Source organism: Nematostella vectensis, chromosome 3, assembly GCF_932526225.1.
Source record: "Nematostella vectensis chromosome 3, jaNemVect1.1, whole genome shotgun sequence".
NCBI lineage: Eukaryota > Metazoa > Cnidaria > Anthozoa > Actiniaria > Edwardsiidae > Nematostella > Nematostella vectensis.
The window spans coordinates 4,559,285-4,629,588 of record NC_064036.1 but is presented as its reverse complement, the minus strand read 5'-3'; the positions used below and the strand labels follow the sequence as shown (position 1 = coordinate 4,629,588).

At 42.3% G+C, this 70,304-nt stretch overlaps 6 protein-coding genes and 1 long non-coding RNA gene across 12 annotated transcripts in view; 2 read left to right on the top strand and 5 right to left on the bottom strand.

Moving 5' to 3' along the window:
* LOC5512593 (ras-related protein Rab-10) overlaps positions 1–4,362 on the bottom strand; it is a 5,106-nt gene extending 744 nt beyond the window's left edge. The window contains exons 1-5 of one of the 3 annotated variants that reach the window (XM_048725216.1): positions 4,156–4,362; positions 2,295–2,343; positions 2,071–2,211; positions 343–425; positions 1–240 (exon numbers count right to left, since the gene is read on the bottom strand). The exon at positions 1–240 is cut by the window's left edge and continues 744 nt beyond it. In XM_048725216.1, coding sequence (XP_048581173.1) covers positions 152–240; positions 343–425; positions 2,071–2,211; positions 2,295–2,343; positions 4,156–4,315 — 522 coding nt within the window. In that variant the 5' untranslated portion in view covers positions 4,316–4,362 and the 3' untranslated portion in view covers positions 1–151. Of the gene's footprint in view, positions 426–2,070; positions 2,212–2,294; positions 2,344–4,006; positions 4,101–4,155 lie in introns of those variants that run through there. The other 2 variants (XM_001632858.3, XM_048725217.1) reach the window with 2 other exon arrangements.
* An 11,567-nt stretch (positions 4,363–15,929) lies between these two features.
* On the bottom strand, positions 15,930–26,432 carry LOC5512622 (guanine nucleotide-binding protein subunit beta-1). The gene is made up of 10 exons (XM_001632857.3): positions 26,084–26,432; positions 21,174–21,319; positions 20,748–20,811; positions 20,325–20,400; positions 19,868–19,954; positions 19,290–19,356; positions 18,311–18,440; positions 17,884–17,955; positions 17,681–17,758; positions 15,930–16,968 (listed from the first exon to the last, which is right to left on the bottom strand). Exons 1-10 carry the CDS (start codon positions 26,138–26,140, stop codon positions 16,723–16,725), a joined length of 1,023 nt encoding a protein of 340 aa, XP_001632907.2. The 5' UTR covers positions 26,141–26,432; the 3' UTR covers positions 15,930–16,722.
* Positions 26,433–27,659: 1,227 nt separating this feature from the next.
* Positions 27,660–41,435, bottom strand: LOC5512621 (alpha-enolase). 2 transcript variants are annotated; one of them, XM_032382061.2, is made up of 18 exons: positions 41,305–41,408; positions 40,284–40,421; positions 40,099–40,185; positions 39,265–39,360; positions 38,336–38,464; positions 38,001–38,068; positions 35,425–35,566; positions 33,204–33,293; positions 33,075–33,131; positions 31,497–31,577; positions 31,346–31,410; positions 30,975–31,029; positions 30,048–30,132; positions 29,881–29,910; positions 29,720–29,806; positions 29,537–29,645; positions 28,940–28,998; positions 27,660–27,894 (listed from the first exon to the last, which is right to left on the bottom strand). In XM_032382061.2, the coding sequence occupies exons 2-18, from the start codon at positions 40,399–40,401 to the stop codon at positions 27,828–27,830; spliced, it is 1,425 nt and encodes a 474-aa protein (XP_032237952.2). In that variant the 5' UTR covers positions 40,402–40,421; positions 41,305–41,408; the 3' UTR covers positions 27,660–27,827. The 2 variants fall into 2 exon arrangements, with proteins under 2 accessions (XP_032237952.2, XP_001632906.1); XM_001632856.3 differs by lacking the exon at positions 40,284–40,421 and having other exon boundaries at positions 41,305–41,435.
* On the bottom strand, positions 36,111–37,994 carry LOC125561143. The gene is made up of 2 exons (XR_007307152.1): positions 37,661–37,994; positions 36,111–37,345 (listed from the first exon to the last, which is right to left on the bottom strand). It is a non-coding gene; the product is annotated as an uncharacterized LOC125561143 (long non-coding RNA).
* A 297-nt stretch (positions 41,436–41,732) lies between the features above and the next one.
* LOC5512592 (msx2-interacting protein) lies at positions 41,733–52,413 on the top strand. Its single transcript, XM_032382060.2, has 12 exons — positions 41,733–41,981; positions 42,584–42,826; positions 44,689–44,870; positions 45,259–45,459; positions 46,142–46,253; positions 46,324–46,406; positions 47,020–47,198; positions 47,661–47,786; positions 48,160–48,387; positions 48,952–50,790; positions 51,102–51,260; positions 51,687–52,413. The coding sequence occupies exons 1-12, from the start codon at positions 41,899–41,901 to the stop codon at positions 51,813–51,815; spliced, it is 3,564 nt and encodes a 1,187-aa protein (XP_032237951.2). The 5' UTR covers positions 41,733–41,898; the 3' UTR covers positions 51,816–52,413.
* A 1,469-nt stretch (positions 52,414–53,882) lies between these two features.
* Positions 53,883–55,744, bottom strand: LOC5512590 (gamma-aminobutyric acid receptor subunit rho-1-like). Its single transcript, XM_048725464.1, has 3 exons — positions 55,591–55,744; positions 54,852–55,132; positions 53,883–54,131 (listed from the first exon to the last, which is right to left on the bottom strand). Exons 1-3 carry the CDS (start codon positions 55,742–55,744, stop codon positions 53,883–53,885), a joined length of 684 nt encoding a protein of 227 aa, XP_048581421.1.
* An 11,647-nt stretch (positions 55,745–67,391) lies between these two features.
* The window catches only part of LOC5512620 (glycine receptor subunit alpha-1), a 12,305-nt gene continuing 9,392 nt past the window's right edge, over positions 67,392–70,304 (top strand). The window contains exon 1 of one of the 3 annotated variants that reach the window (XM_048724495.1): positions 67,392–67,602. The gene's annotated coding sequence lies outside the window, so the exon portion shown is untranslated. Of the gene's footprint in view, positions 67,603–68,323; positions 68,572–69,070; positions 69,251–70,304 lie in introns of those variants that run through there. The other 2 variants (XM_048724493.1, XM_048724494.1) reach the window with 2 other exon arrangements.

The window sequence follows — 70,304 nt, the reverse complement described above, 5'->3', positions numbered from 1 at the left end:
CCCACGCCTTCCATTGAATGTCAATAAAGGTTCAAGGCACTCGTACATGGCCTAAAATGTTTACCTAAGTAACTATCCCTCGTGGATGGTAAGTGAAGCCAGAAGAAAAATATTTGAGCAAAACACATTCACTATGTCAGAAGGCCATCATCTAAAGGCAGCATTTCTTTTGATATCCTCCTTCTTCATTCTTTAATCTCATCTTCTTTTTCTTGCCTTTTCCTTTTTCTGTCTCCTCCACTGTCGGCGGACAAACAGCGTTGAGTATATCCTCAGTTAGAACAACAAAAGACTTTTCAACGTTTATGTTAGAAAGCGCACTGGTTTCGATAAAACTTATACCGTAACTCGATGCGAGTTGTTCTCCTTTGGTTTTTGATATCACCCGCTTGTCATCCATGTCACATTTATTACCAACAAGCATTCTGAAATAAAACCAAGTATTATGTTATACCAACTATAAGTATAAGAAAGTTAGGAATAACAATTGAAAAAGCTGTCTTATTTCTTTACTATAAGTGGAACATTATAAAACTTCGCTATCAAATTATACTTATCTTTAGAGAAAAAAAATATAAGGTCACTTGTAGTGAAAAGGTAAGGTCACTTATAGGGAAAAGGTAAGGTCACTTGTAGGGAAAAGGTAAGGTCACTTATAGGTAAAAGGAAAGGTTACTTCTAGGGAAAAGGTAAAGTCTCTTCTAGGGAAAAGGTAAGGCCACTTATAGGGAAAGGTATAAGGTCAATTATATGGAAAAGGTAAGGTCACTTGTAGGGAAAAGGTAAGGTCACTTATAGGTAAAAGGAAAGGTTACTTCTAGGGAAAAGGTAAAGTCTCTTCTAGGGAAAAGGTAAGGCCACTTATAGGGAAAGGTATAAGGTCAATTATATGGAAAAGGTAAGGTCACTTGTAGGGAAAAGGTAAGGTCACTTTCAGGGAAAAGGTAAGGTAACTTATAGGGAAAGGTATAAGGTCACTTATATGGAAAAGGTAAGGTCAATTGTAGGGAAAAGGTAAGGTCACTTTCAGGGAAAAGGTAAGGTCACTTATATGGAAAAGGTAAGGTCACTTTTAGGGAAAAGGTAAGGTCACTTGTAGGGAAAGGTATAAGGTCACTTATATGGAAAAGGTAAGTTCACTTGTAGGGAAAAGGTAAGGTCACTTATGGGGAAAAGGTATAAGGTCACTTATATGGAAAAGGTAAGGTCACTTTTAGGGAAAAGGTAAGGATACTTAAAGGGAAAGGGTAAGGTCACTTATATGGAAAAGGTAAGGTAACTTGTAGGGAAAGGGTAAGGTCACTTATAGGGAAAAGGTATAAGGTCGTTTTTATGGAAAAGATATAAGGTCACTTTCATGGAAAAGGTAAGATCAATTGTAGTAGGGAAAAGGTGAGGTCACTTATAGGGAAAAGGTAAGGTCACTTATAGATAGAAGGATAGGTCACTTCTAGGGAAAAGGTGAGGTCACTTGAAGGGAAAATGTAAGCTCACTTATAGGAAAAAGGTACAAGGTCACTTTTAAGAAAAAGGTAAGGTCACTTGTAGGGAAAAGGTAAGGTCACTTTGGGGAAAAGGTATAAGGTCACTTATAGGAAAAAGGTGAGGTCACTTTTAGGGAAAAGGTAAGGATACTTAAAGGGAAAGGGTAAGGTCACTTATATGGAAAAGGTAAGGTAACTTATAGGGAAAAGGTATAAGGTCGTTTTTATGGAAAAGATATAAGGTCACTTTCATGGAAAAGGTAAGATCAATTGTAGTAGGGAAAAGGTGAGGTCACTTATAGGGAAAAGGTAAGGTCACTTATAGATAGAAGGATAGGTCACTTTTAGGGAAAAGTTGAGGTCACTTGAAGGGAAAAGGTAAGCTCACTTATAGGAAAAAGGTACAAGGTCACTTTTAGGAAAAAGGTAAGGTCACATATAGGGAAAAGTTAAGGTCACTTATAGGGACAATATTAGAAGTGAGGTCACATGTAAAGCCACTTTAAGGAGAACGACAGTTCAAGGAGAAATTTGTAGGTCACTAAACATTAAAAGGGATTCCTGATTAGACTGCTTTTTATGTTACCTTTTCACATCTTCATTCGCATGATCGTCAATCTTTTTCAACCACTTGGATATATTTGAGAAAGACTTCTCATTTGTAACATCATACACCAACATTATACCCATTGCTCCACGATAATAGGCAGTTGTGATTGTGTGAAACCTGTAAATGGCAAAAAGTTGAGTTTGAAACATGATAATCATACTCATATATATTCATACTCTTTATGGTTACACAACACACACCTTTCTTGTCCTGCAGTATCCCATATCTGTAGCTTAATCTTCTTGCCACCTTAAGAGACAAAATAACTGTGTGAATCAGAATTGAACGTGGCAGCATATAGTTGTAAACATATAAGTGTTATGTCAGATTATAACACCATTTTACATATACACAACAGGGATCTATTTTTGTAGATGTTTTACAGCTCTTAGTCGTAAACAGGTGAAGTGCCCACTCCTCCAATGCAAGCGGCTCCTTCTTAGATGCATAAAACTTATTTAGACCGTGCTCCTGGAAAGATACCTCCCTCAAATATACCGTGGCAGGGGGAGGGACACTGGAGGTATGTACCTCCCCCTATTTTGAAAAATGACCAGTACAGGCCCGTACCAAGTATTTTTCTTGTGGGGTGCAAAATTACGAAATAGTGTACCTAATTTTTCCGGGGGGGGGGGGGGGAATGAGTTCTCTAATAAAAATCTGACCACCCCAGAAAAAAACAACATGGTTTTTTTATGCCTTTGCAGTATCTTCACGGGACGTTTATTGTCGAATTTGGCTCTGTACCAGAGTGATCTAGCTTATGCTTTATAGTTTTGTCTGTAAATAGCACGTCCATTTGGAACCAAAAGTTGACCTTCGGCCGTTGTGGGGGGGGGGGGGGGGGGGGGGGGCACGGGCCTGCAGTAGATGTGTGGCTTTGTCCCTATCGTGTCTACTTAAAATATTTCAAGGCCTGCTACAGAATATACGCTGCACATGGAACTTAACAAAATACAATACCTTCAAACTACGCCACAACAACGATATTTTGTTGCTATTTCAAATCTGGCTTAAATAAGAAATATGAACAGTATAATAATACTGTTTTTGAAACAACGCTCCTGGGATAAACTTCAGAAGTGGATGACGAAAAATTAAACAAACGCAGGTTAACGCTCAAGCAAATATTCAGGATCAGAACCATTTGCTAATGAGAGCGATATGCAACATTAAACTTCATCAGGTGATGTCTATCTGATGCGGAACGACCTGCCGACATTGGCTATTCATATAGTGTTGTTAAACGCGCGTCTATTCCGCTGTATCTACCGCGAAACTGCCACCTATCTGTTCCCATTTTGTGTCACTGATTTCTCAATTATATATTTTAAGCAAACATCTTACAGTAAATTTTTTAAAAACGTATAAAGATAAATAGCATACCTGCACCATCATAGACACCGAGCAATAAATAATTATATACCCCCGGAACTGGATTAATTTCGCTTTTAGTTCTCACGACTGTCTAACATCACATTTTACTTCCGGTCAGTAATGGCGGGGGTCCATGCTGTTTTAGACGGAAAATCAAGTATCCTAGCTCTAATAAACCACCAAGAAATAATTTGGCAATATGCCGAGCAATGAAATATTAATTAAGATGTCCTCAGATATGTGTAGGTTTGAAGCTAACTGAAAATGATTGACAATGGCTAATAAAGACTAGTGCATTTAGGAAGGGTACTCACCCTTGTTGTATTCTATTAGACTCTAGGGCAGAGGTTAGGTTGACAGAATCTAAACTGATTTTGGATTCCTCCGTTCGAAAGTAATAAATTGTAAACATAAAATAAGAAAAGCCGCGCTGCTGGTGACTTGTGAAGGAATATTATTACCATAAATAAATCAACCGGCAAATACAATCTTACATTCTATCATAACACATTCGAGCAGTACATAAGCTGTATACCGTAGCTTTGGAGTTGACAAACTAAAAGCATACGACATCAAACTGCTACAGAAGCTGTTAAATATCTTCTAAATGCTATTGTCTCTCCAGCTGAAACGCATAAACAGTTGTATGAATATAGGAAGAAACCTTGCCTAGAATATACTCACCAAGCTCTAAAGTTTTTATCTTGAAATCAATTCCAATAGTAGAAATAAACGAAGGATTGAAGGTATTATCAGCAAACCTGAATATAATACATGTCTTGCCGACTCCACTGTCGCCGATCAACAGCAACTTGAAGAACAAATCGGACTTCTTGTTCGCCATAACATCGATAATACCGACAGCAGAATAATTCTCTTTCTATACATGTCGTGACGTAACGCGGGCATAACGAACCGGAAATACCGGAAGAGCGGAAGTGAGGAAGATGGAGACGGAGAGAGGAGAAAAGTAGAGAGGATTTTAGAGGAACTAATTTATCCAGAATAAGGGCTGAATCACTGAATTTCATTTAGGCCGCCCATGTACTACTTCTTCGTATACTTTGCAAAAGCTTTAACGTGAAACTTATTTGGGCATGATGTCTGTCGAGGGCTCTCTTAGCCGTGGCGCCGGCCGCCCCGTTTAAAATTAGCCATCCCTTTAATAGTAGAGTCTGGAAGGGGGCTCTTCGGTAGTCTGTTATTGAAAATTATTGAAATAGCAAAACAACAGAAGCAACACAATACACTGATACAACTTACAAAAAATCATCGACAATATCGGGGATTAGGATCTTCTCTGTGACTCGAAGTCCGTTAACCACAGTTTTAAACAGGAACACGATTAGTGGTCATACCCTCGCGACAATGCTAGCCTCTTGAAAGAGGTTAGAAAAAGCTATAACTTAAAAACGCAGCATAATCTTGCAACAAATCTGAATTCTAGCCTTAAAGAGTGGGTAGATCCTCTGTTGTTTCCGGGTGAGATGCAGAAAGCATTATCAGGTCAGGGACGGTGGAGTAGTCCCAAAAGTTTGTATGTGTGGGGGGGAGGGGGGATATGGTGGTTTCGAGGGAAGGAGGGGGGAGGACCTGGGGGGGAGGACCCTGCGTCTAATTTTCAGTTGAGGCTGGGCCGTTCTTTTTTTGGGGGACTTTTTAAGGCTGAATATGTTCTTAACGATGTTCTTAATTTTTATTGTATATAAGAATATAAAACCCAATGAATTATTAGGAAGAGCAACACACAATGAGCAATAGCAGTAACAAGGTTGTTATACAAAAAAAAGAAAAAAAAATCTGCTATCTGAGCCTCGGTATGTTCTTAGCATTTGGTGAAATCTCAGGCTGGTCGTTCTAATAAAAAAGGGTCTTATAAAAAGAATGTATTTAGTTACTCGTAAACCGCGTGTTCCGATTCACATTCACGTGTTCACATCATCCTCAGGGACACAGGGAGCGCGCGCGAAAAAGAAAGAGCTCCGATCTCCGCCTGGGTCCCCGAGGGTGCGATTCACATCCGTGTGGCCGTGAAAGAAGGAGGGATGGATGGCCCTCGGGGCGGTAACTTCGAAGTTGTTTCTAGGTACGGCCCTTTTTTATTTTACGCGGGGGGGACCGGGTCCGTTCATAGACGCGAATCGCCCCTCCGGGCCCATTTTAGGCTTGGGAGGTGTGCTGGGCCCCTCCGACCCCCCCCCCCCCCCCCCCCTCCCAGCCCCATTTTAGGCTTGGGAGGCGCACCGCGCCCCTCCGAGCCCCCCAGCCCCATTTTAGGCCTGGGAGGCGCGGATCTCCCCCTCGAGCCCCCAAGCCCCATTCCAGGCTTGGGAGGCGCGCAGCGCCCCGCCGACACCCCCAGCCCCGTTTCAGGCTTGGGAGGCGCGGGTCGCCCCTCCGAGCCCCGCAGCCCCATTTCAGTCTTGGGAGGAGCGCCGCGTCCCTCCGAGTCCCCCAGCCCCATTCCAGGCTTGGGAGGCGCGCCGCGCCCCTCCGAGCCCCCAGCCCCGTCTCATGAAGATGAGGCTCCGCGTAGATTAATAATTGCTAATTATCAATCTACGTCGGGACCACTTTGCGTAGATAAATAATTGGCAATTACTAATCTACGTCGGGACCACTTCGCGTAGATAAATAATTAGCAATGGTTAGCAATCATTAATCTACAGCAGGACTGGGGCATTTCATAGAAACGAGTGGGAACCTTGCAATTAGACCCCCGCCTGTCCTGTAGTATACCGAGCATTCGAAGGATGAAGTGCGGAAAAGATTACTGCGGGTGGTTAAAGGTCGGCCATGCAGACACGTGCGGAAAGAGGTGCATGGACACCTACTGCAAGGTGCATCTCCAAAGGTTCCGCGCGGCAACATGTGGGAACCTTGCAATTAGACCTCCGTCTGTCCTGTAGTATATATACATATGCACATGTGCATAGCATTGGGTTGGGCCGCCACCCTACGGAGCGCGGAATAACCGTTTTTCGGCCGTAAATCCGAAGCCGCTAGCGTGGCGTTTAAACCTGAGTTTTACTCGAACACCTCGCTCCCGAACTCCTCGCGAATTTCTCGCAGCCTCTTTTTCATCTTTTCGCGTGTCTCCAGGAAAAGCCCTTTCATGCTTTTTTTCTCACGCGATGCGAGGCCGTGTCGAGCTCTGATAGCGGCCTTGAGCGCGTAGTATCTCTCTTGTTCCCGAAGTATTAGCCGAAACTCTTCATCTGAGATATGCCTGTCTTGCAGAGCCTTAGAGACCAGCTCGCTGATCGAGTTTTTCTTACTCTCCGCTAAAACCATCGTGTCTTCGTGTTTAGCCACCTCGTAAGACCCCTAGAGACTACCCCTGCGCCTGCGCCCACGACGCCGACCAGCCCAGCGACCCCTGCCAGCGGACCGCCAATCAGAACCCCTATCCCACTCAAAGAGACCCCTACCCCGGCGCTGAAAAGCGCCCCTGCAGCGATGCCGACTACATCACGACTACATCATCAACAACGAGCTCCGCACATTGTGCGGAAGCCTGTCTCTACGCTGCGGTCGTTTGATGGCTTTAGCCGTCGGGGCGATACACGTAGCACGTCATGTGAACACCGCCGGAACGGCAAGCTCTGACTTGCGGTGTCAACACAAGGTAGCAGTCGCGGACTCACCAGTGGTTCGCCCGAAAACGCACACTGGCGAGTTTGCCATGACGACTTGAGAGTAGAAGCTCATTTGAAAGCTTGCCACTTCTTCAGCAACCAAGTAGTTGCATCACAAATGGAGGAACCTCAAGGAAGTACTAGTGCTCAGCCTGCCAGAACGGCAAACGGGTCAGCGGAAGCTGCTGATGATGAGCATCATAAAAAAACTGCCCATGAACCTGCACGTACGCCTTCGGCGTTAGTGGAGAGAATTGCGAGCCCCGAACCACCTGTGACCCGACCTAAACACCCTGGACGAGTCGAAGCTGGAAGACGCTTGGCGAAGTAGAACCGACTTAACAGAGCGAAGAAAAAAGAGGCACTTCGTGTCGTGCAACACGTTGAGTCGCCGGTCGCTAGCGAGTCGCAGGGACGCGAGGGCTTGCGAGCGCGCGCCGAAGGCGTACACACACCAGTCCCGGAAAGCAACTCTGCTTGGTCGGCCAGCTCAGTTATCGGGGTCGCTGGTCTTCTAGTGAGATTGATCGGCCTCTACACACGTAGTCGGGAGCTATCTGCCGCGTTCACTCGTACACCAGCTGTTAAACAGCGAGCTACCGATCCACTTGCTACCGAAGGTACCGACGACGTGACTCCGCCCGCGAATGCACAGCAGATCAAGGGTCGACCGCTTGCCGTTCCGGCGACAGCACTTCTCGCTCCCGGACAATGCAAATCTCGACTGTTAGCCATGGAGTAAGCAGACATTTAAACACAAGGGCCCCACCCATATCCGCACGTCCGTGCATCATATGCGTACAAGCGTACATATGTCGACGACGCAGCAAAGCAAGATTACAAAGACCATCACCGACGCCGCAGTCATAACCGGCCTCGTCGCCGGCATTGGCTAGGTTGGGCGCAGGGTCTTGCGCGAAGACTTCACCAAAGACCGCTCCGCGAACGCCATGAACTACGCAAAAATGACTGCCGCTGTTGCGGGTGCTGTCGCTTTGAAGGGTTACCTTGAGGAACAGAAGATCCTGCCCATGTAGTAGTGTACTACACGTGTAGGCCACGTATTAGACTCGTGTTCACGTACACAGCACGTGAAACGTACACACTACTCGATGGCCTCCATCGCAATTTTGGTTGGTGGCGCCGTCCTAAACGTGACTGCATTCGTTGGTGGCAACTACCTCGCAAAATTCCTGTCGAACGATGAGAGCACTGCCTTAGCTGAGGAGGAGAGGCACGACAAGGCCCTCGAGAAATACCAACAAGACTATGGACGCTACCAACAGCGGCGACAAGAAATCCTCGATTGGCAAGCGCAAAGTCGCGAGAGAGGGGCCCTCGCAAAGCAAAGCTTCACCGACACTGACTACGCGCTCAAACTCTACAACCAGACCCGATTAAAACAATCCCTGAAGTCGATGCGGGCTCCTGAGCTGTCCGACTACTACACCCCCAGCAAAACGCAGAAAAACGCCGAGTTGGCGTACATTGGCGCCGGCGCTCTCGCCATCGGCTACACAGCTAGCCGCTGGCTGTGATGCAGCTGCCGTTCCGGCGGTGCATCTAGGCGGCCTTTTTCCATACTGCGCGTATACGTATACGTATACGTATAAGATGATTGCAGACCAGTTGTGGGGTGCTATGCACGAGGTAGCAGCCGCTGCTAAGCGAGTGACACCGAAGGTGTCGTCGATGGGTTGATTATGTAGCCTTGGTGACATTGCTAACCGAAGCCTCGAGTTGTGGCGCGCAGACAGGGAGTGCGTTAAGAGGTTCGCCAATGTCGTTCTCCGAGGGCCTACCGACCTCAAAAAGACCGCCTCGGCACTACCCGAGCAGACGGCAACCGCCTGTTGGAGACTGATACACCTGTTGCAGTACATTGCCGACACGTAATGGCGGCGAAGCGCATGTCCGACGAAGAACCCGATGCGTTCCTTCGTCCTATATACTACGCCAGAGGTAGCTTCCAGGGAGTGACCGCTCTGCATGCCAAACTTCCCAAGGGCTCAGCCTCCATAGATCGAGTGCGCAAGTGTGTAAGCTTGCAGCCAGTCGGGGGCTACACACAGACACCCCCTCCTCCGACTACCTACGCCCACTTCTCGGAGGAGATACCAAACCGTATCTACCAGTCGGACCTGCTATTCTTGCCAACCGACCGCGGGTACAAGTATGCCCTGACTGTCGTTGACGTTGCTTCGCGATATAAAGCCGCCCGCCCACTGAGGACTAAGAGCGCGGCCGTCGTCTCCCGCGAACTCGCTGACATCTATGCAGAGGGACCTCTCACATGGCCTAAAGTCCTCATGGTTGATGACGGCACGGAGTTCAAGGGTGCTACCACAAAGCTCCTAACAGACCACGGGGTGGAGGTCCGACGGGCTGAGCCAGGGCACCACAGGAGCCAAGCTTTCGCCGAGTCTTTCCATCGCTGGCTGGCACAGCGCCTATTCCGTGCGCAGTACTCGAAGGAGCTTGCATCCGGCAAAAACAAACCGCGAGTGGGTTACCGCTTTGCCAATCGTCATCTCGGACATGAACGCAACGAAGACTCGCATGACTGGCTTTGCGCCTAAAGACGCCATAAAGCTGAGGCGCGTGCCTCTCAAAGCCGAAAAAAACCCCTTAGAGGCCCCCTTAGAGGTCGGAACGGAGGTGTACATCGCCGTAAACGAGGAAGACCTCCAGGACAAGGGCCGACGGCGAGCGACGGACCCGTGGTGGACAAGCAAGTCATACCCAATACTAAAGAGGGTTATGGAGCCCGGACAACCAGTGTTGTATTACACGGTGTACTCTAAGCACGGCTTCACGCGTTCGCAGTTGCGTAGCGTCACGCTAGCGTGATCAGCGCTTGTGCCTCCTATTGCAGCTAAGGCACGTGAGTCTGACATTCCACTTGTAGTGACCCTGACTGTCGTCCAGCCGGTCGATACTGAAGCATTGGGGATGGCTCTTGGTGTACCCCTGAAGCAGAAGCTGAGTGCCACAGACCGTGCACTTCTTTTCCGCCTCAGCAATCATGCCGAGTACGTGGTCTACCGTCAGAACGTGGTGCGATCCCGTGTACTTTGTGCGACACTTTTGCCTGTCGTCTATAGCGTATCGCTTGATTCACGCTATAATGAGCTCTTCACTGGGCGTAGCCTGCAGTCCTGTGGGAACCAAGGCACCGGGGGTGTTATCGGGGGGGGGGGGGGGGGAAATCACGCGGACTATCTGGTCGGCGTGCCGCACGCGGGAGATGCCGGTGTATGCAGCATTCGTGATCCAGCCCTCTAAGCTGTGGTCTATGATAAACAGACGTCTTGCAGTCTGGATAGTCTTGCCCTGCACCCGGTGGACGAATCCCCAGCCCGCGTATTTCCACTCGAGGGGAAGCCCGTTAAGGACCGCGTCGAGAGGAACCTCGACTACCGTGCCTTTGTATGCGTCGACCTTCTCACCCCTTTTGCCTGGCACGGGCACTGGCCGCCCTTGCTTGCGATAACGATGCGCGACGCTAGGATCGGGGTCAAAGCGGATGGTTGCTGGCAGTCGGGGGTAGTTTTTCCTGTGGTGCTCTATCAATCGCTGCTTAACAAGAGCCCCCAACCTGGTTGGTCGAGCACACCCACATATCGCTTGGGTGGGCCTGCTCGATCGCCGCGTCGAACGCTTCCCCATCCCACTCCTCTCGAAACACCTCAAGCTGTTTGGAATTTGGCCGACACCAAATCCGGCCCATCCCCAATGCTTCAGTATCGTCCTCGTGGAGCCTGGAGGAGGGCGCGGCAGAGCCGAAGTCGCATGTACTGTACGGCTTTCCGCAGTTTTCACACAGGCAGCGGTAGTCAGACTCGAACCAGCGGATGTTCCCTTGTGCCCACTCTTTGAGCATATCGTGAAGCCCCTCTTTATCTCCCCAGGGCGGAACCTGCCCATAGTCGCCACAACACACTACCTGACACGGCCACGTGGCGAGATACCCTAGGATGGCGCGTAGCACTTTAGTCTGTACCTTACAGCACTCGTCAATGATGATCGGTAGAGTTTGTGCCCCAACTCGGAAGGTCTCCACTCCTCTATCGGCTTCTCCGCTGGTATGCAGAGGTAGTGGTGGTAGGTTTGAGCCTTCACCGCGAGGCGCGGGTTGTTGCGATGGTCGTGGGCGAGGTCGTTCTCGGGGGTGAGCACCACAACGTCGCGGCCGCGGAACATGCTCACCGCCCACTCGGTCTTCCCCGATCCCCCTTGGCCGGCTAGATACATCTTTGCAGAGGCTGCGGCCACTAGATCGCACGGCAGACTAGGCGCAGTGCTTGGCTCCTTGGCCAAGCTCCCCGACTTCTTCGTACCCCAAGCCGCTTCGGGTCGCCCATCGTACCCAGGCTTCTTGTGGCGCCACTCTCCATACCTGGGATTTCGCTCCACGAGCTTTACATCACTGGGCACCGCCTTTGCGTATATGGCATCTGTGCACACTCGGAGGACGTCTTCGAGAGGGATCCGCCTCAACATGCGTCGCAACGCTATGTTTGTGTACGCCAAGACGAAGGCCCTGATATGGTACCATTGTGAGCGTCGGACACCGTCGGACACGCCCGCAAGGAGGTTTGTCAGATACGCTGCTTCTTCACGGTCGCGGACTACGATCGAGGACTCGTCGCCATGGCGAGCGCACTTGCCTACGAAACGGACAGCGAGATCTCGACCCTCAGGATACTGCGAGTCTTCGCCGCCGGTACGGCACGCGATGGAGTGGGGGAACTTGATGAAGCCCTTTTTTCCGACGCTATACAACACCTCCCTCGCCGTGGCCATGACGAGGTCACCCGAGTCTAACAGGTCCTTAAGCTCTGGCGTGGTGATCCAGCCCTCGTTTTGTTCCAAGTGCTGCCCTACCCTCCTGGAAGTGTAGGGGTGGCAGGCCTCAGATAACTCCCACTCGGTCAGCTGAATGGCCCCGGTTGGTTGAAGAACCTCGCTCAGTGGCCGTCCCACAACATCCGCGATACGATACACGTTCGTAGGGAAGCCGTATTTCCGTACCAAATCAATGGTGTCCGAGGCGCCGCCGGAGAGACTGTCCTCGCATCCTAGGTACGCCGCACGCATGTCGATGTGCGCATGAGGCTTCGCCCCTAAGTTTTCCTTGCTATTCCACACTTTGGACTCAACCTCGCCGCTCGCCAGACGTCCTTGTATTTAGGAGGCGTTGGCCTGATGTTCTCTCTTTAGGTCCACTTCTTGAAGCGATACCCTATTGCGCCGCCCATCGAGTGCGTAGCTTCGGTGTACTCTTGGTAGGCTGGGTGATCGTCAGGGAGCCATTGAGGGTCATATCCTGTCTCGTCTGTAAACGCCCTGTCGATAGCCAGTCCGTCCTGTCACGATCGGTACAGTTTGCCTTCGTGCGTGACTATAACGGGCCCGCACAGCCAGATCCTAGTGCTTCTGGGGATCGCCCTGTTTATAAAGCGAATGAGCACCTCTCGCACTTTTGCCTCGCGCGTTTTTGTGGCGGCACTGGTAGCGTGAAGCGCTGCCTTCTCCTGACATAACGAACGAAGCTCCCCTTCAGCCTCGAAGTCTAGGCCGTGGACGCTCGTGATCGTAGGTGGTTCGGTCGGAAGCTCCGCCCAGGCGTGGTTATTGTGCAAAGGGATAGTGACCCTCGCCTTAGTCTTGTACTTCCCCGAGTCCCACATAACGTTGCCCAGGGCGTCCACGGCTACTAGCTTTACCTCGAGCTTCTTTTCCATCTCAAAGAGGTCTTCTTTGGTGCATCCCGTAGTGGCCAGCTTCTTGTCAAATCGCTCGAGGATCCGTGTCTTGGTTAGACCGAGGGAGCGCGAGGTGCCGCGATTCCTTAAGAAGTCGCCAACATAACTCACAACACAGTTTGCGGAGGTGTCACCCCCCTCTCGCTCAAACATTGGCCCACCAATCTTGTGCTCCGAGCGCCCTTCCTCCTCTGTAATTGGCGCCAATGGCTCTGCGGGGGCCTTACCAACGACCGTAAAGAGTCTGTAACGCCCGTCGGGTTCTACCATCTCAAGCACCTGTGGCAACACTGCGTTTGCCCGCAGAGACTCTCGCTCGGGCGAGACACACCACACCGAGCCATCGTCATTAATATCAGGCCCCCGCATAACCGGCTTTAGAGCAATGACACCTGCTCCACCAATATCTCGTATCTCCTGGTAAACACCGGTGCATCCACGCTTGGGAATCGAAGATGGGCGCCGCCGACGAAGAGTAGTTCTCGGGGTCTAAGCTCTCTTGGCCCTTTTGCTCCAGCAAAGGGTCGAACTCGAGACAGACTTCCTCTGTCCACGCTTTCGCCGGTACGAGTGGCTTAAGCAGCTTGTGTTTGACATCGTCGGGGATGTCCTCGTCCAGGATGTTCTGGACCAGCCCTGCTAGTACGGCAGGCGCCTCTTTGTCAGGCATGCTTTTGAGAACCTCCTCTATTTAGGCGTCCATGTTTGGGTATGCCTTGTGCCACCCAGTCTCTAATTGCCCGTATCACAGCCGGCAGGTCGAGTGTTTGGGTATGCCTTGTGCCACCCAGTCTCTAATTGCCCGATTCACAGCCGGCGGGACGAGTGTTTGGGTATGCCTTGATCCACCCAGTCTCTAATTGCCCGTATCACAGCCGGCGGGACGAGTGTTTTGGTATGCCTTGTGCCACCCAGTCTCTAATTGCCCGTATCACAGCCGGCGGGACGAGTGTTTGGGTATGCCTTGTGTCACCCAGTCTCTAATTGCCAGTATCACAGCCGGCGGGACGAGTGTTTGGGTATGCCTTGTGCCACCCAATCTCTAATTGCCCGTACCGCGGGCTGCGATGTCAGACAGGACGAGTGCGAACCGTTTCCGAGCGCGCCTCTAGGTGCCGCGCATCCTCTGCTACACGATTCGCTCCGCAGGGGCGACACAACCGCGTCTCCGACTGCGTTCCTATGTCGCAAATCCTGCACGGCACGGGGAGGGGGCTGCCCTTACGGAGCCTTTGGAGGTGCACCTTGCAGTAGGTGTCCCTGCACCTCTGGCCGCACGTGTCTGCATGGCCGACCTTTAGCCACCCGCAGTAATCTTTTCCGCACTTCATCCTTCGAATGCTCGGTATACTACAGGACAGACGGGGGTCTAATTGCAAGGTTCCCACTCGTTTCTATTAAAGGCCCCAGTCCCGCCGTAGATTAATGATTGCTAACCATTGCTAATTATTTATCTACGCGAAGTGGCCCCGACGTAGATTAGTAATTGCCAATTATTTATCTACGCGAAGTGGTCCCGACGTAGATTAATAATTAGCAATTATTAATTTACGCGGGGCCTCATCTGCATGAGACGGGGCTGGGGGACTCGGAGGGGCGCGGCGCGCCTCCCAAGCCTGGAATGGGGCTGGGGGACTCGGAGCGCCTCCCAAGCCTGAAATGGGGCTGGGGGGCTCGGAGGGGCGATCCGCGCCTCCCAAGCCTGAAACGGGGCTGGGGGGGTCGGCGGGGCCCAGCGCACCTCCCAAGCCTAAAATGGGGCTGGGGGGAGGGTCGGAGGGGCCCAGCGCACCTCCCAAGCCTGGAATGGGGCTGGAGGGCTCGGAGGGGAGCGGCGCGCCTCCCTAGCCTGGAATGGGGCTGGGGGGGTCGGAGGAGCGCGCCTCCCAAGCCTAAAATGGGGCTGGGGGGGGGGGGGGGGGGTCGGAGGGGCCCAGCGCACCTCCCAAGCCTAAAATGGGGCTGGGGGGTCGGAGGGGCCCAGCGCACCTCCCAAGCCTAAAATGGGGCTGGGGGGTCGGAGGGGCCCAGCGCACCTCCCAAGCCTAAAATGGGGCTGGATGGGCGATTTGCGTCTATGAACGGACCCGGTCCCTCCCTACGCGAAGCTAGTGTCTTGATATACACAAGAATAATTGTTTGGTTATAGCGGCAGCTGAACAGTAGCCATTATTTATAACCTTCTGTAGAGCCCGGATAACCCATAAAACTCGAAGTCCTCGCTAAGTCCAACTGTTTTTCATTTCTCACTGCTGTACTTATGGCCTCGAGCTGTGGAGGCGGTAAACAAAACACCACAACCTGCTCTCCCTTTCGGCGAAAATCCCCCCCCCCTTTACCCCTTTCTTGTGGCAGAAGAAAAAAAAAAACCGCCGGGCTGAAATTTCGTTGACGTAACAAATGGTTTTATCAGCCCCCAAAACATAGTATCATACGACTAAAAATAAGAAAAAAAACCTTTGGAATCTCTTGACTTGGAAAATAGTCTTCTTAGGTGGTGGGGAGACATGGGCAGTGCAGCCAGTAGTCCCTAGACTTTCTTCCACAGTTTTCTGTTCTTGGGGGTTGAACAACTAGGCAGCCCAGGGGTTTTATATGAACGAGAACACAGAGATGTTTTCCACTGACGTCACAACTTTTACCAGGCACAGGGGGCCCGATTTGAAACCTGGGGATGCCTTAGAGTAGGCTGGAGCCGCTGGACTGGGTAGATATCCCCCTCCGTGTTATGTTACGCCTTTTTTTCTTTATACAAAATAATCTCGAATTTATGCCCGGGTCATCTAACCACTCACTTTTCAAAATTCTGTGAAATCCTGGGAAAACTTATAAACTATGATGGCTTTCTTTTTCAACGTTTTTCTTGTACAAAGGGGAGAAGCTTTGTCTGATTCTATCCACACCTACCCTGGGTGCCAGAGGCTCAAGCTTCACTCGTTTACTGACCCGCCTTTCTTGGCTACTAGTGAAGGTATGAGCTCGAGCCTCTGTAACCCAGGGTATTCCACATTACATCTGTAAGGTGAATGCAATAAAACACAGAAGACGAATGTTAATTTGTAGTACATTGGACGATTCATTTATTAACTCACATCTCGCAAACAATATAAAGTCGGTTAACGACACAAATAATTCCTGTCAACATGAAAGAGAGTACGTGTAACAAACCTACAGTAAGCCTAAGCCAATTATTTAATTGGATTCATGGGACGACACAATCTTTTCCTTTATATTTACGGGTTCTTATAACGTTAATATTCACATGTAGTTATCTGTCATCGGTACAAACAGAGAAACTTAATAGAAAATGTGACATAACGGACTATAATGGCCATGTCTTTTCTGATCGTCTGGAATTACTCCTTTTTGTGTGTGTTGTATTCATAATATTGCATCTAGAGCCGGGCACCACAAGCAACACATAACTTCAAACTCTCTTTATAGATTTTACTTGATCAGCTTTTTTTCTTCTTTTTGATTGCTTGCAATGCTAGAATATGTTATTTTTTTGTTCTAAAATAATCAGAGAAATGGTAAGCAGGAGAGCTTTGGACGATAACAGCAAATCGTTGTTTGTAGCGATCGGGTGGTATTTCACATTGAAAGGCAGACGCCAAAAGCCTCAAGTAAAATATTTTCCTCTCACCCCGTTGGAAAATCAAATAAGTCAAGTTTGATGCTATTTTGGTTCATCTTTGCAAATGTACTGTGATGGTTGGTCTGAGCATATGTTTCCAATAATCGCAACACAAAGCCCTACCAAGGGACCCATGCATTGCAATGGAAACTTGCTTACAATATATAAAATATAAACACTAGTACTTTTGCCTCTGCTTCCCCTTACGCTAATTCCAGATCTTAAGGAAGCTATCCCAGCTACCGGTGGAAACTGCCATGCCATCTTCTGTGACCCCTAGGCAACTGACTCTGTTGTCATGGCCAGCAAGAACACCAGCACGCTCACCCTTCAGGGTATCCCACACATTGCAGTTAAAATCATCATATCCAGCCAGAAGCAGTCGTCCACTCTTGGAAAATGCAACAGATGTGATACCACAGATGATGTTGTCATGGGAATACATCATCAGTTCCTGGAATTACAAGATCCCTATTGATTAACCTTGTGCCTGGAATAGATATTGATTTCTTCAGGTACAGGATAGCCTTCAGATCCACCAACCATAACTAGAACTTACCATCATGAAAAACAACTCAAAAAAACACTGATGCAACATTGAGACCTCGAAAAAACAGTTAAAGCTAGCAGGGAGTTGCAGTAATATGCAAATAGAAAATATGAATGATGACTGAAAATTGTCCTCTGGGGAACTTAAGGTCAGTTCAAGTTAGCAGGGAGTTTGAGTTATCCAAGCTCTAGCTGGGTTTTATATTTTTAAGTAAAAGCTGGACACAATCAGGAGGTAACAAGAAGAAACTGGTTTTCAGACCATATAGTATGTACTAACTAGACAAGATAGTCTAGATGAGGACTAGTTTTTAAAGAAGGCCAATCAGAGTACCATTTTATGCTCTCGCTAAATGATGAGGGACCCAAAGAATCAATTTTCACTTATTAATTAAGGCGACTAACCAAGAAATTTTCAATCAATTATCATCAATAACATCAGACTTCCTTCACAGATTGTTATTTTGTAGTTTTCTTGCAAATAAACTTTTATATTATCAATCATAAACAATGACGGTGGTTGATCGACTTTCTTTAAGGTGACAGTTAAGACCAAAGAGAATGTGCTGTGCAGTGTGGGACAAATTTTCAGATTTTTCAATGAATTACACCATTACCTGATCAGCTCTGATATCAAATAATCTGCATGTAGCATCATCTGAGCCAGTACCAAATGCAAAGCCACTTGGGAAAAACTGCAAAATCAAACGAATTACACTCAACATACAGTATATCTTTTATTTTACTTATAGTATATAAAGTGACAACACTTGACAAAAACAGATAGCCAAGCTCCTGGACAAATGAGAAGTATACTTACAGCAACAGCATTGATATCTGACTCATGTCCTGTGAATGTTTGCACACAAGTTCCACCTCTTATGTCCCATAACTAAAATGAAAGATAAAAACAATTAAAATCTAAGTTATGGCGTAACCTTACATACAAACATCATTCCATTTTTTAACAAATCTTCCAAAATACACATACAAATTTATGACAAAAAATATTCTTCTTTTTTCGTAATGAACAGAACTAAATGTCTGCAATGACAGCACAAACAATCAACTGTTTGAAAAGAAGCAGAATAAAAAAGAAGAAATGTGTCTGATGGCAGTGATCACACTAAAAAATAAAGTCAGTCTAAATGAAGCAAATGACATACATGCATTAGAAATAGATAAAACAAAAAATGCATTCTGTAAGTGATTGCAAGTATACAATAGCATTTAGTCATGTCCCGTACCTTAGCGGAAGCGTCACATGCTCCAGACACAAAAGACTCGTTATCAGGATTAAGAGACAAACTCATTACATCACCAGTATGCCCAGAATATGTTGAAGTCTGTTGACCAGTTTCTATGTCCCACAAGGCACTGTAAAAAAAAAAAAAAAAAAAAAAAAATAAGAAAATCTGCTTTTATCAAGGGTTATCAAGTAACTGGATCATATTTTTTTAGGCTTCTGTCACGAAGTGATGAGGGGGTTGCTGACGAACGTGAGGTATGCCACAGCAAGTGACTGACATAAAAAATTACAAAGAAAGCTAGATTGGTCAAGAAAAGGCAAGTTTCCTCTGGCCTTTTTATGAGGTGACTCAATTAAGATATAAGCACACTCATCTGTGGCAACATGAAAGCCTAACAAATTTTGCAAGCTATTAATTTGGGAGCAAATGGGCCAATGTAACCACATGTAGCACAGGCAATGGTTTTGAAGCAATGGTTCAAAGCTTGGAATTGGTTGTTCATTGAGGTAAGCTGTTATTCTCATCGCTTTACATTTTTACTTTCACATGGAAGTTTGAAATGCGTTCATTCATGTCGATTACCAACATTTTGAACAACATGCAGAGACTGTTTGAGTAAATTCCAACAGGGTGGACAACAAGAAAATAGGGAAGGAAGCATAAATAATTGCAGTGAAGCATAAATTATTGCAGGTTTTCTGGCATGTTTTTGGACTTATTTTCTTACAAACAAATGATGAGGAGATTAAAGATATTATTCGTTTGGAATACCTTTTACTATGTTATTTTTAAGCAGTTTTGTGACTTTTCTCGCCTACAATGGGATCGACTCATTTTCTTATTGATTTCCCCGCTTTATCATACTGAGAACAATGGGTTCCATGTATAATGTGCATCCTGTTTTTCGAGGTCATTTTGGGAGTAAAAAAGTGTGCATTATATGCCGGGAAATCCGGTAACTAGAAAATACACTCACCAGGTCATGTCACCTGAACTTGTTATTATTCGATTGTCATCTATAAAGCGACAGCATGATAGATATCCTGAAACCAAACATACACTTGTTAAATCAAAAGCATTGTACATAAAAAATAGACCCAGCTGCAACAAAAAACCTGGGCCAGAAGGATCAGTCAATGCTTTGTAACTATAGATAGGGCCGTAGCAGGGGGTTGGGCACTGGGGGCACATGTTCTCCCCAATATCTTTGAAAATCAAAAGGGAATGACCAGAAGGGGCGTGGCTGTGCTCCTCCAATATTTTCTTAATGTTTCTGTATTGTGCCCCCCCCCCCCCCCCAAAAAAAAAAAAAAAAATCTTATGTGGCCAGCTATGGCTCTGATAGAGGCAGATGAGCAATTCAACCATAAACAATAAGATTACCTATGATGAGGAACATTACAGCAAATTTTGTCCCAATTTCAATGGACCTCTTTGGGTATGTTGACCATTCTTGGTTTTCTTAGTATCTACAAATTTGTTCTGTATTGTCCAGGGTCATGTTTTAGTAATGATGTGAATGTAGTAGATGTTGGATCAGATGAATTTTCCCACCTGTATGCCCTGGCAGTTCCCTGCTAACTCTGACATTTCCTTCCCTTGTCTTCAAACTGTAAATTGAGCAGATATTGTCCAAACCACCTGAATAAAAAAGAACACACATTTATCATGGACGACAACACAAAAATTACTTGTCACCGAACTTTGAACAGTGAACTGAGAACTAGAAAGCTTAGATACAACTTTGCCTCAGAAAAAATATATAATACTTGAAGCCTTGATAATAGCATTGAACTCTGCAAACGGAAAACAAAACTTATGATACCAAACAGATTGGTACTGTAATTTATTTTTAAATATCCCATGTTTAGTAAGGCAAAACTACCTTATTACAAACAATTTTTGGTCGCTTTTTGTTATATTTCCCAATTTATGAGGAAAAAATAAAACATCAGGAAACAAGAGTGACATGACAAACAAGTAAGCTAAATCTACCCTTTTTACAACTTACCGCACGCAACAAAGCTTCCAGAAGGTGCATATGCACATGTCATAACCCAGCTAGATCGCAAAGGAATTGCATGAACCTAAAATAGGAGTAAAGCATTCTCTGTAGTTAGTTAGTAGGTCTAGTATGAATCTTTCACAGAAATTGGAAATTTTATATTAGAGCCTTAACATTCTTAGTAAAAAGCTTTTAATTTCTTTGCAAATATAAATGCTTGGTTGTACTTTTGAAGTGCAAGGAACAGAAATATACAAAATAAATCATTTTGAGCATTACAAATGGCCTTTTTTAATTATCCAGTGAACATTTTGGCAGCACAAAGATTCTAATCCATGAAGCACCATTTTTGCTAGTGCCATTTCCCATAAAAGATGGACACAAAGTTGACATTGACAAATGCAACAAGTTATGTAGATGACTACTGACCTTATTTGTTGTATAGGAATCCCACACTATAAGCTTTCCATCTTGAGAAGCACTTACTAAGTTTCTGTAGAAACAAAGACATGGACAATTTAGCCTAGACCAAGGGAGGTGGGAGAGAAATTCAGCTAAACATGTGAGACAATGTTTTACAGTGATTGTACCACCTTCTTAAGAAACATTCAAGCAAAAGGCACTGAAATTCTGTGTTTAATCAATTGTGCAATCTCAGCTTCAACGAGTGGTAACCAGGGTTCAAAATGGCGGCTGCCTGCCGGTGATAGCCGGCTGTTTTCTGGTCTTTGCCGGCTCTTTTTTCTGTGTCTCCTTCTCAATTTTTAGTATATGGGCTTTTTTCCCAAAAAAAAACATTTTTGAATCCTGGTAACTTAAAACAAAACATTACCAATTTATGCATTCAATAGTCACCTTGAGTCTGATCCCCAATGCATAGCATATATTTTTGCAAGATGACCTCTGAGGGTTCTTCGAGTTCTCATTTGTATTCTTCCCACTTGATCAATATTTGCAGACACTTGAGCCAGGGTTGTGTCAGCAGCAATTTTTCTGGCATCCTGAAAACATGAAAGAGGAGATAAATAGAATGCTAAAAATATGAGAAAAGGGGGAAGTCGTTCATGTAAATGGAGGTAAACAGCTTGGATGTCTCTTAAAAATGCATAGAAAGATGTTTAACAAAATCTTTGTCCCTTACTGGCTAAGAAATTACAGCTTTTTTCACATCTGGAGAGTGCCTTGGGACATCATGAAGTCTATTTGGGCACAATTAATGCTGTGCTTGTTGATGTTTGCATGCTGAGGTTGATTATTTGGGTTTTACCAAGTGAGAAAGGAATTTTCTAGTGAACGGCCTCATACTCTCCGATGTGGGCCATCTTTGCTACCCAACCTTAGCCTATCCAACCAAAAAATTGTTTTCAGGCTTATCCCGGGTTCCTTGGACCTGGAAATGTTTTGTTTGGCTTTGGGGAAACAGACTTATAAAAAAATTTGTTATGATTATTAGGGAGGAGTTTGCCCGCCACTCTCTGAAGGTGTTTCCAAGACTCCCAGAATGCAGTGCAGGCAGCATTATAGCCTAAACATGGATACTCACTTCTAATGGAGCATTGATTATTGTGGCTGATGGCTGTAAAATGGGAACTGACGGAGCGCAATAAAGGTGTCTATTTGTGACTTGATCTGCTTTTGCTGGTCTCTATTTGTAGTTGGGAATTTCCGTGTCCTTTTTTGCTATGAAATGTTTCTGAGTTTAAGCATTTGTTTACGAATTGGTCATAAATCAAGGTTAATTCTTTGCAATGGAGTCAATTATATAACATTGCTTAGATGCCCTTTTAATGGTCGCCTATGCCTTTGGGTCTGGTGATGTTTAGTTTGCATTTCTGACTTTTTGGGTCTATATTTTACGGGTGTCTGAGGACGTTACGAAAGACTTAAACAAAGTGTTTCTTTCATGGAGAAACAGAAATGGGTGTTTCTTCTATTATAATAACAAAGCATTTGTTAACAACAAATATTATAAATGCTTTGTAATCCTGTTATTACATACAGATCAGCACCATCTCATATGTGATGGTATGTGTTGTTCAAATGAGTTGACATAAAATGTTTTTATGTACATGAGGAGAACACAAAATTCACAAAAAGTAGTCAAAATGGGTACAAAACATTTTGCCCAACACTGAAATAGACTAGAAATTTTGCGACCAAAGCCCAGCGTAAACAATGCCAACATCATAGCATTTTAATTCTTGGTTGACAACAAGAAAGGACATATCAGCCAACTACTTCAAAACACCTACCAGTCAGGTCAGCAAATAGCACCAACACTACCATACCAGCAATGCATTGCAATGCTGTTATGTAAAGCAATACTGGCACTTTTTGCAAATGACTTTACAGCCAAGGCTAGTCTTGTGGAAAAAATATCTGAAAAATATCAGTGACCTGTTTAGCACAGAGCACACCTGAAATGGAGTAAAGCCTAAACCCATAGCTGTCAACTCACCCACATTAGGCGGTTGTCACAAGATTTTGGACCTTATCACAAGACTAATTTTTGAGAGAATGCTCATACATTCTCTGTATTCACCCGCATTGGCTCTTTATTTATTTCACATATCCACTGTGTTTCACACGATTTCACAAGATTTCTGTCCAAGTTGGGTTGTCAGCTATGTAAACCAAACCCAAATTTAAAAAGCAAGTGTACAGGTCTTTGCAACAAAAAACATTAAAGGGCAAGGCAACATCTCACCCACATTAGGCGGTTGTCACAAGATTTTGGACCTTATCACAAGACTAATTTTTGAGAGAATGCTCATACATCCTCTGTATTCACCCGCATAGGCTCTTTATTTATTTCACATATCCACTGTGTTTCACCCTATTTCACAAGATTTCTGTCCAAGTTGGGTTGTCAGCTATGTAAACCAAACCCAAATTTAAAAAGCAAGTGTACAGGTCTTTGCAACAAAGAACATTAAAGGGCAAGGCAACATCTCAATTAAGTTGATGATTATGGGAAAGAAAGAACAGAAACAAACAGCACTGTCAGCATCATTTAAAATCATCCAGATCATCCAGATAAAACATTAACTAGCTCAAAAATATATGCATTATAAAGGGAAAACAAAAATGTAATTTTCAACCAAAGCTTGTAAGAATAATGCCTTTTAGTTGGTCTAGTGATTTAAATAGATGGAGTTGCTGGCTTCAAAAATTGTACATGTCTGCTGTAACAAAATCAATGTCATTCACGTGGTGTGTGTTTTTTATGTTAGTCATAAATATATATACATCTAAGGTTATGGTAAGGTAAGGGTATAAACAAAGGATTTTCCAATCCTATATATTGAGGAATTGGTTTAACATTTTTGTGTTAATAAAACAGTCTCTAAAGGTTACCAAAGCATGCTCCTGTAGAGGCAACGATTGATGAAATCAGTAGAATCCAATGGCCGGTTGTGGTTAAGTGAGGTTGCTGAAAAGAACTTAGAAACCTGGCGTAACAGGAATAACCTTTATTTTTATTTTGTTTTCGATGGAATAAAAACTTAACTGACTTAGAAGTACAATTCCTTACACTATAACCAAATGCACAACCATGCCAAAATGTAGTCAACAAAACAAAATATAGCGAGGGTCGAGGGCCCTACGAAACGTCAAGACACACTCAATGTTGCTAATAAAATTACTGATTGCTTTTTTGTCTACCAAGTACAAATGGGTAAACTTTATCCTCTGAAGCGTAACATTGCAACTTACAAAGCTTATCGCAGTTTTTCCAACTATATACTAGGGAGTTATATTTGCTAGATCGGCTCTCGACCGCAAAAACATTTTAGCATACAAACAAATTCTGCATAGTTCATCGCCGATGTAAAAGATTTCAAACTGTGACGTGGACTCTTAAAAATACTTCAAGGTTGGTATAGTCAACGTTAAATGTAGGCAACCACAGGTCTACAATAGAATGAAACACGCATACGCCTAAAATTTTAATTCTACGGGTGTACAAGGAGTGCAAGAGAATAGGCAGTAAATCAAGAAAAACGTGTGAATCTCGGTTCGAAATGGCAAACCATACGCCCCTAGCAACTACGCCTTTGACTCGCTCCTTCTATGTTTACTTAATATCTGAACAGCTACATTTTTCGACAGAGGGAAAAGCTTAGAGCAGTCAGCGAAAACTGAAACACAAAAGCGAAAAAAAAAAACATAAATACCATACTGTATTGTGTTTGGTATTGCCATTGTCGAGTTGTAGCTTTCGAGCGACCACGCCACCGGGAACTAAATCGCTCTGTAAAGCAAGCGTTTGCTTTGGGTTTTACCATCATCTGAAGCTAAAAAAGGCCACAGAAACACACGAAGAGCGCCTCGCTACTTCTAAACTTGATTTTGTAATAGTTTAGTATCGCGGACATTTAGAAAACACGTAGAGATCTCCGTCTAAGGGTCAGGGCTACACGCCATGGACAAGTCTTGGCGTGATCTAGCACGCTTTGCATAAGACGACAAAAATGGGCCGTGTTTCTTGCCTAAAAATGCGAAATCCATAAAACAAACACTGATAGTTCTGTTTTGAGAAGAGCTAAAGAGATATAAGCACCAAAAATGCTGTGGGATCGAATAATTCTTCACCAAATTCGCATTCATTCCTCTCACTTCAAAGGGCACTAGACTAAGCAGCTACGAAAAGCTTTGTTTATTTCGACAACTCCAATCTATTCCCCCTTTCTCATTTTGGGTATGATAAACGCGATGAGTGGACTAACAGAACCGAAAAATGCACATATGAGAGAGCAAAAAACCTGGTTTGACACTGAACTATTAGGGATTTAAAAAGCCAAGAAAAAAAAAACGCAACGAGGCCATGAAGTGAAATTGATCACGAGTCTGAGTGAACAAAGGGCTAAGTCTTCCCGACTGGCCGATCAAACGTTCGATCGGTGTGTTTCCTTTCCAGCGTAATCTCGCTAACATTAAAGCTTTCTGGGATGTCTCGAAGGGCAACATTTACAGAAATAAACATTTCCAGACTAAATGCGATCGAGACAAAACTAGCAATCTTGTTGGCATGAAAACAAAACAGCCCAGATCCTCCATGAAACACAGTATCTTCTTGTTCATTTCGTAAGCCCGATCGATATTCCGGGAGGTTTTCAAGAATAAATCAAATACATACCTTAACTGAGCTTATAAAAAGCGATGGATGCAAGTGGGAATGCGGTTTAGGTTTGGATTTAGGATTTTCGAGATGGTAAAGGAAGTATTTTGCCTGTGGGAAACGAACTAACATCTGCCTTCCCATATAAACACAGATCGGGTACTTGCACCGTAAACCAGAGATTTCCTTTCATGATTCGCTACTGACTGGCCATACTAGTGTTCCTACTGATACAACGATCGAATAAGCGCCAGCATTAACTTTGAAAGAAGCGAAATAATCGGAATTTCCTTAATTCTTAGGTGTTAGTCGAAAGGCTAGCGGCGGTGAGAGCTACACAAGGTGATCGCTCACAAACTGTCATTGCTAAACACATCGGCCCTAGGTCGCTTTTAATCCACTAAAACACGATTCCTTCGACTTATAAAGGTACATTTTCCTGTTATAAGTGATAGAAGGGTCGTTACAAGGCCTGAGATCAAAGCTATCAGCATTACTGGGAAGAAAATAGAACGATGCTTGGCATTGAGGGCTCACCGAAAGCTTTAGCGAACGCGATACAAACTAAACAGGACAAAATCGAGTCGAAAGCTTCCGATTTTACCCTGATGTATTTCCCTGTGATTCTATGGCATCCACTTACCCGAATCTGGCATTTCAAAGCCTCGGATTCTTGCCTTAGCTGCTCTAGTTCACTCATGGTCACCAGTAAGGCTCAAAAACCAAATGAACGCTGTTGAAACGACGAACCAAAGCGACCAAGCTGAACGTCAAGAATGCTCTCGCCGCACCAAAACTCGTTCAAACTCCAATCCAACGAGCTTGGTTGAGCGTTAGGGCTTTCTTCACAGTCTACTGCAGTCAAAGATTCAAGATGTAGTACTTTAAGGTTCGTTTTGGCTGTATTTTAGCGGCATCGGTTCGGCCCTGTTATAGCGCTGGGTGGGGTCAACTTTGGCGGATTTGCAACCCAAGGCCTTGGCCCTGAAAACACACCGCGGCCGCCCCGTAAAGCGGGCAAAAAGGACTTGGAACTAGTAAGGGGAGGGTATATGCCCTGGGCAACGCCAGTGTACACCCCAAATACAAAGAAACTCGTAGAAAGCCGAGAAAACTTTCCAGCTTTCTTGAAATTTCCCGCGCCTTTTATAATTCTTTCGTTGTATTTGTTTCATGTTTTTTATATATACATTTTTTTTATTAGTCGCAGTTCTCCTGAAAGGAACCCCGATTTCAGGCCATACCGCGTTCCAGAGGGCTATTATCACGAGGCTCAGAAATGCCCACGGCATTCCCTCAGCTGAGGATCGGGGATGGGTTTTTCAGGCCCGTAGCCTTGGGGAGTGGGGATCGGAAGAGCCTCCCACTCGACTATGGAAGGACCATGAGAGGGCCACCGCCGAACATTGGATATCTGATGGAGAGGTTACATTTTTCCCTGCACGATACTTTTTTTCACGCCGGAGAACGCACCACATCAATTACATTGTTTTCTAATTTTAGGAAAAGCATCTTTATCGATTTACCCTACCCTGTGTGTAGTTTCTCTAGACCGCAGTCAGTTTGGTAGCTCTACATTTTGATGGTTGATCTTTACAGACAAAAAGAAATACCGTAATGGTTCGAATAAGCGCCCTCCTTTAAATAACCCTCCCTCTCCCAAATTTTGGAATCCCTTACTCTCTCCCTAAAAAGGATCTCAACATAAGCATCACCTGAATAATGTAACATTATGAAAGCCCCTCCATGATTGTACCGTATAACGACATTTTACTGTCGTTTCAGTTTATTGTAAATACAGTTGTGTTCTCAATCGATTAAGAAACTGGTATTTTCCTGTCAAAATGAACAAATGAGCGCTGGCGAATCCTTCCGGTACTTTACAATCCAGTCCCCGGCGTTCTGATCGTTTTCCGTGGGTTTGACGTCGCGTAGACGGACCGACAGGGCCACGCGCTTTAAGCGATAAAGGGGAGGTCCTTATTAAATGGGTCAGTACGCAGCTCTTACAAGCTGCAATTTGATTGGGCAAATGAACAATATCCACACCTCGACACAAAAAACGAGAAGAATAGAGACAAAAGAACTCCTTTGTAGAACAAAGATAATAGGAGACAAAGCAGCTGCGTACTTACTCTATTAAATGTGGCCATGCGAAGGGGGGGGGGGGGGGGGGGGAGGAGATGAGGTATGTTCTTACAATTTAAGTAATAAATAAATAACAGCAACAACACATTTAATACAATAACCTTAAAACCTTCAATTTTTGGTAGGGTAGTCTTACATATTACTTAATTTTGTTTTGTTATCCTACAGAAATTATCTATTGAATAGAAACGTCGCTACAATCTCTCTCATGTCGGCCAGCCTCTCCGCTCATTGCAGGCTCACTTGAGAGGGTGTCTAAACTTTGCGCCTGCGTACTTGGCATCAGCTCCCAACTCTTCCTCGATTCTGCAATTGAAAATACTTGTGAGGTTGCATCAACCCATCACGCAAAAACATTTCCCGTTGCCACTATCAATTACAATGCAACTAATTGGTTATTGCAATCACAACTGCTAACATAAATACTATCACCGTTATCACCATAATGGTCACCATAACCATACAGTTAGCCCAGGCAATGGTTGCTTGTTCGTAGCTCGGAATTCGGCTGTTCTGAGAGGGGACGAGTAGAGCGGTTTTTTTTTGTGTGTGTGAAAAGTTGTCAATAAAATTGCCTTAAAATTTAGAAGATGCCTTGTTGTTATCAAATTTACGTTCAATTTTATTGACAACATTTCACAAAAAAACGCTTTACTCGTTCCCTCTCAGAACAGCCGAATTCCGAGCTACGAACGAGCAATCATTGCCTGGGCTACCTGTACCATAACAGACATGAGGGTCAACATTAAGGTGCCACGATCTCTGAACACACAACCAGTTGGTGGTACCATCATTACTGGCTACAACATCAGCATCAGCATCACTACCACTGGCCTTACTATCAGAAGCATCACTAAAGACGTCACCAACACCAACATCGTGAGAAGTATATTCAAGGGGATTATCATCACAAGGTATCACAATCATAGGTGTCGCTAACACCACCAATGATAGCATGGGTGTCACCGTCTCCTTCATGAGAAGTGTGTTTCAAGAGGGTTACCATCACCATTACAGGGTGTAACTACGATGGTCATCAAACACCATCATGTGGGCAACCCTTACCAACACCTCGGAAATATCATCAATGCAAGGGGACTACCATCACAATTACAGTCATCACCATCATGTAGGGCGGTCTGGTGTGATTTTGATCCGAGGAATCATTGATACATATAACAGATCATCTCCCCCTCCCAAACAAATAGTACCATTATATCTTATTTTAGCCGCTACTGCAAACATTGATTACTTCTAGCCTTGCAAATACAGTGAAACTAGAAACACCACACTGTAGATAACAGGATAAAAAAAAAGGGCTAAACATAGGAAGGAAGTTTCATTTCTGTACCTGAGAAGCTGGTTGTACTTGGCAAGTCTCTCAGATCTGCATGGGGCACCTGTTTTGATCTAAAACGAATCAAACAAGCTCATTAACCCATTGACCACTGGCCATTTACGAGCTAAATTTGCAAAGAAAACAGACCAAAAAACAGCTCATCAAAAGGAAACACCATGCTCCCAGTCAGCAATATCCAATCATTCCGACAGTGCTTCTGTTATTTTTCCTTGTTTGCTTTAAAATTTGTCTAACAACTTGAGCAATTTTTTGGCCGAAGAGTAGTAGCTATCACCTTGGTTGGATGCATAGCTTCAAGACCATTCATATCCCTTTGACTGATGCCTGAGTATTTTGATCTCGGTGTATTTATTAATGATTTTTTTTTGGTTGTGAGGTCAATGAGGGCTCAATGGGTTAATTGTTTATGCCTCGGAGCAGCTTTGAGTTGGAAAGCTCTAGTGGTTGTGATGTACAGTATAACTACAGTAGAAAAGCTTCAGACAAGCTGTAGATAAACTTGAATGTACTAAATTTAATTGTCATACATACACCAAGCATGTACACATTCCAGAGAGCAAGAAACATTGAGATTAGCAAATGACTTACCTGCCCTGCACATAGACCAACCACCAGGTCAGCAATGAATGTGTCTTCTGTTTCCCCACTGCGGTGACTCACCATCACTCCCCAGCCATTAGACTGGGCAAGCTTACACCTGAGATGGATATTCTATGTCAGCTTCAAATAAAAGAACACTTAAATAAAGTACATTGTTGGATATCTACTAACGCCTTGATGGACTCGGTAACTGATCCAATCTGGTTGACCTTCAGTAGTAGGCAATTGCAAGCTTTCTTCTCAATGGCCGTCTGGATACTGTGGACAAGTGGAAAGTGGAAAACTTCATTCCAACAATTATTTTAAAAGACGTCCTATTGTGTTATTCTCACCGTTTTGGGTTTGTTACTGTCAGATCATCCCTAGAAACACACACAAAAATCGAATTAAAAATGTGACAAAAATCAAACTGGATTCTAGAAAAAGCCATTCAAAATTTTGAGGGGAAAGAAGGGATGATGTAGCTACAGTAGCTCAACGATTTCTTCATTGGCCTTACCCTACAATCTGGATATCAACATTGCCAGTCAGCTTGCTCCATGCATCCCAATGATCTTGGTCAAAGGCATCTTCAATAGACACCACTACAAAAAAATAATAATAATATCAAACAGTTCTGCCAAATATTGAGGGGGGCATTCCCTTCACTACTATATTTTACCTCATTCTGGGAGTATCAACAAAATCATTGGCATTTAGCAAAATAAGCACAGTGTTCATGATGAAAGAAGGAAAAAAATTGAAATGGTCTTCAGGACAGTGGCCACAATTGCTACCGCACACATTTCTTGCACATGCAAATCAAAAATCCTAAAAGAATCCCGCTGCTTACAAAATAACCCACCAAAGACCACCAATCTTTTTTCAAAGATCTTTGTAATTACCAGGTTCTGGGTACAGTATATTAGTGAAAGATTTAATTCTAGATATGACGGTTATTAAACTAAAAAAAAAGAAACAAAACATTTACTAAAAAAGCTTGTCAATAAAGTAAAAAACTCCAAAACCTTTCTTTATCTACTCGAGGAAATTCTCATGTTCTTTGAAAATAGGACAAAAAAAATATTGCTATTCATTAGGGCATAAGCTTGGTTATTTGTTTTTCCACTGTGAGGCACCATTACAAGAAAACAATAAATAATATCCATATCAAGTGATAAAATAATTGTTCTAGCAAGGAAAGTCCCTATACTGTATAAACATTACTTTTTTGTTACTTTATTGTAGCAAATGTTTAATAGCAAACAGCCCTACCTATAGTTAAAAGAAGAATGGGTGGGCACCTCCACCGGTACGCCTACTTTTCATTGCACATACAAAAAGGCATTGACAAAGTCTATCCTGCTCCTACACTAGCCATAAGCATACAAAAAAAACCCTTCATATGATTTACCACTGTACATAATACTGAAGACAAAGTTGTTACCTGGGTATTGAGAGATGAAGTCCTTGTACATTGCAGCAAGATCATCAGCTGAGATCTGCACAAAACAATTCGTGATTTTTATATGGAACATTGAATATTTCTCAGAGTTTTTTAGGAGGAAAGGCTGACAAGTGGTGGTTCCATGCAACATCAACCAGGAGAAATAGGCACAAAAGAAGATGGCTAAAACTGAAGCTTGGTCAAGGATGGTACAACTTGTTGTAAGACTAATAATTGAAACAGAAGAATAACTGCAATTTGCAGAAGGACAGCAAACAGTGACAGCACACGTTCCCATTGTTTGCTTGAAATAAACACAACATAAATGGTGTGAATACTGGTCTCAAACAATACCATACAGTAGGACATACCCATTTTGAAGGATCTGAGTTTTTGTTCTTGAAATCCAGATCATATTTTCCTTCCTTGTGGAACTCTAAATATAATAAAACATCATCATGTTTCTATAAACACGAATAAGGGAAAACTCAAAACATTGAGGAGACTCTGTAAATAAGTAACCTGAAGCTGCTACATCCATGCCAATGCTAATCTTGCCAGTATAGCCTGCCTTCTCAATTGCCACCTTCAATAGCTCCAGGCCTGAGAACAAGACAAATAAGACTTTTCAGTATAACATATAAGCATGGATATTACAATATCCAGGGATGGTTCTGTGGAATCAAAAGAACTGCAGAAGGCTAGATTCTAAGGTTTTTACACACTTGAGTAGATGTAGAAAAATAAAGAGAAATATAGTGAAAAATAAGAGAAACATAGTATGGCAAACTGGGTCATTTAGGGGGTTTTCCCCCAAATGGCTACCCTGGTCTCAGAGCCTCGAGCGTCTCTCTATTTAGTGGCCAGCAAGGTTGAGACGAGGCTCTTGCCTCTCGAAGCGTAATTTCGACTTCTGCTAGGTTCAGAATCTGAACTTGGTCGCTGATTGGCCAATTAATGTGTGGTCATTGGAATCAAGAAATTCTGACAGTTTTCTATTGTATTTTCGCTTCAAGTTCAAAAGGTCAAAACCGGTTTTTAATTCTTATTGTTCGCAATTACAAACATCTAAACGAACGAAGTAGACGAGCGATAGATTATTTTGATCGTAATTTTAATAGTGCTCAGTTCGAATTAGTTACAAGATTTACCAGTATTAAAAATGCAAAGTTTGTTCAAGAGGAGTCTCTTTACGAGTTAATCAAGCGGAGAGATGTCTTCTTTGTGCTGCCGACCGGCTACAGGAAATCGCTGAGTTTCTGAGCTTATTCCCGGCGTTTGCTCTCGCCTCAACGATATTGGATTCAACTATCCCAAGCAAGCAATTGTACTGGTTATTTGCCTCTTGAGTTCTTTGATAGACTCGTTCCGAGGATAACTGCGAGCTTATCCGCGATTTTCTCCTCCTTGAAGCGCTTTCCCAAGAAAATGTTATATTCTCCACCTCCTATGGGCATATTCTTGTCACTAATTCTACAGTAATGATCCCATGGGTTTTCAGATGAATGTTGTTGCTTTTAAATTGGGTGTTCATACGCTTTTCATATTCGAGAATTCGATTCCCGAGCAAAGAGATGTTTACATCCAAGGTAGCACCACGTGAAACTGACACATGCTAATCACAAAACGTTAACATGGAAGTGAGGCAGAAGTCGAAATAGTGCTTTAAGAGGCCAGAGCCTTTTCTCAACCTCACTGGTCACTAAATAGAGAGACACATAAGGCTCTGGAACCAGGGTACCAAATGGCCAACCTAACACCATTTTAGGTTCCCCTATCAAGCACTGTCACCCATTAAAAAAAAAAACATGCTTGTTGAGCAATTTTGAGCATTTTGCCAGTGCAGGAGGGGGGGGGGGGGGGGGGGCTACCCCCCAACAAACAGTGACCTTTTTGTCCAAATCTTTATTTTCATTATATATTTTTTTCATTAAACCAACATGAAAGGTTGCTGTATTGCACAAATTCTACAGTTTGTCTAAGGCAATTAGGAAAGCAAACAGCATAAGTGATTCATCTGACGGAAAAAAACTTAATATAAATCGTGATCCTAATGTAGCTAATTCTTACAAATTTGAGCAAACTGAAAAGGGAACAAACCTTCTTTGTTATCTTGGATGTTTGGGGCAAAACCTCCCTCATCTCCAACATTGGTGGCTATCAAAGACAACAAATCATTCATTCATGAGGTTTATCAGAAAATAAAGATAAAATCAAAAATTCTCTCACCATCAATGCCATACTTTTCTTTAACTACTTTTTTCAGGTTCTGATATATTTCAGCACCCATGCGCATCGCTTCGCGGAAATTAGATGCCCCTGAAAAAAAAAAACATGCTTTATGCTCTGGTGCTACAAAAAAACTCTATTTATCAGGAAGCATGACTGTATTGATTGAAAAGTCCTGTCCTAGGCACTACACTGGTAAATCTTCAGAAAGATAATTGAAGCAAGTGCTTGGGATCTTGTAAAGTTAAAAAAAAAAAAAAAATCGGAGAAAACTTTGGAAAGAGGCAGGTTATGGGTTAGGGCCAACTCAAAAAGGAAATTCTACAAAAACAAAGATAATTCATGTATCATGGAAAGGGACAATAATTTAAACTTTACAAGATCCCTAAGTACAGTCTCAGGTGTAAAAGGTTCTCAGATATTAGCACAATTGGGGCTGGGGGGGGGGGGGGGGGGATGCATGTTCTTAGTTTTTCAGAATTTCTCTGGGATATCCTTGTGTGTAGAGAAAATGATGGCTGGTATTTTTGGGGTTTAACAATTGACCTTGCATTAAAAAAATATACTTTTCTTTATACTTTTCCATGATGTGCAGTCATGTTGCTATGCATTGGTTTTTGAGAAGTGAAGTGAGGTCTAGTTAGGAGGGTAACGTGAATGATCTAATAACCTGTGGAATTTCTATAATTTTGATGGTCCAAGGGGGGCATTTAATAGATAGCAGGCATTTATTAGGGGTGTTCTTTATAGACTATAAACTATTAACAAACTTAAGTGCAGTACAGTTCTATATCCTGCGCAGCAAGTGCTTCTCGACATTGAGCAAGTTGCTACTTGCTTACCAGTGTTGATTAAGCAAGAGAAGGCAATTAAAAGCCCATAAGCAGCCAAGCCTACATCAGATTGAGGCTCTATTTTAGTGCTATGCTAAAAAAAGAAAGTCAACAAATTGTTTCAAACTTCTCACAAACCTCTTCTATCGTTGTTAAAATCGTGTTATAATTGTCGATATGCGGCTCAAAGATTTAAATAGTTATTATTCTATCGTTTTACAACAATACCTGGCAAATAATTCTGAGATTTATCTATATGCAGGCATTTATGCAATGTCATATGAAAGCGGTTTTACCACCTCGAGCCGAAGGTCATGGGAAATTGAAGTATGTATAAAAAGGTTCGTGAAACTTGTGTTAATCATTCACTGACATTCAAGAACAATACAGAATTCCTTTTGCATTTTATGAGTATACACATTAATGTCGATGCCAGTATCTTGCCTATAGGAAATCTTGGACACATTGTGTGATAACAATCACAACGACTACAAAGGGTTTAATTTGAGTTTAGTTTTCCTGGAAGTCAAAGGCTTTTAGACTCTGAGCCACCTATTCACATATAGAGGGAATGAGAATAGCAAGTTTGATTGAAAGGTGAGCCTCGATGCAACCCTGTAAATGCAAGAGGAACAAACAATATGTAGAAGTTTTGACATGAGTCAAAATTGCAAATCATAGCAGCGAAATATATACTTCATATGTGTTCGGCATATAATTCTCCTTGACTTCTTGCTTCATGGTTATTAACCCAGAGTTTTAATAACAGGTTATAGTACTTATCAGTTATAAAACAAAGAACAGTTTTGAGTTTGAGTGATCGCGTGGAATAAAACAACATCTTTCCTGATGATATTAATCTTTAATGTTTATGATCCGTAACTTGAAGTACGCATTGCTTGGTCGTTTCTCTGTTATGTTATGTTCTTGTCTTCCTAATTACTGTGGCTTTCTTTACCGGCAAAAACAAGATTAGCACCTCGAGTGTCAGTAGTGAATAATTATGTGTATTATTGTCCTCCAATCAAATTGCTTGCAAGACAATAACGCTATTTAAAACAACAATCACTTTGGTTGCCAATGGGGCTTTAAATTTGATATATATTACCGGAATTCCTATGTCGTTAGGGGTAGGGTAGGGGGGGGGGGGGGGGCGTTTTAAAGAGTGGGGCACTTGTTAGAGAGGGTGTTAAATGCAAACTTGTAAGCTAAGGGGATCGTTCATTAGATAGTTTTTTTTTAGATAGGGGGTGTTTATTATATCATTTACGGTATGGAATTCAGTTTCTATCCATGGTATTTTTCAGGGATTTTTTGTGGTTTGTTGGACCACTTTGTCATATATTTAATGCTGTGTAGTGTAGTGGAGATCAAAACAGCTCACACACCTGTTGGCAGAAGCATAAACTCTTGCATGGCCAGCTTATTACCAGCATGGCTACCACCATTGATAACATTGAATGCTGGGACTGGTAGAATAACCTGGTTATTTCCAGCCAGACCTGCAATGTATTTGTACAAAGGAACTCCCTGGAAAAAAAAAACACGATTTGCCTCACTGTTAAAAAAAGGAGCGTGCCCAGGGCAGCCACACCTTCAGTTGTCGCTCAGCTGTCAAGCTGTATCAGATTTTCTTATTGAAATCTAATATTTGGTTCCATATAAACTAACAAAGGTAAAAAGAAACATTAAGTTGAGAAAGATGAGGAAGTAATTTGGGTTTTAAAAGAGGCATTCAGAGTTTTATTATGAAATTTTGTGTCTACTACTCTGCCTCACGGCTAGTCTGCCATGTTGGTTCCGATTTCAAACTTCTCGAGGGGTGAAAAGGGGGCGTCCCTATCCTTTTTATAGCGCTGTTTCGCGTTTAAGGAGATTTGGTACTGTTTCCCAAGTCCCCAACCACCAAGTGAATCACAACTTGTATCTTTTGCTACATGGATCAGAACGTCAAACTATTTGGCCACGTCAAACCATGTGTCATGTATCTATGAATAAATATCTTAATTGTATTCTACAAGAACTAGAACTATTTGGTGGCTAAAAAGCAAAAAAAGTTCATTTTCTTTATTTTGAAAGTATTAAATAGTCCCCAGAATGGCACCTAAAGCTTACGATCGACAAGAAGATATACAAAGATTCACTGGGTAGTTTAGGGCTTGAGAAACAGTATCGAATCTCCTTAAGACATAGAATTTCTAGATACTAGCAGGTGATATCCAGACAGTATCTAAAAACTAAACATTCATTATATAGGGGATATTCCCATTGGTTTATTTTCCACAAGAGCGAGCGGGAGGATATTAGCTCTGAGTTTGGTGTGATCTACAAGCTATATAAAGCAGTACACAAATTTTGGCTACTTCCACTGCTTTAGAAGGTTAAAAGTTTTGATTGAAGAACCATTTTCCTGGATAATAACAGAAATAGTACAAGGAATATAAAATCGTAACGTGACCACAAATACCATCACATCACATCATCTGAAAAAATGATTGGTTGATTTCCTGACATTCAAACAATACCCAGGGTAAAGATCAGGTGACTCTACTTGTTAATATAAAAAACTAAGTTAATATAAAAATAAGATAACTTGTCTTTGGCACTGAAAAACATGGCCCGAAGAAATGAGATAACTTGTCTTTGGTAGGATAAGGGTAAAGAAACCAAGTTTCATCAAGGTGTAGTCTACCTTATTGGCAACACTAAAGTCAGTACACCCAGGGAGTTTCATCATGGTTTAGTCTACCTTATGGGCAACACTAAAGTCAGTTCACACTTAAGGGAGTTTCATTAAGGTTCAGTCTACCTATGGGCAACACTAAGGTCAGTGGTGTAGTCTACCTTATGGGCAACACAAGGTCAGTAGTGTAGCCTACTTTATGTGCAACACTAAGGTCAGTGGTGTAGTCTACCTTATGGCCAACACTAAGGTCAGTGGTGTAGCCTACTTTATGGGCAACAAAGGTCAGTGGTGTAGCCTACTTTATGGGCAACACTAAGGTCAGTGGTGTAGCCTACCTTATGGGCAACACTAAGGTCAGTGGTGTAGCCTACTTTATGGGCAACACTAAGGTCAGTGGTGTAGCCTACCTTATGGGCAACACTAAGGTCAGTGGTGTAGCCTACTTTATGGGCAACACTAAGGTCAGTGGTGTAGCCTACCTTATGGGCAACACCAAGTTCAGTGGTGTAGTTTACCTTATGGGCAACACTAAGTTCAGTGGTGTAGCCTACCTTATGGTCAACATTAAGGTCAGTGGTATAGTTTGTCTTGTGGGCAACACTAAGGTCAGTGGTGTAGTATACCTTATGGGCAACACTAAGGTCAATGGTGTAGTCTACCTTAAGGGCAACACTAAGGGCAGGACACACTAAGGGCAGTACACACTTAAGGGAGTTTCATCAAGGTTGTCTACCTTATGGGCAAGACTAAGGGCAGTACACCCAGGGAGTTTCATCAAGGTTCAGTCTACCTTATGGGCAACACTCAGGTCAGTGGTATAGCCTACCTTATGGGCAACACTATAGTCAGTGGTGTAGTCTACCTTATGGGCAACATTAAGGTCAGTGGTATAGTTCGTGTTGTGGGCAACACTAAGGTCTTTCATCAAGGTTGTCTACCTTATGGGCAACACTAAGGGCAGTACACACTTAAGGGAGTTTCATCAGGGTTGTCTACCTTATGGGCATTACTAAGGGCAGTACACACTTAAGGGAGCTTCATCAAGGTTGTCTACCTTATGGGCAACACTAAGGGCAGTACACCCAGGGAGTTTCACCAAGGTTCAGTCTACCTTATGGGCAACACTAAGATCAGTACACCCTAAAAAAAGTTTTACCAATGTGTGGTCTCCTAATGGGTAACCCTAAGGTCAGTGGTGTAGTTAACCTTATAGACAACACCAAGGTCAGTGGTGTAGTTTACCTTATGGGCAACACTAAGGTCAGTGATGAAGCCTACCTTATGGGCAGCGCCTGCTTTGCAGATGGCTAACGAGACACCAAGTATGGCGTTGGCACCAAGTTTGGCTGTCAAAAAAATAAAGATGGCATACAGCCATTCAATAGGGTTTATGGTTCTATCATGGAGAACCAGTTTTGCAGTATTCTGCATCCTGTTTACTATCTGAGTTTTAATGTTTTGCAATGCGGTGTAGCTAGAATTATTAACAGGGGGCCAAATGACCCTTTCAAGGCATTTTCTCCTGTATTTAAGAAAATATCTAATAAATTTACTGTATTTTTGGCTGCTAGGAGGAGGCTAGCTGGGCCACCCCCTGGCAACGCCCCTGTTACCTTTGTTCTCTGTTCCATCGAGTTGCAACATCATGTTGTCAATGTCTTCCTGGGCAGTGACATCAACATTCTTTGATACCAATGCAGGCCCAATGATGGTGTTGACATTGTTCACAGCTTGGGAAACACCTGTTTGCAGTCATATATACAGACAAATTAGTTATGAATTACCCTTATCAGCACTAGACCAGAGAGGCTTAAAATAGAAGGAAGCTCCCTATATAATTACATATGACGACTCAACAAAAAGGTCCATTGATTCTTTTATTGCTTAGGCTGTAATCACAGAAAGTTTGTGTGGAGCAATTAATGCACATTATTATAATAACTTTATAGGGCATTGTGCATTTAACGGGCTAAAATGAACAAATCAGCGGGCTATTACACATCTTACCCCACTCAAAAGCTTTTTTGGACGAAAAAAAACTTTATTAATTATTTAATGCCCTATAAAGTTATAATAACTAATAGAAATGAGTTGAGGTTTTTGGGCATAAGCATGTTTTTGGCCCTTCTCAGGATACATTTTAACATGAACCAGAGTGAGACCAAAAACATATTTATGCCTGCGAACCTCAACTATATATGGTATATAGCCAGGGTTATATGGGTCCTCTTGTTGCTTGATTAGCTGGTCCTACATCCCCATATTACTTACTCAGAAACAACACAAACTGTTTGTGAAAAACAATCAAATGTTGAATGAAATATTTTGTTGTTTGCTTAGGCTCTTGAGACATAAAACAATAGATTAATCTCAGCTCCATAAGTTCCTGTACAGCCCAAGTACTCAGTCAATAAGAGTTGCATATAGCTTGTGATATAGGTTTTTTTTTTTTGTGATTTTACAAGAATACAGTGACTTTATATGTTACATATTTCAATGAGCCATCACATATGAATAAAGTTCCGATTGTTCTAATTTTCACCTTTTCCAAGAAACTTTGAGGCATCCTTGTCTCTGAGCTCAAGAGCTTCATAGATACCAGTAGAAGCACCTGATGGGACAGCCGCACGGAATGTCCCTGGGACAGAAAAGGAACGGCATAATAAATAAAAGTAAGTGATAGGTTGCAAATCAGCGGCATAACATATTTGAGCCCATTACCGTAGCAGCCTCAAAATACTGGGGAAGGGACGGGGTCATGATACACAGACTGGTATAACAGGCTTATCCCCACCCACAAAAAGGCCTCTTTTCAAAAATGGGGGGAGAAGCAAGACACAGGGAAGTGTAACTTTTCACTAATACACTCACTAATATACTCAGTAATACTCAAAGACTATATTCTAAATGAAAATGAAACTACATAACTTAAAAACCCATTGTTGTTTAGCACAGCGCTAAAATAGAGCCTCGATCTGATGTATCTTTGGTTGCTTATGGGCCTTTAACAAAAAGATCATTTTATTCAGTTTATTTAATCTCACAGCACCCAAAAGTGATTTTAAAATGAAAAGTCCAACCACAAAAAATGCTGTTTTGAACTTCGACCCAGCAACATATGGGTGCTACAGCACTGGAAACCATATGCTGCCATTAAATTCTGAAGAACTGTAGGTATTATGTGAAGGGGGACAGCAATATCATTATAGAACAAATAAACATATATACACAACAAACTCCTGTCATAACATCAGCTGAGCTTAGCCATAACATGTTACTGGCTATATTGTGATAGTCTTATGGATCCCTTATTTACTGAGATTGTGTTGAAGTATGAAATGCAACTTCAAGAATCTTATTTTGATCACTATGTTACCTTTCTCAGTTGTTACTTCTACTTCAACTGTGGGATTTCCACGGCTGTCGAAAATCTCACGGGCATGCACTTTTGAGACAGGCATTCCTAGAGAACAAAGTTAATAGCCATAAGCCTTTTTTTCTAATTCCCAGTAAAAGTTTCCTTTAAGTTAATAACTTAAGCAGGAAGCTTTACATATTCACCTTTAGAAGGACTAGCTGTTGAGATCATACGACAGTTCAAAAGAACAAATCGATTTGATTGCCCAATCAAATTCTTTAGCGTTGGGCTGAAGGGCCTAAATAGTCGCTGCAGAACCATATGCCAGTGCAACAGCGCGCCTAGAACAAGGGGAACATACAGATCAAGTCTACGACACACCTCTGTCTCCCTAAGCGCCCTAGCAATTTTCCATCACCCTTAGTAATTTGGGACCCACTAAACTGTCTTTATCGAGCAGGTTATCGTTAACAGGAAATATATGGAACTCTTCTTAACTTCAACCTACAAAGCTGTCCAGCGAGATGCCATTCTGCTGCACCCTGGGAGTGGGGTTTCACAGTGATGAATATTTTTCTTTCTTTTCTTCGTAAAGAATTATGTTTTTGTTTAAAGGTAACAGATTACATATATACTAGGGACAGAAGATTCAAACTAAGTAAGACTAAGTAAGTTTTTGTTTGTCATCACAGTATATTAGTAGAAGGGGATCAGTGATTGGTTGTTTTCGAAATTCTTCTATTCCTCTGGGAAAACAATGTCAACAAAGGTGCATGCAAAGTTGCATGATTCTCAAACTTGAAAATACACACCTCTATAATTACATATAAATGTCGACAGTTGTTTTAAGATATCAAATAATCCGTACATTCCTTTTAAGAGTTTTTGCCAAGTTAAAATTTATTAGATTTCTTCTCAGTAGTAAAGCAAAGGCGAAATGAGCAGGAAAGATCACATTGCTTTCACTTTTCTCCTAACACAAGCTACCTAACCTATAACATAAGCATCAAAAACTATTTGTAGGCATGTAATGCTATATAAAGGGAGTTCCAGAGGTTTGAATGCAAACCAGATCGTCAAAATTTGTCATCGACAGTCGGTGTAATTTATCACGAAAAGTAATTTCGATCATAGCTTGCCAAAAAGTGCAACTCCAATAAACCTGATGCTTACGCTAATCAATTAGGAAGTAGGAGGTGTTATAGCTAAATTTAAGGACATTACCTGAAGATTTTGGGAGCTCAAATACAGGGACAAATGGAATGAAAGCGACTCGCCACCCTCTGACAAGACAAGAGAGAGAGTGAGCAAGTCCCAGCCCAGGTTTATCCTAAAACCGCCCTTCTGATTGGCTGATCTCATACCAGCAGATGGCCATCTACCAATAATATCTCTCGTTACACATTGCATGATGTCAGTTTGCGTTGATCAAGAAAAAAATATGTGTACCTGATGCTAATGAGAAATTGTAGGAATGATATTCTGCAATAAAGCAATTTTGTATTGTATTTAAATCGTAACAGACTAAAAAATGTTTACAGATCTTTCCTAAAGCCTACAACGTGAACTTTTTATTACAAGCCCTTTTATTGGCTGAATCAGAGATGGATATCGACCAATGTAAATCGGTGTAAGATTTTACTTTTTTTTACCAAGATGCTCTTCGGACTGGTAATTCGAGTTTGATACTAAAAATCGTGAGTCGAGGGATCGAAACTTTAGTGGAATATTGTTAAATGATTAGTTGATATTAGTGAATCTTGGCCTCAAGAAGACCACCGAGTAATTTCCTTTTGACTGGGTTTATTTAAGTTGACAATGGTGCGCGAAACTCGCCATCTTTGGGTTGGAAACCTTCCTGAAAACATCCGAGAAGAAGACATTGTGAAGCATTTTACCAGGTACGATAGACCCAACAGTCCTTTGTCATCATAGGGTTTATTCCAAGTTAAAAAGTACTGCTTCTCGACGTGTACTCTGGGAAATATTTTGGTGTGTTTAAAACAGATCCGTTGGATCTGTTTTAAACGAGTCTACGTGCAGGATATTTGGACGCCAATATCTACGCTCGTGGTAATCTTGATCCTAGACTTTTCTACTTCTTCATCCTAGACTCTTCTATTCGAACACCGCTTATTTTACAACCGCAATACCGCCGGTCATCTAAGCACCGATCAACACGCAGTATTATTGCTTACTCTTATTTGTGCGTTTAATGTGTTTTTGTGATCAAAGCCTTGTAAAATTGGTTTACCCCCAAAGGCAAGCAACGCAATAAAACCCCAGTTATAATAAGTATATAAGGATCCTGTTATACATATTAAAAATTAGAGAACAGTGTAAGGTTTCCATATAGATATTAAAGTCTACGCCATGTGTAAATATACTGGCTTTTTTCCCAATTTTTAGTAACTTCTTCTCTTCCCTTCTGTTTACAGTAGACCACCTGCCCTGCCAATTACCACAACTAATTCATTCATTTTGATTTCCTTTTTTGCTGCAGATATGGAAGGGTTGAGAGTGTAAAGATTTTGCCCAAAAGAAGTGCAGAGGGTGGCAGGGCATCTTTTGTGGATTTTGTGGATATCAGAAGTGCCACAAAAGCACATGAATCTCCTAACAGGATTGGGGATCGTGAGTTGAGGACCGATTACAATGAGCCATCGTCAACTGGCGTATCAAGGGTACATGAACCTGCCATACCTTCCCCTCCAAGGGGACGGAGGTATGACCGACGAACAGAGGGGTAAGTGAAAATTATTTGCAAACTTTGCAGGGCTTTGTTATTCTGAGTGAGATTGGGGAAACAGCATTTCACAGTAAACAAGGATAGCATGGTATAGATCATCATATTATGTCATGGATCAGTGGGAAAAAAAGCTCTTTGGTTTGCCTGGGTGTCAAACACAGTAATGTCCAAATCCAAGAACCAAGCTGCAAGATATCATGGCTTTTTGAAGGATGGCATGGTCTTGAAGGCAAATGGAAGTATGCAGCAGATTTATAAAATTATGGAAGTTATTGGCACTTGTCATCTCTTGTTACATATGGTAAAATGAAGATTTAAATGTCGTCGAGTTTATTGCAAGCTTCGAGAAGAGCTACAATGGTTCTTTATGGAATTTTGGAATAAAACCAAGAAAATTCGGGTAATTATGAAGCACACATGGCATGATGGCTGAAAAAGATGGAAACCCAAGTTTCACTCACTTACAGGGAGTTTGATTGAGCAAAGAAGGGTTAATTGTGCAATGCTGGACGAAGATCTGATTAAAGAATTCAACAACAGGGAGTATGTTACACAGTTTGTTTATAGGCATGTCATTGATACTCCTTAATAACAAAAACACATTTCTTACTCTCTGGTCTAACACTCATTTGAATTAGATGCATGCATTTCGCGTTCATTTTTTCTCAGTCCTTCCACAGTCCTCTGCATGGTATGCTGTGGTTTTGCACTGGTTTGTTCATGTTTTTACAATAGCACTCTCTGCTTGTCTTAAATTTAAATAATAGTTCACTAGGCAAGCTAAAGCTAATAATTTGTTACCCACCAAGACCAAGAATTGATTCAAACAAATTTTGCAAGCATATTTATCTCCATTGGTAGGGCAATATGCAAACGCTTTGAGCAAAAAATTGCTTTGAGCAAAAAAAATTGCTTTGAGCAAAAAATTGCTGGCCATAAAGGTCATGTCTTGGGTATTTTTGTAGTAGAATTAACTCATTATCCTGCTAGGTAGGGGGATTTGCACTCACATATCTTTTGAATTCAGATCTGTTTGATGATCTATCGACAAATGTGATCAATGGATTTGTCTTCAAATGAGGAAGGATATGTTCTGCTTCAATTATCCATCATGCTGTCATTGGAAAATTGATTTTTGCCCAAGCTGCCACTATTGTAACTTACAGGATCTACAAATGTCTGATAGACTTTCTGGATTGGAACCATTGGAAATCCAGTTGTGTCATGGAAAATGTGGAAGAGTTCCTTTAAACCTGCAAAGAAGAATGGCTATTTTTATGGAGTGCACTATAAAGTTGTTTTGACACCCAGTTATGCTACCTTTTGGATCTCAGAAAATGGGGGAATGTTTCATCATTGTGTCATCATTATGCACCAAGAATCAGTGATTACCAAGTGCCTTGGAGCTGTGTTTTCTGGATATGTGTAGATTTGTGTAGTACAGGGATAATTTAAGTGTGAAGGGCTCAAGATTCTATTATGTTTCGGGATATGTTCTCTCCCTGCCATGTTATTGTGTTGTCATCCATTAGTGGATTTTGGATCCAAAGGGATAAATTACTTAGGGATGAAATTTCGTTGCAAGTTGAGCAGTGGAGAGAGGTTTAGGGCTCATCCAGGGGTTAGTGTGTGTAGACAAGTAGAGGTGAGTAGAAAGTTATTTGACTATTGATATACTGTACTAATGCCATTTTCCAGCAGCTGAACACAACAAGACTAGTGCAACATTAACAAATATTAATCTGATATTCCAGCCATTAATTGTATTTTTATTAACCTCTTATTCTACTTGCAGCATTTCTCATCTTCACTTCAAGACTCAAATTCGTTAATCTGACTTTTGACATTTTCTTGTTTAGAGCTCCTGAAGGGAGGTACAATGAACGACGCCCACATTACAACTATGATGGCGGTTACAGCGATGACGATGGCGGGCCTAACAGTAGGGTTGATCGAGGTAGCACAAGATACTCTGCCCAAAGGGGACCCGGGTATAACAGAGATCGTGATGTTAGCCATAAACGACCCTTGCCAAAACCAGGTGTGTCTCCACAGCTAGCTGATACAGCTGGGATGATTATTTCTTTGTGATAGTATCAGACATTTGAAAAAAAAACCTTGCACACAACCACTGTGAAGAGAAAAAAAAAACTGTTCAAACACTAATATTGTGAGACCAAAATTCATATTCCTGAAATTTTGGCTTTTTTCAATGAATTTTTTAATTGATTATCCTTGCTCTTTTTTGATTGCCGGGTCAGAAGTTACAAATTTCCATGATATGTACTTAACAAAAAGTTGCTTTTAAATTTTAAAAGTTGCATCTGATATGTTGTTTATTATAACGTGCTAAGTACTTAAACTAATTATCCAACTTTATTTGATGGTAAATGAGCTGATTTGAAACATTTTTCTTTCATCCCTATCAGACTCGTATAATGAAAAAGTACAGAGCCCTGATAGGAGCAGTGAGGGTGGCAGTGACAGCAGCCATAGCCAATCAGACAGCTCGAGTAGCAGCTCTAGCAGCGACGGCGAGAGTGGTAGTGACAGTGACAGCTCAACAACATCAAAGACCACAAAGACAACCTCTGCCTTGTGTGTGCAGAATTTGTCCACAAGATCTAGTGGTGGGTAGTCACAGGCCTTAAAGCTGCATTGTCCCCAGTTTACTTCCGGTCGATTACGTAACAATCTCCTATAATTTTTAACGGAAAACGCGAAAAATATTTCAAAATATTTCAAGCATTGTGTCTATTGGAAGATTCTTTGAGGATCTGATTGGTAATTTAGAGTGCATGGCCTGTTAAATATCTCGGATTCTAATAGATTCTTTTGTCTTTCAACGGTTGAGGTTTCTGCCGGACCTCCGGAAGTAAACTGGTGACAATGCGGCTTTAAAGAGGCACTTGTATGGGAAAATAATGATTGGGGTGCTTTTTAGGGAAGATCAAATACAGTCAAAATCTTGCATAATAACTAAAATAGCTATCTAGGTTTATTAAGTGTTCTTTGATCTTTTAGATACTGTAGATACTATATTCTGCTTTTAGCATCTCACATCAAGATGATTAATTCAAACCTTGAAATTGCACAGAGGAAACCACTAGATCCTCTTCTTATATAATCTATTTTACAGTATATGAAATTACTCAATTTTTATCATACTCAGGTGAAGTGAAAAGAAAGGTTTTACTTGATTTTACACTCTTTCATATTTTCACTAGGATGCAAAAATAAAATTACACACAGTTGTAGATTAAGATATTATGGTGATGCAGAGCTTTCTAACAGTGAATGTCCTTAATCTAGATGGAAGCATAAGAGAGGGTTTATACCATGAATTTAAAAAGCATGGAGAGGTGACCCGCATATACATACATGGCACTGGTGGGAGCCGCTCTGCAATTATCTATTTTAGAAGGTAAAACGTTATTCACTTTTTAATATCAGTTACATGCATTTAGTGATGATATGATGCATATTTTTTGAAGGCCTGAGGAAGCTGAACGTGCGTTAGAAGTTTGTCAAGGGAAAATGTTTCTTGGTGCTGAAATGCAGATACAACACTGGCATGGTAATTCATATGCATTAACATAGTGCAATTATTTAGGCTTTCTTCATGATTTTCTTGTTGTCTGCTATGTTAGAATTTACTCAACCCATTCTGTCTGCACATCTTCTAAAATGGAGGAAATTGCAGTCAACCCATTTTGATTTCCCATGTGAAATACAAACCATCAGCGATGAGAATAACAGCTTTTCAGTTATGCTAAGATGCGCTGCTGATGACTAAGAGGTTCAAAGTGATTATCACCTTCAAGTTCAGCATCAATCTTATCACGTTCAAGCATTTCACATCCTTTATTTTGATACTTCTGTTTCTTATTTGGTTGTTCCTCATTTCCTTGCTATTTCAAACTTTTTTTCTGGAAAATGAGCTAAAAAAATTGGGTTGCATATTATATGTGCATGTTTTTTAATTTTTAATGAAAAAGGCCTTCAAAATTGGGGTGTGGATAATACGCGGGTGTGCATTATACATGGGTAAATATGGTAACTATCCCAAATTTAGGTTCACATCATGCAACAATTATGATTATTGACTCAAATACTTTGACTCTGTTATTTCTTTTGCATATTGCTGGTTTCCTGAGTAGTTATTTAGTTCCATGTTTCACTTTGTTCAGATGAGAAGTTTGAAGGAAGTGATTTCCCACCTCGACATCGCGGTGGTGGGAGCATTTCTAATTACTCCGAAGATGAGTTTGACCCTGGATGCACAAGAACTCTATTTGTTGGTAACATTGAGAAGACAACTACATATGGGGACTTGAAGGAGGCTTTTGAGCGATATGGGGAAGTTATAGTAAGTGTAGTTGCGAGATATATGGGGGGTATGACAAAAGTGAACAATCATAGATTCTATATGGGCCATGACACCCCAAAAATGGCCAAGACAAGAATGATAAAAGTAGTCAAATATACAATTTCTAATTACTCTTTCAAGGGTTTTTCTAGAAATTTGCAACATCACTTTTTTAAATATTCAAATCAGTATTACATAATTCCATGAAGAAATTGTTGAAAGCACAACATCATGATTTCAATCCATAGCTCATATATTATAAAGTCCCAAAAATATGTTATTTGGAATTTTTTTATTTCATTTCTAGTAATGGCTCCTACTTCAGATTTAATCTTTAGTTTTTGTGAATTGGCTTAGAATCCAATACCCAGATCATAAAGATGTCATGCATAGAATCCAATGCCCAGTTCATAAAGATGTCATGCAATTTATCTTTGCATTGACATTGTTTGTTTTCCACAGGATGTAGATATCAAGAAACAACCAGGCAACAACCCCTATGCATTTGTGCAGTTTGCTGAACTAAGTAGTGCTATTCAGGCCCGACGAAAGATGGACAGGGAATATGTAGGCCGTAACAGAGTCAAGGTATGCTTACAAAAAACCAGTGATATAAGATTGTCCTGCCTGAAATATTCAGGCTCATCCCATTGTTTCTCAAGAATACATGTTGTTTGGGAAGAACACTTTATAGCTTGATGATCTACATTACTTTAGGTTCAAATTTATACGAAGGGGCACACACCACAAACAGCTATCTCCTAAACCTTGCTTAATGCTGTATGTTCTGAATGTTTTATTACACTTAACATGTAATGTTAACATTGTGGGGCCCTGCTGGACATTATCTGTAAAACATACGTTTGGCATTTTTGGAATCATGTATTGAAATTCAGACATATTTGTGTATAAGCTATTATTGTAGTTATTGTAAACATATACTACGTTTCTATTCCCTTAGGTCGGCTTTGGCAAAGTGAATCCAATTAACACCATCTGGGTGGGAGGTGTCACCAACAGCCTTAGCGAACAGCAAGTTGAGCGGCACTTTGGCCGCTATGGGCGAGTCACCAAAGTGGTGATCAACCGTGTTACCAATCAAGCTTTGGTCAGTTTCGACAGCGTTGACTCTGCCACCATCGCTCATGCACAGATGAAGGGGAGGACCATGTTCTCGCGAAGAGTGAGGGTACGTCACATATTGTACTGTATTTGTTAATACCTGATAATCTCCTGCAACTGTAACATTTTTTCATTTTCATGTAATGTCAATGTAACACTGAAAGACCATAAAGTGAGAAAAAGTTACTATTGTGGGTGATGACTAGATCTGGATGCAGCTGTACATAAAGTATGCGCTTAAAGCCGCATTGTCACCAGTTTACTTCCGGTCGATTACATAATAATATCCGATGATTTTTAACGGAAAACGCGAAAAATATTTCAAAATATTGAAAGCAGTGTGTTTATTGGAAGTTTCTTTGAGAATGCGATTGATAATTTAGAGCGGATGGCATGTTTAATATCTCGGATTTTAATAGATTCTTTTGTCTTTTAACGGTTGAGGTTTCCGTCGCACCTCCGGAAGTAAACTGGTGACAATGCGGCTTTAATGGAGGTAGCATTGTATTTGAAGTCTAATGTTGTATAAATGGGATAAAATGGAATATTCATCTAAAGAAATATACAAAAATAAGGGTCTATATCTAAAAACTAAAGATCCAGCTAAGCCAGCATTTGCCTTTGTCAACAGGTTGAGTTCGTGAGCCGTGAGAGCAGGCAGTTGTTCTATGATACTCTACAGCGCATGGGCCACAGCGAGGGTGGCGGAGGAGGCAGACGGTATGACTACCCACCCCCTGACCGTCCACGTGGACACAGCAGCGGGTACTACGATAACAGGCGTGGCAACAGCCGAGGGATGCGTGGGGGTCCGCGCAGGGGGCAGGGGTACCGGCCATGGCACTCACGCATGGAATACAATGACAACTACTCCAATAACGGCCTTTACCCTCACGAGTCTAACCCACGACACAGGGACAACTACGAGGGTGGGCCTGGGCACGAGTACGAGAGCGACGACTTTGACCAACAGCTGAAGGAGTACAACTACCGAAGGCAAAGAGAACGGGAGCGGGAACGGGAAAGGGAGGGTCGGCACATGGACCGCGGACCGAGGGATCGACATGAAGGTGATTATACCGAGGGTGACAGGTATTATCCTGAAGGAGGAAGCCGCTGGTCGCAAGGGGATCGCGATCGAGACCGAGGGCCAGATCGGGAGAGTAGTGTGGGCTCGTACGATGACGAGCGAGAGCCACGTGATCACAAGCCATCACAGCACCAGGACTACCCAGAAAAGCCTGAACACAGCATTCCAAAGGCCGAGAATCGTGAAAGGATGCCATCTGTGGAAAATAAATCTGAGTTGGCGGAAGAGAGAAAAGGTAAAAAGAAGAAAGAGAAAAAGAGCAAGAGGCCACTGCAGCCAGGGGAGGGTGGCTCTCGAGGGAGCGACACGGAGGAAGAGGTGGTGGCCAAGCGGCGGAAGAAGGTCAAGGAAGAGGAAAGAGTCACACAACCCGACAAGACTTCAGAGTTGACGGAGAGCACTAAGAGACCAGCAGCAGACGCGCCACCACCCACTCCGGAACCTTCTCTGCCCACGGAGAAAAAGAAGAAAGAAAAAAGAGAAAAGAAAGAAAGGAAGAGGGAGAAGAAGACACGGCGAGCTCGAACGCCAGTCGAGGAACCTGAAAACTTTGAAAAAGACGTCCCTCTTCCTCGTGTGCATGAGGAGCAAGATCAAGTAGAGAAAGAGCACAGGTGGACACCGGACGGGACGCAAGAACCATACGAAAAGCATAGAAGACCGAGCTTTGATGATAATGAAGAGGAATGTGAAAATGGCGAGGATAAAGCCCGTAAAGTGGAAGTGGAGAAGAGGTTATCGCGTGAGGAGAGAGATCCATCTAGATCGCCCTGGGCGTCGCACCGGGAGGAGAGAAAACGCAGACACACCCCACATGAGGATTCACCACCACCGCCTCCCCCGCCACCCCCACCACCAGAAGAACCATCAAACAAAAGCAGGGTGATTGACAGGACTACTGTTCCTATGTCACGCCCACCGTATGACGTTGTGGGTCCTTCACCAGTGAGGGGAGACACGCCCTACGACACATCCCCGCTCAGCCGTGCACCCCTAGGTACCTCGCCCATAATCAATACGAAGCCAGCTGTCCTCCCAGGGTTACCTGGCACCCCACCCATTACCTCGCCTTCATCCTTGCCCCCGCCACCGCCTCTGCAGGGGTACAACCCTCCTCCTCCTACCCAGCAGTCCAATGACGACACCCTACTGGAGCTACTGTGCCGTTATCCTGTAGTGTGGCAAGGTCTGGTGGCGCTGAAGAATGACACGGCCGCCGTCCAGATGCACTATTTGTCCGGGAACTCGCGGCTGGCGGAGGCCTCCCTCCCTCAAGCGCCAGCAGCCCAAGCAATGGCGACGGTACCGCCGCCGCTACGCATCGCGCAAAGGATGAAGCTGGAGCAGTCTCAGTTAGAGGGGGTGGTCAGGAGAATGCAGGTAAGAGGGAGAAATGGGTGACTACCCCGGGGGCGCGCCTCCGCGCATCGTGTTTGCGGCTTTGAACAGGATGTTGCTACAAATGTGAAGTCTCTTTACAATGTCTGCATTTCGAGCAATCGAACGTGTTTTCATTGTTAGCCAATAAAAAAAACTATATTTTGTACTTCTACTTACAACGATTGGATGCACTCTTTGTGCTCATAGTGCTAGTGTCTGCACTGCAACACTCTCGCTGGGTGAACTATTGTGCTGTAGTACCCCCTTAGAGAGCCTAAGAAGATGAAGCTCATAACATTTTTCTGTTTCAGTGCGAAGCAGATCATTGCCTCCTGCTTGCTCTTCCGTGTGGGAGGGATCCGCTAGACGTGCATGCGCAGACACGCGCGCTCAAGAACGGCTTCATCAACTACCTTCAGCAGAAACAAGCCGCTGGAATTATCAACGTCGCTCGGCCTGGGAGTGTACAGGTGAGCACCCAGAAGTCGCGTTTGTCCGAGTCGAGTGTTACTTGTGAGGTGTCATCCTCGGGAACTAAGAGCGTCGATGCCCCCCCCCCCCCCCCCCCCATCCTCCGCCTCGTTAGGCTGACCTCGACGCCCCGAGGATGGTGACGTTGATGCCGATCAGATAACACGTTTCTTACTTCCTTGGCCTTTTTCACAAAACTGTCAAGGTGGCCACTGTAGTGAGCGTCACACTGTTCATAGAGTACTGGCACCGCTACAGTGTGATTTGAGCTTTGTTTTAGACATCTCGCACAGAATTCGTTATTTTGTTATCCACTCCATATTTTGTATATTTTTGATCGAATCCAGAACTCGGTATTTCGCCATTAGTATGAACATCATTGTCACTCGTTATCACCAACTCACTTAATCTTTTGTCTTTTTTAGCCAAGCTATGTGCTCCATATCTTTCCGCCGTGTGACTTTGCGCAGGAACACCTCGCCCGCGTATCACCTGACCTACTCGACAGTGCCGCGGACAGTGGCCATCTCATGGTTGTAGTCGCGTCCGTCTAAACCGCGGTGATTCGGTGTATCGTGTCCGACTGGATCCTAGGGCATTAATGTGTATCGCATCCATCAAACTGAACTTTGGACATCAGCATGTGTTGCGTCCAACTAAAACCACGGTCACCAGCACATATCTTGTCCAACTAAAACCGCGGTCAGCCGGCATGTTTTACGTCCAACTGAACTCCGGTCATGAGTACATGTCGCGTATCAACTGGTATTCATCTGGTATCAGTATCTATCGAGTTTAACTGAACCGCAGGCATTAGAGACTTCGTCTACCCAAACTGCACAGTTAGTGTGTCAAGTGTATATGCGCTAAGCAATCACGATTCACCATGAACATGTGACGAGGGCATGATTTCCGGCGTAGCGTACCTAGTCTGGTGCTACAGATCCCAAGTCACACATTCAGTAGATAGAATATTCTAGAATTTTATAGATTTACATGAGTAACATGGAGACGAAGAACATTTTAATTAATTACGCACCCAGTGCGTTTGTACAACCGTGATGATAAGATGAAATATATTAATTACAGAAAGGATAAATTCGGCGCTGTAACAAATGTAATGTTCGTGTGAATAAAATCTTAGACTGAGAACGTGGTGCCTGACTGTGTAAGAATGGACGAGTTTATACAAGGGAACTTTGGAACTTCTTCAAAAAGGTTATGGTGCACTGTCCAGGAGAGATGTTTCACCACAGGCTTACCATCCTCCCGTTGTTATCATCAGAATTATTTCCCATAAATAATTACAAAATAAAGGTCGAATGAAATCTCATAAAGTTGTCTTTGATGTCAATACATCACAAAAAGACAAAATCCAAAAGACATAATATTGACATCAAAGACAACTTTATGAGATTTCATTCGACCTTTTGTAATTATTTACGGGAAATAATTCTGATGATAACAACGGGGTGATGGTAAGCCTGTGGTTTCAGGCAGTACCGGCTCTCTAATCGGGTTCACCAAGTGACCACATAAGGCACTGTCTAATGGCGTAGCCCAAAATTTGATCGATCCACAAACTGGATAAATCCAAATAAGGTACTTTTATTTTTTTTAGATATTTAATTCCATGAGTTCTATGGATAAAAGTTGTAACATACACAACAACTGGTCACAGTTGATTTCACAAATCACAAACACTTTTCCATGTTAGTTCTGGAGCTCCTCACCAAGCAAACAATATGTGCAAGGTTTTGTGAGATAACCTTCTAGCAGCAACGCCTATTGTGATCGAGGGAAGTTTGTGGAGCCGGGGTTTTTCTCTAAGACTATTAAGAAATGACCAGAACCGGCGGGCTGTGCCCATTGCAAGGAAGTTTGCATGTGAATCAGTGACTCATTGATAAATGATATAACTAGAAAGATTACAGGCAAGCTGTAGAAAAACTAGATGGTAGGCGTGGTGTAGACGAGGTATAAATCAACACGAGTTTAAAAGGTATACGCCTCTGAAACTGAGTAGTTGCGCTGACGTTTCAGGCGTAGCCCTTCGTCGGAGCAAAAAAAAAAACTTTCATTGATAGTTTAATGATAATAACAATATAGTTTATTGAAGCTAAAGTTGAATTACAGTTTCGAGCCAGCATTTTTAACTGTACAGAACTCTTAAAAACCTATTGCCCTTTCTACTTCGGTATCTGCGTGTTTGATGCCAGACCTAAGGGTATATCCGTGGCCAATCGTCCGAGTGAGAGATTTTTCAATTTGACCTAGGATGTAGTTTCGCTAAAGCATACTCTATAGGTTATCACAACTAGGTAAATTTCGCTGACTTGCGCTGCACGCCACAATAAGATACCTGCTATCAATTATCTGGGGTTTTTTCTCTAAGCAAACTCACCTAATTTGTTATTCTTTACGGAAGACTGTACGCCATTTCGACTGCTTATAGTCCACTTATTGCTTAATATGAATCTTTTGTCCTCATCTTTCGCCAACACCAAAACATTTTGTATGAAGAAAAAAATGCCGATTCTAGTTCCCGTGCAGTTCCTCTAAAATCACACTCCAAAATAAAGACTTGCAGCACCTGGACTGCTGTCTGCCACTACTTGCAATTATATCCGTAAAACCGCCCAATAAACTCCATTGAAGAGCACAAATGCAGACAAGAACCCAATCCTAGCATAAACCTCCACTTTGAGAGGTTGCGAGTCCTTGTCCGCGGTTGGTTTGGTGGGGGTGCTACTATTCTTATGGTTGGTGTTTGACGCATGGCTGTCATGGCGCAAGGGCCAGCACCTAAAGGAAAATCTGTATGGCGGGATAGAGTCGTTTTGATGGACAGGCTTGCGGAGTTTCTTACTCTGAAATGACAAGTGTGAAAATATTTTGTACCAGGAAGGCTGGTATGGTTGGGGAAGTGCATTGCTGTAACACCTATAATAGGGGCCACCTCAAACTGACAACAGCCCTCTCCCTATCCTTGTAGCCGAGTAGTGGGTTGTTCTTACTTATTGGTGGCCCTTGTGACAACAAGGAAAGGGTTGTTGTTACTAAGGATGACCCTTGTGGCTACAAGGAGAGGGTTGTTGTTACTTATGGGTGGCCCTTGTGACTACAAGGAGAGGGTTGTTGTTACTAAGGTTGACCCTTGTGACTACAAGGAGAGGGTTGTTGTTACTAAGGATGACCCTAGTGACTACAAGGAGAGGGTTGTTGTTACTAAGGTTGACCCTTGTGACTACAAGGAGAGGTTTGTTGTCACTTATGGGTGGCCCTTGTGACTACAAGGAAAGGGTTGCTGTTACTTATTGGTGGCCCTTGTGACTACAAGGAGAGGGTTGTTGTTCCTTTGGGGTGACCCTTGTGGCTACAAGGAGATGGTTGTTGTTACTTTAGGGTGGCCCTTGTGACTACAAGGAGAGGGTTTTAGTTACTTTGGGATGGCCTTTGTGGCTAAAAGGAGATGGTTGTTGTTTCTTTAGGAGGGCCTGTGAATACAAGGAGAGCGTTGTTGTTTCTTTAGTATGGCCCTTGTGACTACAATGATAGGGTTGTTGTTACTTTAGTACGGCCCTTGTTACCTTTGGGTGGCCCTTGTTCATGATCACTATATACTCAAGTAGCGTCCCAAGCACGAAGGTGAATGACGTCATCAGGTAGATATCCATCGACTTGACGTAGGAGACGCGGGGCATACTTGAGTTCACGTTGCCCCAGATAGTCGCTATAGTGAGAAGTGTTGCAATACATAGGCTTAGCGTGCTGGCATAGCCTTGCGGTCCACCCAGAGTGACATCCACGCCGCGAACACGATGGCCATGCAAGGGATGTAGATCTGAATCAGATAGAAGCCAACTCGACGCTGGAATGTGAAGTAGGCCTTTAAGACAGAGTATTCACCTAATGACATGATCAGAAATGAGAATTTAGAGATGTTTTACTGACTTTCTATATAACATAAAATTAGATACCCCCCAGCCGCATCACAAAATTAAATGTAACTTACCCTGCGATCGTGTAAGATCATATGAAACTCACCCTGCGATCGTGTGCAATCCTATTAAAACCAGTTTGAGATATGACTTGCGATCGTAAATCAAATTAACTGCGAGCTTGTGTGATTGCATGGAAACCAGCCTTGAATCTCGCTGGTGATTTTTAATTTCCAGTTCTCAGGCATGTGAAACCGTTTTTAACTTTCCAAAAGATTCTGGCAAATATGTTATTTCGGTTGTTAAATTCGTAGTCAACACCCCCTTCATTGCATACGAGTTATCAATTTAAGAATAAGCTTGTTTCGCTGATTTGCTCTCCATTTACCTGCAACGTAGATTTCGTTTCTGAGGGATGTTGTGATCCTGGTCATGTAAAACTGAGACATCTCGCCATCCAGAACCTTGATGCCAGGAGAGTTTTTCCAGCGATATAACAAGTGTCGCACCGGGTATGCATCTGCGAATATATAGTACACCATGGTAGCGATATAATAAATGTTGTCGCACTATAAATCTGCGTAATATATCTTACATCATGGCTAATAAGATGTTCCACCGTCACATTATAATAAATAAACAGGATATGGCATAGATATGGACTATCAAAGCTGTAAATTTTCAAAATTTGTAGTTTTGTTTAATCCCAAAGGTTTGCCTTCTCGGGGAAATGTGGAGGGAGGTTATATGGATCCCTTTACTGGGAGGTTATGGATCCCTTAACTGGGAGGTCTTGGATTCCTTAACTGACTTTATCTAAGCCAGCATATAAAATACTGGATTAATTCTCCAATTATATGTGCTATTTTTTGGGAGGGGGTATTTGTTTATGACGCTGGATATCCCATAAGGAGAGAGTTCACGAGAATTGCCTTAGACTATCACTTGTGAGCATGTGAGCACCAAAGAGATACATCTGGTATCCCATAATGCACAGTAATTAGCATATTACCGTTCTTCAGCAACCAAATTTCACTTCTGGGCATACCCCTTGATTCTAAGATCCACGCAGATGTGTGTATAGTGTCTAAGCACTTACAGCTAATAATGCTAAGGTTACAGGTCTGTTCATCCACGGGATATCGTTGCAGATTCATGTTGCACCGCGCTATCAGCGAGGCCCTGTCGACAAACATGCAAAGACAGTAAGTATGTGAGAGTGTCAGACCCCTACCCGGGGGGGGGGGGTGTGTGCCCCCAGTTTACCTAGTGCCAAGAACACGCGTCCCCCCTGTTTGTGTTTACCCTTCTTGTTTACCTAGTACCTCAGAACACGCGTACCCCTGTTCGTATTTACCCTTCTTGTTTACCTAGTACCCAAAAACACGCGTCCCCCCTGTTCGTGTTTACCCTTCTTGTTTACCTAGTACCCAAGAACACGCGTCCCCCCTGTTCGGGTTTACCCTTCGTGTTTACCTAGTACCTCAGAAAACGCGTCCCCCCTGTTCGTGTTTACCCTTCTTGTTTACCTAGTACCCAAGAACACGCGTCCCCCCTGTTCGGGTTTACCCTTCGTGTTTACCTAGTACCCAAGAACACGCGTCCCCCTTGTTCGCGTTTACCCTTCTTGTTTACCTAGTACCCAAGAACACGCGTCCCCCTTGTTCGCGTTTACCCTTCTTGTTTACCTAGTACCCCAGAACACGCGTACCCCCTGTTCGGGTTTACCCTTCGTGTTTACCTAGTACCTCAGAACACGCGTCCCCCCTGTTCGTGTTTACCCTTCTTGTTTACCTAGTACCCAAGAACACGCGTCCCCCCTGTTCGGGTTTACCCTTCGTGTTTACCTAGTACCCAAGAACACGCGTCCCCCTTGTTCGCGTTTACCCTTCTTGTTTACCTAGTACCCAAGAACACGCGTCCCCCTTGTTCGCGTTTACCCTTCTTGTTTACCTAGTACCCCAGAACACGCGTACCCCCTGTTCGGGTTTACCCTTCGTGTTTACCTAGTACCTCAGAACACGCGTCCCCCCTGTTCGTGTTTACCCTTCTTGTTTACCTTGTACCCCAGAACACGCGTACCCCCTGTTCGTGTTTACCCTTCTTGTTTACCTAGTACCCAAGAACACGCGTCCCCCCTGTTCGTGTTTACCCTTTGTGTTTACCTAGTACCTCAGAACACGCGTCCCCCCTGTTCGTGTTTACCCTTCGTGTTTACCTTGTACCCAGAACACTCGTCCCCCCTGTTCGTGTTTACCCTTTTTGTTTACCTAGTACCCAAGAACACGCGTCCCTCCTGTTCGTATTTACCCTTCGTGTTTACCTTGTATCCAAGAACACGCGTCCCCCTTGTTCGTGTTTACCCTTCTTGTTTACCTAGTACCCAAGAACACGCGTCCCCCCTGTTCGTGTTTACCCTTCTTGTTTACCTAGTACCCAAGAACACGCGTCCCCCCTGTTCGTGTTTACCCTTCTTGTTTACCTTGTACCCCAGAACACGCGTCCCCCCTGTTCGTATTTACCCTTCTTGTTCACCTAGTACCCAAGAACACGCGTCCCCCCTGTTCGTGTTTACCCTTCTTGTTTACCTAGTACCCAAGAACACGCGTCCCCCCTGTTCGTATTTACCCTTCTTGTTTACCTTGTAGCCCAAAACACGCGTCCCCCCTGTTCGTATTTACCCTTCTTGTTCACCTAGTACCCAAGAACACGCGTCCCCCCTGTTCGTATTTACCCTTCTTGTTTACCGTGTAACCCAGAACACGCGTCACCCCAGCGTGACGTCGGGCTTGTGATTGGCTACCATCACGTTATGCATGTTATGACGTAATCGCGGGCCGTGCCAGCTTTGTCGGAAAAACATATCTAGACTGAATTTCTGTGGACAACACGATATATATAGTTTTAGAATGAATTTAACATGCTACACGGATATGTTCTTAGAGAAGGCCTTTTTAGAGACGCAGCCATCAGAGAATTCGTGCATAGGGATCGAGCATGTGCTAGTACGCCTACAAGCCTGGCTTCCTTGATGCAAGTTTGAATATTAGAAGGCTAGTGTATTATCTCCTTAAAATTTGATACGCAATAGCTAGATGCAAGTACCTAGATAGAAGAATAAGTATTGATTTAAAGACTCGCTCACCATTTCTGCTTCTTTCAAGTCCCCGAACGACGCGACGGAGATATCAATAAGGATTTCCACTGGATCCCCTTAAAAACAGAAATGTGTCATTTGTATTAGCTGTGCTCCACACCACTACGCATCCCTGAAGCCATGAGGGGATGGGGGTTTTAATCAAGGACGAGGATATATGCACGATTGATGCATTCGAGCATTCAAAGGTTTTTAAATGGGCTTTGTCGGTGGGATAGAATCTGGGGCTATGGAGTTTAGTCAATTATGCAATAGTTGAGCGATGCATGTTTGAAATGATGCAGGTGCGTTAGTCACTTGGGGTAGGGTCAGATTGGGGGATATGTAAAATAGGCAGATGGTGCGATTGGTGTACACGAGGGACGAGAAAGGCGCGGATAGTGCGTATAGTCTAGTATAGGCAGGAAGTGAGATTGATGTATACGAGGGATGACACAGGTGCGGATAGCACGCACGGTTTGCGCAAACTAACATGATCAAATGCGCTTCACATGTGACTGACTTAACTAGTCAGTGTGTAGGTATATAGCCACTGCCGTACGCGGTTTTAACAATCATAGTGTGAGTTAGCGTATTACAGTGTCACTGAAGATGGTATCACGGGCAATCTATTCTTTAACGTCCCCTAAGTACAGATATGGATAAGATGTTTACTGATATCATCATATTTAATAAATAGCGTATATACCCTTGTAGTTAGGGCGGATTTTGCTTTCGTACCCCTCCAGTAAGGAGTTTAACCCCTTCGTGGCAGTCAGCGTGGCAACATCGTCTTTGCTTTCGTTGGATAACGTAGAATGGGTAGACAGTGCCTCGCTGCAAATGGATAACGCGGCATAAGATAACACTCTTAGAACCATCAGACGAGCATAGTCTCTTCCGCAAGTCTTATGATCTTGGCACTCCTGTGCCCAGGCTATAATGCAGAGGAACTCCGAGAGAGCCAAAATACGACAAGAGACGCTTGCGGGGCGCTAAGCTGCACGTCGCAATTTCTATAAGAAGGACACGAGCAAACATTTCACGATAGAGCTAGGTCTGTTGGGAAGGGATAAATAAAGCATGTACTGGAAACGTTTAGCAGAGAAAGGCTTTTAACCCTTTTAAAAGCCCCTTGAATTTCCCTTAATTTCATTCCGGACCCACATAAAACAGCGAACGTTTTTGGTTTAAGAATTAAATATTTTCTCTATTCACTCAATGTGTATAATTCAAATACGACAGAGTACAAACGAGCGCTCGCGCTTTGTCTCATTTCTCAATGACAATGTTTTATTCTGGCGGTTTAAGAGGTCCGCACTCAAAGAAGTCTAGCTGTGAATAACGACGACTTGTTTGAGAGCTTGCGAAAAGAGGTAGGAAGAAACCTTTTAAAAGATGGTATTATGGTACCGAATAAAGAAGAAGAAAAAAGAGGAAGAAGAAAGGAAATCATAACAATTGAAACTAACCTCGGCAAGTTTGACAGCATTGCTGCCATGACAACCAGCCATAAAGCGATCTCCATCGCAGATCTTTTATGACTGGCAATTAAAAAAACATAGTTAACATAGTTATAAAGTGGGATGAGATAAAACTGAATGCACTGAGCACGTACAGGGAAGATAATGATAGCAATGGACAGGGAGATATCCTAGTCGATGTACTGTAAGGCAAATATATCGAACCAAGAGACCATGTTCTCTTAATAGAACTTATTTGGGATAATAAAGGAGTGCTGGAAGGCATGTAATTATAGTGCAGAGTTAACTACGTTAAACACTCTAAGGGAGGCGAAGGGCATTTTTGGGGAGTATAAGGCTTGTAACAGAACGTTATTAGCAAGCATGTTTAGATGGTCGATGGCAAAAAACGAAAAATTTGGCGGTCCTACCCATTGAACGTGATTTTTATATCTCCAGCACATGAGGCGTGGATAACCAGGAATTAAAAAACCTTTTTTAAGTAATATCGGCCAATTTTTCCGTAAGGGCCTAACTAAATGTGAAAGTAATTTTATTGTATAACAGGTGATGATAGTATCTTATCATATTAATCACAACGGAACAGCATTATAAAGTTCGATACATGCGGTGCGCTATACACTTTCATTTTGTAAAGGTATGTAAAGGAACACATCCGACATTCCAATTCTAATTCAATCATCAAACTGATGCAATACCCGTAGCGCTTCGGCTACACAGACACTTGTCAAAAGGGTAAAATAAGAAATATTACTAACGGGCAGAGGTAACACATACAAGCTAAAGAGAAAAATAACTCAAACAAATTGTATCGCTTCCTTTATCTCTATACGTTTCATCCCTCTCCCCTCCATCCCCTTCGCAATGAAACTTTTCTTATTATCAATACTTACCGATACGTCTAACGCATGCGTGGTAGGTCATTAAGGCTTGTAGCCTCGACTCGAAAAAAGCTGATTGCATTTGCTTGTATTGACCACAAGCAAATCTCTGAGACCCCGAATGTTTTTTACGCTGATGTTATACAGCATTTGGCTTTGTTTTACCACGCCTGGCCCTGATAAAAGCATGATTGTTCAGCGAAAAAAATTGTCTATTGAAGCTTTTCAAGACATTAATCTTAACTTATAGTTTGCCTTGTTTCGTACAAAAAAAATGTTGTTTTTTAAAAGAAAAATCGATTTGTCAGTCGAACTTACCAAATCAGATAAGCAGCATTGTTGCACATCGGCCTTGCTGGACACGCTAGTATATGTTTTAGTGATCTTGTAAGTCTCTAAATGTAATTATTAACTTTTTGTAATTATCAGTATGTTCTCATGTTATGTCTGCTGATCGAAATTGATATCCATTGATATCCATTTTAAGACAAAAAGATAAAAAAAAATTGATATCCATTGATATCCATTTTAAGACAAAAAGATAAAAAAAATTGATATCCATTGATATCCATTTTAAGACAAAAAGATAAAAAAAATTGATATCCATTGATATCCATTTTAAGACAAAAAAAATAAAAAAAAATTGATATCCATTGATATCCATTTTAAGACAAAAAGATAAAAAAAATTGATATCCATTGATATCCATTTTAAGACAAAAAGATAAAAAAAAATTGATATCCATTGATATCCATTTTAAGACAAAAAGATAAAAAAAATTGATATCCATTGATATCCATTTTAAGACAAAAAGATAAAAAAAATTGATCATTTCAGCTAGAGCGTATATTGAGATCAAATTTCTCTATTCGGAAATCAACCAAAGATGAAAGTAAAGACACTCCTGTGAAAAGAAGTAATCCCTTGGTCTCAACAGCAAAACCTTCTGCTTTCTACTTGTATGGTTTACCATGGTTTACTACTTGTATGGGTTATATTCGGTTTTTAATCTTCTCCGTAAATTTTCAGTACTTGAGGTGACTTGAAGAAGGAGAAGTGATCTTGTACTCTCATAACTTAAGCACTGTCTGGTTAACCCATTGACTCCTGGCTATTTTTGAGCTGAATTTACAAAAAACAGACTGAAAACAGATACCTCCCCCCCCCTATTCTGAGTTTTATACAGCCCGTCAAAGTCAAACACAGCTGCACCTAGTCAGCAGTATCCAAGCTTTCCAACAGTGCTTTGCGGTCCCCACTTTTAATCCCTCGTCGTTGTGCTGAAGCCAGCACAAGTTGCTTGTTGCTTGTATTTTTCATCAAAAATACAGATATGAGCATATTAGGAGAGTGTCTCAGGACATCATGAAGTCTTTTGGGGCATAATTGAGTGCTTTGCTTATGGATATTTGCAAGCAAAGGTGGATTCATGATGATTTTTTCTTGTTTGGCTTTGCCTGGATGAGAAAATAATTTTCTAATGAATCACCACAGCTCTCCTAAATGCTGTCTTTTCTGAAACCAAATTGATTGCAAAATTGTTTACACTGCTATTCTGGGTCTGTATGGCCTGGAATTGATTTGTTTGGCTTCGGGGTGAAAAGACTTATAAAAAACCATCTGACTTTGGGGAGAGGAGTGTTGACTGGCCCTCCCCTCGTGAATTTGTCCCTGGATCTCCCAGAATGCTTTGCAATACGTAAAGACATCTTCGTGGTTGTACAAGCCTTCAAGGAGTGGACATTGTGTTTTGAGGCCATGGAAATGTACCTGGAGGATCAGAATAAAGGTATCTATTTGTGTCTTGAGCTGTGTTTGCTGATCTCTCTCCCTTGTGTGGTATTTTGAGCGTTTTATTGAGAGGGGTGATTCTGCTTTTCTCTCCTTGTTCGATTTGAGATTTGTCAAAGAACCTGTGCTGTTATTTGGCTTAAGAGTAGATGCCAACACCTTGGTTGGATGCATATCTGCAAGACCATTTATCCCTTAGACTAATGCCTGAGTATCTTCATCTTGTTGTGTTTATTTTGCATTTATGAATTTTTTGGGTTGTGGGAACTTCCCAAAGCCGGTACAGGCCGGTTGAGGGGTCAATGTGTTAAATAATAAAAGCAAATGAATCTCAAGCCTGTTTTATACCTACCTGATAAGCACACCGCACAACAACACAATCGTCATGAGATCTTCAGTGTAGTCGAGCCTAGCTCTCAAATGAATTCCTCATCCACAATATGCGATGCTATTTCCCCGTTGGGGAAAAAGTGATATCAGGAGCGGTATTGAAGGGATGCTTACTGCACGATTCAAGAGTAAAAAAACATCGCCGAAATTACGTTTCACGATATTTTTTTTTCGAGGATTAGAATGAACCAAACTTTGTCTGAAACTACAGAAATAGCTACGTCTTATTCATTTTTCTTTATCTCGCGCCAAAAACAAACATTTTGATTTAGAAAGTTGTTACAGGACAACTTTATTCCCAGAGTTTATTCACGGAATTTAACATAAAAACATAAATTATTCACATTGATGAAATATGTCACGGATCACGAAAATATCCCTTCCACCGGCCCAGTGATGTGCGTGTACGTGGACGTTATCATCAAAGGCAACTCTAGATCTTATATTTTAGACATTTTCCTTCTAAAATACAAAACAACAAATATATGTTATTCTATTTAAGACATATTTCCCTTTCTTTCTTTTCGATGTGGTTATTCGCCGTGTGTAAAAGGTAAATGGTTAGAATGAAAGACTGTTTTGAAGCGAATAGCATGGTGCAATTTTTTAACTATTTTTTATCCTATAACGTCAACAACTTTTTTGGGAACCGTAGCATGCCATGTGAGATTGGAGGGTGGGGCACAATATAGAAACATTAAGAAAATTGGGGGCACAGCCACTCCCTTACTGGTTATTTTCGTATAATTTTTTAAAATATTGGGGGTGCACATGTCCCAAGTGCCCCACCCCTGCTACGGCCCTGGGAATCAACATCTTTTTTATACTATTACTAAATGTCTTGATCTCTAAGGGACGGCAATATTTGGCAGCGGATAAAGGTAAGAGTGCAAATATCCCTCAAACATCAGGAGAATTCCTGGGCCGTTTTAAGCTTTAAGCCTTTTATCCAAATTTGCTAAAACATAGCTATTCTGTTGTATTTTCTTATACTTTTATTTCCCTTTTAAAGAGATTGTTATAAAAGAAATGGTTAAGAAAGTTGGGGTTTTCGTTAGGTCCGGACGGAGTCAGCAAAAGAGGGAATACATCGGCAGAATCTACAATAATTTGTCATCATTTTGATGCTTTGAACAAGCGAATACCTCGTGGGTACCCCATGGGTGCCCCGCCATTTATTTTTTGTTTACGTTTTCGCAAGTGACATGCCGTATCATGGAATCTCAAGTCCAGTACCTGAGAGCGTGTTTGAGGTAACTCGCATACATCAAAATCGCAGAAGAAAGGTAGCCGACTAAAACAAGCAAGAAGCAGAGTTGTGGTAAAAACCTTTGTTGTCTTGTCTTTTCGTTTTGGTTGGGGTGCTACAGTAGCAGTTGCGAATAAAAATAATCGATGGGGAAGTTCTACCAGGGAAGTGTAAGGTTATACGCTTACACACACTGGTTATAAACAAGGAGTTGACCAACAATTTAGTTAAGTACTAAAAACTATTAAGTCATTGCTTAGCACCTTGGATTTCCTTTAAAAGTTCCTTTTTATGCTAGAATACATGGGTTGTGTCCAAAAGATACCACACTCCTAATTCTAAATACTGTCACACTTGAAAATCTATAGTCAACGCCCTCTGATGATAAAGAATTAAATTATGAAAACTACATTTTGGATGGACTGAGAAATATAAGCTTTTGAAGCAAAAGCTTATACTTGTGTCCAGTGGAGTACAATGACTATGTCAGTCACACAAGTAAACTTGCACCCAGAATGGGTTGTTCAAGTTTAAGCCCCCCCCTCTCTCTCGCTTATATTGTTTGATACATTCACTGTACGCCGTTGCATTTCGATCATACGTGAAACTATTGAGAAAATTAAGTAAAATCTATGTAAAATCTCCGGCTTAATAGTAGACCCCTGGTATGAATTAACTGCCTTGAAGAACCTCGTGATTTAGATAGAAAAACAGAGGGGCAAAGTTAGAAATTCTCTGTTTAATTTTGTATCGAAGTAAAACTTTTACACTAGTGTTTCAGTTGCTGTACTTAGCTTATTACAATGCATTAGCACCGAGTCGACGGTGCTTCCCGGGTTAGTGTTCATCGTTTAGTCAACTATGAGTGCGTGTTTTTCGATATTGATGGTGGAATATTATTTTCAGGGTGTCAAACAGCTTCAAAGAAACGGTTAGGCTGTGTATTCGTACTCCCCTTCGCGCCACCATTTTGTTTCAAGTATTTCAAGTGATAGCTTGGCATACAAATACCAAGGGGGAGGGGGTGGGTACTCTGCTGTGCTTGGATAATTTCTTTATTTACAAAATGCCTCCAATTTTAGTTATGATCCTAACTGTCTAACTGTTTCTTTATGTTTCTGTATCGTGCCCCCAAAATTTCTAGGCTTGCTCAACTCTTTTATGTGTAAATTGATTATTAGCGATTTTTGAGTGGGTGCGCCTGCTTAGACTCACTTTCTAGTATTTTCTACTTCTCTTTATGTCTAATAGCTTCTACGCATCATAGCAAATAAAGCCATTTGTTAAATTTGATGTCAATTTTCTTATATAGGAATCATCCACTTCATTATAGGGAAATATATTGCTTCACCGTTCACACTCGCCTTATACTCTTCAAACAAGTTTATGATCGCTGCTAAACATGCCTTAGGGTAAACACGAATCGCTTTGCAGCCGATAGGTGCTGAAGTTACTACCTTCGAGACCCTTTGTTTGTGTGGACTAGGACTAGACTAAACGTCTTCTGTATGGAGCCTTCTATCGGCCATGTATGTTTGTTTTACTGCTCTTTTGTGCCAGTACTTCGCAACGACTAGTTATGTGAGCCTAGATAAAATACAAAAAAGAAAACAGAGAAATTTGTGTCAATCATAATAGTGGGGCGTGGTTTGTACCATTAAGATCTATAAGAGTTACGAGATGCGATATTTATATCTAAGCAACGGTACAATGGATAGACTCAGCTCAATTCATATTGAACTCAAAAGCTTGACAATTTACCGTGTTAAATGATCTAATGGTCATTGGTAGGATTGTAAATGTTATCATGTCGAGAACAAAATTGTGCGCAACTTCCCAGAGAGAGACAACATCCCCTTAGGTGGGGTATGGAAGCGGGTGGGGTGGGGGGGGGGGGGGGTTCAAGCAATCAACAGTTTGAGTGTTTACTCTTTCAGAACAGTGAAAAACATACACAGGAAGAAAACAAGCGAGAGCGCGGGAGATATTTTGAAACGTTAGTGACTAGGCTCCATACCCAAGTTGACAGCCAGCAAAATCGTAGTAAAAAACACGAATTCCTGCAAGTTTCCCTGGAAATTCTCGACAAAGATCTAGAGCGATAAAAAAGCGAGAAAATGATTGAAGCGGACTTCCAAATATGGTATGTAAAGGGACAGTGGCACGTTCGTTTCAACTGTTCAAAGCGAAAATACACCGTGGAAATCGTTATTTCTTGAGAGCGAAATAGACGGCTGAAAGAATATGTAGGTGGGAAAACCTTTTGCATCGCGCCGAATTTACTCACAAGAAGACAATCAAACAGCTTTTAGATAGTGTCCAGTAGTTTTTTCTCTGTGCTGGATTGGTGACGGTAGCATTCTTAAAAAATATCGCTACCGGTGCGACTGCCCCTGTTATGCCTAATAAGGAAAACGACCGAGCGAGCTAGAAAAACGACATTTTTTTAAAACAAGATTGACTGTTATGAAATGTTCTCGCTATTTGTTGTTGTTGTTTTGTTTTTTATTCTCAGACGTTTAGTCTAGTCCTCGCCCACACAAGCGAAGAATCTGAAAAGTAGTTAATTCAGCACGAATCGGTTTCAAAGTAACACGTGTTCACCCTAAGGCTCGATCATAAACTGGTTTGAAGAGTGAAGGCCAGTGAAAAGCATGATATCTTACAAATACTATAAAGTACACAGTTCCTCGAAACAAATTGCGACTTCCAATTTGCTTTACTATGATGCATAGAATCTATAACATAAAGGGAGAAGAAACTTCTGGAAATTTTCAACAAAAACGCACCCACACATTGATTACAAAAAATTCATTTACACATTATTGTAAGCTCCCAGCTGAGCGTCTATGCATTTGTAGTCACGCAAACGAAACGACTCTTCATTTTTCCTACGGAGTGGCAAGAAAAAGCAAGCTGTGTCCTACTTATTATAATGTTCAAGCTTTGAAGCTTTTCCAGTGTAATGCAGGACACGACCATTCATACAAAACGTGTAAAGTATAGACAAATATTTATTTATTTATGTTAGCTGTATGGTCGTGTGAACAATCTCTGAGCTACCTGTGCTTGACAATGTACTTTCGTATCTCAATTTTCTTGAAGAAGTACCCCGCTGTGAGAAGTGTGGGCATGTAACAAACCCTACAACTTTTATGATCACCACACTCAGAGGACCTAGCGTTTTCCTTCGGCCTCTGCAAAAAGATTCTTTAAAGAGCGCCCGCAAAGACCACTATTTCCTTCAAGCATGCCCATTGATGCAGCCAAGTATTGCATTTCGACAAACTTATCAATGCTCCCGGGTAAATACTTCGTTAACAGATGACTTTCAACTCGTAAGGGCGAAGATACCGGCTTACTGCGTCGTTACAAGCTGACTTCAACATTGAGAAAACAAAACTTGTGCTGCACTATATTAATTGTACAGACATACTGGAAGAGCTTCAAACGCTCGCTCGACGGACCCGTAAGTAAGGATTTTTTTAAGAGGGGAACCTTCGTCATCTTAAAAAAAAAACACGCAGTCGCAGAGCAACAATACTGATAAAGTATCTTTTCCTTCAATACGGCGCTGAATACGCATTGTGAATCATCGAAAATACATTTAATTAGTAAGAGCTGAACTCGGCTAATATCCAAGCGCGATGTTAAGCCGTTATGAGCCCGCAGTACGCCGCGAAGGTTGTACAAGACAGCAAGCTAGTGTGGGCATTAGGGGCGCGCTTCCTCTGGGCACCACAACACGGCCTTTCTAATTATAAAAATCAGCCTATATCGCAAAATTTTAAGTCTTCGTTTCCTTGTTAAGCGCATGCGCCCGGTATGAGTCTTCAAATAACATCAGCTAGTGAGAAATCAAAGCAATCACGTAGATTAAAACAAATCTATTTTAGCAGCCATGAATGGCAGTAGTAGATCTTTGTTACTTCTGGAAGTTATCATACGATGAGATAAGGAACTAAATGTCTAGCAGAAAATAATACTTCTTAGATTGTTTGTTTGATTTTTTACGTTTTTATTCATGGCTGACGCAAGAAGAGATCTGGAATGGAGCAAATAATGGAATGATCTGTTTTAAGTAACTCATGTAAGTACACAATAGCCTTTTCAGAAAATAAGGCGTTGAATGATTTCATCACATTCTGCATTGTTCAATTTGAATAAATTTAAACAAATTTAGAAGTCTTCAATGATCATGAATGTCTGCTCTAACGCTATGTCGGCATTACAAAGTGTTTAAGCGCCTTTTTCGTGTTCCTGTAAGTACCCACTTGTACATCAAGGAGGGTGAAGTACCCTCTGTTGGTTACTCCATCGTAGCCTCTTTTTTTACAAGTACTCTTGGAAGTTCGGGGATATTTCTTTCAATTAATGGATAGGACACAGTCATGCTTAGCACTCATTCGCGTGCAGTTACGCATTCTTTAGCATCGAGGTAAGTAAGTGTTTAATCTTCACCTTTCACTATCGCAAACTGATATAGGTTATAAAAAAGACATGTCTGAATTTAATTTTAGTCGGCCAAGCTCTATGATTCAAACGATGTATATTGTGCAAATCATAGCGCACCTTGCCGCCACTTCGACCGAAAGATCATTAAGATTTCTAGCGCATCATTCGCTTTACAAATAGGTTTGTCGTGTATTTTTAAGGGAAAACAAATTCATAACGGCTAATAATCCCATAAAAAAATTGGAAAGAGAAATATGTATTGAAATAGAATTACTTTTTTTTGTTGTCTTTGTAGTTAGGCAAGGAAATGCTTAAAAGGATTTTGAAATGCCTTCGGCAATACGTCTATGTATATATCTGTTTTTTTTTTCACAAACTGGGAAGCATAGCATTTATTCGTGCGAATAGGGAGTCCATTACAAGGCGTCTCGGTTACACTTGAGCTCCTGATAATTGTATGTGTTGTGCGGTTTATTAATCAAAGGTAAACAGGCTTGAGATCCATTTGCTACCATTAATTAAGCAGACACAGTGCTAAATACAGCGAGAGCATACTCTTCCTACGATCGACTCTCTTACTTTGCGTCTTCGTGTAATCCGAAGTACCGACAATCTTCACGGAGAAGATTAAAACAGAATTCATAGCGCATTCACTCTTAAAGGTAAGCGAAGTAAAATGCAAAACGTTTTGTTGTTGAGACAAGGGTATTGCCCAAACTTTTTTTCTACAGGTGTGTTGTAATTTAGTCATTTTTTAGTTTAAATCGGAATTTGGCCACGGGTGATTTCAAAATTACGTTTCGTTTTCGCTGATATGGATTAAGTAACTTATTTTGTTTTAAAATGAATATCGATTTAGATTAGCAGCGTAAAGGATGTAGCCATAACATGAGAAAAGTAATAAATATTAGGAACCTCACAATATATCCCTAACATGCTAGTTTGTTCACACGAGGTCGACGCGCGAAAATTCTAGCTGATGGAGGGATTTCAACAAAACCTCGATAAATTGAATATTTTGAAGACACTATTATTTCTTGTATGATAACAAGACAAACTGTAAGTAATGAAAATCTACAAAATCGGCGAGTACGAGCATAAACGCTTAGACGACGGCAAGATTTAAGTCTTTTGATATCAGACGAAGCCTTAAAAATTCGTGTAAGACGAGCTTTCCTTAGCCTTGGCGTCTCCACGGTTTGCCAAAGATAAGCTTAAATAAGTTAGCTGCTGTGAATAATTCACTTGCAATATTCAGACCACTGCGGGCCTTATGTCCCAATGATTTACCCACGATAAGACCAGCGGAAAAACTTAATTAGTCACGTGACATCGGAACCACGTGACACGGCAGTACAGTGATTCATGATATGAAGAATATGGCAACCACGCACATAAAGCGTGATAACGTTAATAATGATAAAGATGGTTGCGGTGATGTTGATAGTGGGTGATGGTGATGATGGTGGTGGTGATGATGATGATGATGATAATGATGATGGTGATGATGGTGATGGTGATGGTGATGGTGATGATGATGATGATGATGATGATGATGATGATGATGATGATGATGATGATGATGATGATGATGGTGATGGTGATGATAATGATGATGGTGATGATGGTGATGATGATGATGGTGATGATGATGATGATTATGATGGTGATGGTGGTGGTGGTTATGATGATGATGATAACAATGATATTAGTGAT

Coding starts and splice junctions, on each gene's coding strand:
- LOC5512622 (XM_001632857.3), bottom strand. CDS start 26,140: ATGAGTGAACTAGAGCAGCTAAGGCAAGAATCCGAGGCTTTGAAATGC. Junction 20,401..20,747: donor ATTCCTATACAACAAATAAG/GTCAGTAGTCAT, acceptor CTCCTATTTTAG/GTTCATGCAATTCCTTTGCG. Junction 17,956..18,310: donor CATGTGACGCTTCCGCTAAG/GTACGGGACATG, acceptor CTTTCATTTTAG/TTATGGGACATAAGAGGTGG.
- LOC5512621 (XM_032382061.2), bottom strand. CDS start 40,401: ATGGTTCTGCAGCGACTATTTAGGCCCTTCAGCCCAACGCTAAAGAAT. Junction 29,646..29,719: donor GTTACCGAGTCCATCAAGGC/GTTAGTAGATAT, acceptor TATCCATCTCAG/GTGTAAGCTTGCCCAGTCTA. Junction 28,999..29,536: donor TTGGTCTATGTGCAGGGCAG/GTAAGTCATTTG, acceptor GATTCGTTTTAG/ATCAAAACAGGTGCCCCATG.
- LOC5512592 (XM_032382060.2), top strand. CDS start 41,899: ATGGTGCGCGAAACTCGCCATCTTTGGGTTGGAAACCTTCCTGAAAAC. Junction 47,199..47,660: donor AGCGATATGGGGAAGTTATA/GTAAGTGTAGTT, acceptor TGTTTTCCACAG/GATGTAGATATCAAGAAACA. Junction 48,388..48,951: donor TGTTCTCGCGAAGAGTGAGG/GTACGTCACATA, acceptor CTTTGTCAACAG/GTTGAGTTCGTGAGCCGTGA.
- LOC5512590 (XM_048725464.1), bottom strand. CDS start 55,744: ATGGTGTACTATATATTCGCAGATGCATACCCGGTGCGACACTTGTTA. Junction 55,133..55,590: donor AAACGAAATCTACGTTGCAG/GTAAATGGAGAG, acceptor TTCACATTCCAG/CGTCGAGTTGGCTTCTATCT. Junction 54,132..54,851: donor TGAACAAGGGCCACCCAAAG/GTAACAAGGGCC, acceptor TTGTCATTTCAG/AGTAAGAAACTCCGCAAGCC.